This window comes from Rhipicephalus microplus, chromosome 4 (genome assembly GCF_043290135.1).
Source record: "Rhipicephalus microplus isolate Deutch F79 chromosome 4, USDA_Rmic, whole genome shotgun sequence".
NCBI classification, from domain to species: domain Eukaryota; kingdom Metazoa; phylum Arthropoda; class Arachnida; order Ixodida; family Ixodidae; genus Rhipicephalus; species Rhipicephalus microplus.
In genome coordinates this window covers 27,950,439-28,015,709 of record NC_134703.1, presented here as the reverse complement: position 1 = coordinate 28,015,709, position 65,271 = coordinate 27,950,439, and the positions used below count along the sequence as shown (strand labels likewise).

The 65,271-nt window shown below is 45.5% G+C and overlaps 1 protein-coding gene across 1 annotated transcript; it reads right to left on the bottom strand.

Annotated features, from left to right (window-relative positions):
- Nucleotides 1–25,421: 25,421 nt before the first annotated feature.
- LOC142814322 (phospholipid-transporting ATPase ABCA3-like) lies at nt 25,422–54,166 on the bottom strand. The gene is made up of 16 exons (XM_075892998.1): nt 53,927–54,166; nt 51,134–51,557; nt 50,256–50,524; nt 48,494–48,794; nt 47,472–47,772; nt 45,635–45,788; nt 43,074–43,358; nt 41,122–41,403; nt 39,416–39,562; nt 36,862–37,419; nt 35,952–36,519; nt 34,649–34,777; nt 32,061–32,400; nt 30,031–30,283; nt 26,553–26,905; nt 25,422–25,782 (listed from the first exon to the last, which is right to left on the bottom strand). Exons 1-16 carry the CDS (start codon nt 54,164–54,166, stop codon nt 25,422–25,424), a joined length of 4,965 nt encoding a protein of 1,654 aa, XP_075749113.1.
- Between the last annotated feature and the right edge of the window lie 11,105 nt (nt 54,167–65,271).

Here is a 65,271-nt window from a genome sequence, read left to right as displayed (position 1 = left end):
GTCGTTCAGGTCATAGGTCCCTGGTTGCTTCGGAAAGTCCATGCCTACGTCTGGCCTAGGTTGGCTCGTGTCATCTGGGACTTCGTCGCGTGGTATCAGCAGCGGAATCGTAACTTTCAGCACTGGAGGTGGCAGGCCGAAGGGAGCAAAAGGCCGTTTAGATTCGTTCTTGGAACGATAGTCATCAAAATTCTGTTTGGGGAAGAAATTCACGGGGTTGGCCAGCTCCCACGTGGTATCTGTTGACGTATCATTCGAGCTTGTTTCATTCGTAGCTGTGAAGAGCGAGTCGTCCCACGTGACATTACTCACTGAATACTGCGACGGTGAGGCGAACTCCGAGGGCGTCGCGGTATAGTTGTGAATAATGTCTTTCTCGCCTTGTGCTAGCAGAGGAGCTGAGTCCGTTTCGAATGCGCGGGCGAGTGTGGTTTCTACGACTATGCTCGCAGTTGCGTTGGCGCCAATCACTTCACCAGGAGACACCCACCCAATGGGATATTCCACAGATGGTGCCTTCGGGTTTATAAAAGGCACATAATCTGTTACCAAATCCCCATACGCTGTGGACGATGTAGGGTCTAGTTGCGGAGCAGGGGTCCTTGCTGACTGTAAACTCGAAGGCGCTGGAGCTTCAGGTGGAGCTGCAGAAACTACTGTGCTCCCTACTGGTATCGCAGGCAGTGCGGTTGACGATGCCTTTACCTTGTGCCAGCATCCTTTACCGGCGCTGTTGAATACATTGATTTGGACCATGAGAGATTGGTCACGCTTGAGGCGGTTTCTTAACAGCGAGTCCAAGTCCGGAAACACAGCAGCGCTCTGGCTTGCGTTCCCGAGGTCCACAACAACCTGTTGAGACTGCTGCTGTTGAGCTTGTTCGTGGGTGTCCCTTCGCTTGTGATGTCCTTTTGCGAGGTTGAGCAGCCGGAGCTTCTGCAACGCTTCGAGCAGTCCCTGTTGCTGGCCCTGGTCCATCTGGCCCGGAGGTGACGGAGCGCAGCCCGGTAGCAAGAGCGCTATCAGAAGCAGAGCTCTCAAGGCCATAATGTGGTGGAAGCGGCCCGCTTTAGCGCGGGCCCATGTCCCCACAACGGGCTCCTCGCCCCGCCATAGGTTTGCTTGCTTGCTCCTTAATACTGGCTCCTACCCACTATGGGGCATTGGCCGAGAAGCGTCGGATTAATGCAAATCTAAGCGTTGAGACGTCAAGGCAGGGAAGGAGGAAAAGTCACATTTTTGGAAATATTAGCACACCTTTTTATTCATACGGTAAAAATGAATAAAGGAAATAAATAAATAATGTTTAAATTATTATTAAATATCATTATATAGTATTGGTGGTTTGATGGTTGGTGGTTTTCTGAAGTACCGAACAACATTCACTGTAAAACTTTGGAAAGTTAACATGCGTGCCATCTACTGACCTTATGTTTTAGTGTTTCTTTGATTACCTTAACATGAAAAAAAAAATATAACGCAGCTAAAGGAAGTACGCAGCTGGTTGGTTGGTTCCCGGAAGAATGGCCCAACCCACAATCGGGGATCGGCCACGAAGCACGAGGCAGTAGGATCAGTGAAAACCAACAAACAAGAAAACAAAAGAGAGAGTGAGAGAGAAAAACAAGTTACGATACACGAGGAAAAGATATATTGTAGGGAAGCAGAAATACTTGGATAATTTGGTTTCTTTATGATATCTAAACAGGGATGAAATAAATGAAGTTATAGCGATAAATAAATGAATTTATAATATATAGGCATGTGCTCAAGATAGTAACATGACAATCTCTTTGTTCCTTTATTTAATCAAGTACGACATGATACAAACTCCAATAACGTTCTTTCATCGGTACATCTATCTGTAAGCTCGAACTGCTGCGCCCCAATGCCGATGCCCCTAGGGAGACTATAATGCCGATATTGAAAGTTGAAATCCAAGTTTTCGAAAAGGTGGTTGAGAAACCTTTCCTTTATATTTCGATATGTGTGTAGTTCTCTGACAAAATGCTCTATTGTTTATGCTCGATTGATTACAGTAGTTGCATTAAAGGCAAGAAAAGAAACCAGGCCTGCGGGCAGCCTGCTTTGTGTAGATCTCTTTGTTCCTCTCCCTCTTTCCTTTTCTCTCTATTCTCTGTTTTCGGATGTATTTTTTCTGCGTTTATTTCCATTTATTTTTTTATCTCTCGTTATCCGTTTTATTTTTTTTCTGCCTTTCTCTCATTCTTTCTATGCCATGCTTTACTCTCTACCCTCCTCACGCCCCCTCACTTCATTTTCCCTCACTCTAGGTGTGCTATACTGTACAAGGCTACGCTGTGCTCTGCTACCGCGTCTAGATAGCCGAGTGATTACGATGCTCGACGTAGGATTGTGGGAACGAGATTTCGAATTCCTCCTTACCAGGAAACATTGGTTGGTTGGTGGGTTCGTTGTTCCGTATTGTCTTGGCGCAACCCACCGTGGGGGATCGGCCATAAAACCAAGAAATGTATTTCGCAAAGCAGTTCTTTCTTTCTTTCTTTCTTTCTTTCTTTCTTTCTTTCTTTCTTTCTTTCTTTCTTTCTCTCTTTCTTTCTTTCTTTCTTTCTTTCTTTCTTTCTTTCTTTCTTTCTTTCTTTTTCTTTCTTCCTCTCTTTCTTCTATTTATTTATTTATTTATTTATTTATTTATTTATGCCTCTCTCTTTCTCTATTTCTGTACTCGTTCCTTCAGTTATCACAGTCATTGCATCCATCGCTGGAGAAATGGGCGAACATTTTCTGGGAGCGACGCAGAAGAAGATGGGGAAGATCAAGAGAAGCCACGGGGGAATGTGAACAAGGATAAGAACGACGGGAATGCATGCCATTGCATTGGAGTCAATCTCGACAATCAGAAGTTACGATCACCAGATTTTGGTGCCGTGTCCCCCATTCAACTTGTACTTACACATAGCTGGTCTGAGAATACCGCCCCTCTGCCAATTCTGCGGAAAATAAAAAAAAGTATTGTATATTAGTTTCTGTCACGTCGCAGATATTCATATTTTCGAACACGACTTCTCATCACTCCGCTTTCGAAAATAGGCTTAACCTTAACTGAAGAAATCGTTTCAAGTTTCGGTGCCTCAGGTTTGGGATACTGCCACTGGGCCATGCCTTTGATGTGGTGTGTAATTTAATTCTAACTACTAAACCAGTGACATTTTAAAGTTGTATTAAAAATATTCGTTAATAAAATGGGACAAAATCTAACTAATCTCTTCGAAATCGTTCCCACCAGGTTAATACGGTAGGCAGGAAAACGAGTTCAATAGCGTATATACTTGAAGTCTAAACATAATGTGCAACGTATTGCTGCCCTTTCTTAATTTTTAAACCTACGTATTATTGCCATTTTATTTCTTAATTTTTAAAATCACCTAACATTCTTCGAATAACCTTGTAAGTTTTCAACTACGCATTCTTGGCCAATCTCCCGGAGAGGGTACGTGCCATTAGAATGGAGGTAAAACAAACTATAGTTGATAGGCATGCACTTTCCCTAATTCATATAATCAATTTTTCAGTGTGTATGAGCCATTTAGGGCATCATCATCATCGTAATCAACAGGCGTCACGGACCAACGCCGAGGTTAAACAGCGCCGCTGCTAAAAAAAGGGGGGAGGGGGGCTGTTCTTCAACTTAACCGTATCAAGTCGTTGATCTCGCATGCCCGCTGAAGCATATCGGGGTAATGCTATATATTGGGCTTCAACATCTCGGAAACGTATTGGTGTTCCTGAAATACTTACCGGCCCTGCCGCGGTGGTCTAGTGGTCATGGCTCTCGACTGCTAACAGGAAGGTCGCGGGATCGAATCCCGGATGCGGTGGCTGCATTTTCAAGGAACCCGGAAATGTCTGAGGCCTGTTTGCTTAGATAAAGTGCACGTTAAAGAACCCTAGGTGGTCGAAATTTCTGAAGTGCTCCTCTACGGCGTTTCTCATAATCATAGCGTGGTTTTGAAACGTTAAACCCCACATATTGAAAAAAAAAAATTAAATGTTAGGTGGCATGTACAGACATTGTCCAGAAAAAGTTGATCTATCATAAACGTGACACGTCTAAAAACTTCCTTAATGAAACGCTGGAATGTCGCTGGTGAGTTGTTTGAATGGACATGCAGAAATTGTGCTAGTCGAACTTCCTTGTGACACTCTCCCTCCTCCTGCATGAACGCTGCCTTGAAGAACACTTCCGAAGCTTGTAAGCGTGAATCGGCCGCCATGGTGCACGTGTTCGTCTCTTCCGCTACGCCTACGGTGACGTTATTGGGTCAGCTGCGAGTTCATCGCACCGTAAAACCCTTAGCGCTAAGCCACGTAACACCGATACCCGCGCGCGCCGGCGACCGACCGAAGCGATCTCGGTGAAGAGAGCGGGCCGTAATGTCCGACGCTCCCGAAGAAGGAAAGCTGCAGCCGAGATACACCGTGGCCAGACACGATAAGTAAGACAGAATGCAGGAGCCACCGGTGCCGGCGGTATCGCGTCATCCACTATAGGCAGCGCGGGCCTCGAAGCGATGGAAAACATTCCTCTTGGGTGTTGCTTCAGATTATTAGGCGTCCGGGCCGAAATGGGAGCGGCCGGGATCGGCATCAATCTTCCCGCCTGCAATGTTCCCGTTCTCTAATGTTGTAAGGCGGAAACTGATTTCAACACTTAATGCGGTTACGTTGGTTTTTTTTTTTTTTTCAGTTTATCCACTGTTCTCGCGATAGAAGCCACCGAGTTTCGTGATCGATAGACGGCGAGCATCGTGGTGGAATGAAAATTCTCCTCCGAAATATCTGCAAGGGTTCCAGACATGACGTATACGTACGTGCACATCGTGATCCAAACATAACATAGGTTACGTTCGAACTGCATCACAGCGTCGAACGCCACTGCTGCCAAGACCTTTGTAACTCCGGCTTCCACCTCTGGGAAAGCGATATTTCTGTGAATTTAACCTTGCGTAGCACGGTACTCCCCGATTGAAAAGTGACATCAAAATTTTCTGTCAGTTAGCGGCGCAAGTACGTACAGCCACTCTCACGTTTAAATGCACGTATGTATACCCCATAAAGTGGGCGGGGGAGGAAGGGAAATAGGAGAAAAAGAACGGCAGGGAAGTTAACCATATATCGCAGCCGGTTTGCTACCCTGCGCATGAAAGGGGGATGGGGGAGATGAAAGATAGAGAACAGAGAGGGAAGAGAGATAAACACACCACATTCGGCAGCACACGCGCGCTCGGCTGTGGGTGAGGAGGTGACCACCGGTGTAACTCGGTGCAGCGCCGGACGCGTTATTCGAAGGCTGTGCGTTTGGTCCTTGCCAGCAGCAAGTTATCTCTTCGTCCACTTTTCTTTCTTCACCAATAAATCCCCATATACTTTGCTTGCTAAACAAAAAAAGTGAGCCCTTATTTTTTCATTTTTTGTCACACGTATGTTGCAATCGTGTTGATAATTGACCGAAGTTGTCGTAGCTTTTGTAAGTTACTAACTATATATAAGCAACCACTAATAGCAGTGGTCAACAGGCTCCAAAGCAGCGTTACGAACGTGGCTGACTTGTCGTTATAAAATAATGTGAGCTCGTCTCAGGCTGTAAGAGACCAGCCTATTTATTTCAAGAGTATCTCCAGACGAAAGAAAACTAGCACGGGGTTCATAGATGCATCCGTTTGATTTCAAAAGAAATCAAGGCTTTAAGGGACACTAAAGAGCAAAACTATTTTTCGCGTATTAGTAAAACAAAGTTTCAGAATCCCGAAAACGCCACACTTACCGCAACACGGCGCTAAGCAAGCAAAAAAACACGCGAAAAGAAAATGTGGGTGGCGCCGCCATATTGAGATCCCCGCACCAGACACCGTGACGCAGTAAATTTTGAAGGCATCTACTGAGTCCTATAACTTCCAATAGCGAAAAATGAAGTGCATTGTCATCTTTGGGTGCCATAGACGTATCATAGGAAGTTTCAGAAAATTTCATCGAGCCAATGCCACGAAAATACCGAAAATACATTTTGTATAACTTATTACGTCGCCAACTAAGATTTTGGCGAGTAATTTAAAAATGAAACTTCAGCGTTGATTTTCTCAGCTAATAATGAACCTAAAAAAGCGAAACATATGGCATTAGAGTTCTCCGATTGCAGTTTCTCTAGTTCTTCCCTGTTGTCCCTTTCAGTAAATGGTTATATACCACACAGCTGTATATACGAGAAAAAAACAACATACTGCGCAAGGCAATGAACAGGCGACATATCTGCGGGACGTGTTTTTGCACAGATACATGTATAGTTCCCAGATACGCGTAAGCCAGATGTCAAAGCCCACAGACGAATGTAACTTGTGATAAAATTCGAACAAATGCCGCATGACTGGACGGAACTACATATATTAGGCAATGTTTTTTTCCCGTCTCTTTGAGCAAGCCAGGCTTTTTGTTGCGGGTGTTTTGATCATGATTAACATAAACAACATTTCATACGGTATAATTAGGAAGAGAAGTGGCAGCGAAGAAATCTTAGGCCATTCTAGGAAGTACCGTATCCAGCATGTTTCCAGATGTTTAAGTGAACGGTAGTACACTTAAACATCACTATGTATAGTCATGAGGTGGTATTATATTAGCTGGCGCGAAGGACTCACAGGCGATCACCTTATAGCGCGAGCCTTTGTCGATCAGGAGGCCATGAAAAGCAACTTGACGTCAAATTTTGTGCTAAATGACATCACTTGTTTACGAGCTATTGCGTCACATTTGTTTTATTTTTGTTCCTCCAGAAGTGTTCCCTCCTCCCAGAGATGGCGCTAAGCCCCATGAGCAGCTGATCAACCGCCATTTTCTGAATGCTACCAGTTCTATTGGAAAACATACAAATACCGGCTGCTCGCGCGCTCTGCACAGATGTTACTGAGGCTGTACTGTGCCAATAAAACGAATGCACTCACAAACTGCCGGGGAATTCAAAGATTTTTCAGACGCAGTGGCGTCTAAACTTTCAACGTCAGCTGTGCGTATATGTAACAGTGTTATCAGGACACAATTGTCCTATTTGTTCCAAGCACCTGAGCGTGGTGGTGGAGTATATAGTGTCCTTCAACGCAAACGTGCTGGTGCCTATACGCACGACAACACTCGTCACTGTGCTATCACGTTTACTTTTTGTATTTTGTTGAAGTTCGGGAAGTTGGACACGTGTTGCTGTACTCTTCAGCGCTTATCACCGATGAAGGCTTTTCGAGAATACGTATCCAGCAATATCCTCACCGTTTGAACCAACTGACTGTCAGGGTAGTTAACTCACACAGGACAAGATGAGCGACGTCACAAAATACATGCGTAGTAACATAGCACGCAACTGCATCGAATAAATATGAATAAACATGTTACAAACGCTGGATCTTAGGTCTGAGTTTGTAAAACTGAATCCTGATGCCCTAACCACTATACGCCAAAGGTGTGTGCCTTATCAGATGGAGTATCGCGTTCGATATGCATAGGCGGCGTCAGCTTTCTTTTAACGGCGGGAGCAGCCACGATGAGTGAGTTATTTCAGGGGTGGGAGCAGACGGGCTGGCAATTTCGGCATTGTGTGATGACAATCCCCTTGGAGATGGGAGGGCAGGCGAAAAAAAAAGAAGGGGGGGAGGGGGCTTCAGCCACCTAAGGGGACCTTACAGCCACCCTGTGCGCCCCGCCGCTAGCGCGTTCAGATACTATAGGCGTGTTTTCCACAACGCTAATGGTTTCATAAAGAATTCGCGCAAGCCAGCTCGTTTTCACATCTAAAGCGGAAGCGCCATGGAGTAGTTGTCCAATCTAATGTATAGGCGCGGATGTGTACGCACCGACTGAAAACATCGACAGATATATAGTTTTTGCTGTATTTTTTTTCTTTCTTACCCAATACAAATGGGCGCATCGTGTTTCTGTACCATGAAAAAAAGTCCTACAGATTCCACGAATTGTGGGAATTCATTTCATGCGAAGCACCTAGTCAGCGAATAGCAACCGATGTCATATTTTTCTTTGAGCTAGCTTTGCTGCAAGGTATCTGGTGCCACTGTGTGCAGGTCTAGTAGTTGTGAGCATATCGCGGGACTGACATGCATGTAGAGTACAGTGGCGTGTGAAGAGTATATACTTCAGTCCTACGTAAAGTCAACGCTTACGCGAAATAGAGATGCAGGCTTTATAGCGAAGTGAACGCTACGGTCCGATGACGTGCGTATCATCGTTCGTCGGCATATTTGAGCAATGAGTGACTGTATATTGCGTAGTCAATGTTTATTACACAGTCATGAAAGCGTCTAGTTAACACTGCAACCACAAATGGCGTTGCCCCTACATGGCGCTTGTGTCAGATCTTGCCGCCTCATTACTTGTCAACGCAGCTCCATCTGTGATTTGGAGTTTTCAACACTATACAAGAGCTGTATAGTTGAGGGGCACCGTAACAGCTAAATTGAACACCTCCAGTGGACGAGGCAGGGTTGTCAACTGTACCTCTGTTGGGATACAGCATGCCAAACAACCCACAACAAAAGAATCTTGCACTTAACGATATAAATAACATTAAAGTAGAGTGCCAATTCCTCGCTAAATGCACCCCGACCGAGATAAAGACCCCAGATGAGTAAGGGTTCAAGTTCTAAAGAGAGTCCTATGCAATAACACATCTGACGCACTAGTCCTATACATTGACGGGACCCGGTATATATACTCAGAAACGATCCCCGTGTCTATAGTCGTATTGGATAATATAGACTCTGTAAGAATTTCGGTTAACATTGAATAGCAGCATGGAGTAAGAGGCTGCTATTTCCCTTGCAATCATGCACGCTTCAAGAATGCCGGCACCCGATGAACCAATCCCCGTGGTCACTGATTCACAAAGCACCTGCTTGAACATATAGCGAAACGAAGGATCACATCCTACATCGTATGCTGACATCACTACCACCATGTGGTGCGTATCGTCTGGACACCTGGGCACGCCTCTCTGCGTGGCAATGAACGTGCTAATGCGATATATTGAGCGCTCACAAACTGGACGCCATCAGAAGAGTTGTGTCCCAGATGGCACACCAATCAACCACACTGAAGTGCTACAACATTACAGACAAAGCCGTCTGTACTTCCGGTATACCACCACACAAATCGTTCAACCGATAGGAAGCTTTTACGTGGCGGCAGCTTCAGACTAATTCTTTCTTATGCCTTTTCATGCTTAATCTTTTCAACCCCGCCCAATATCCTTTTACCGCTTATGCTGTGGAGCGAAGCCTATGCAGCGTGTCTCTGCACCTGGCAATTTCCACCTTCACCTAGCTGCTCCTTTATTCCTTCCCCATATCCCATTCTTTCCTGTATGGAAACTATAACACGAGGTGTCATCTGCTGCGCGATGCTTCTGGCTAAACATACAGATTCCCATGTTCCATAACATTGCGTTTTCTGACGTTTGCAAACGTGCTTTGTTACAGCAGTAAATGCAGGCACTCTCAATGCCATGCGAAAATACGTATGCTTCTCTATAATCTAAGCGCTAAACGGAATGACTACGTTGCTTTTTTCTCTCTCGGTCGTGCTGTATCACTAGTAGCGCAGACTCAGATCCTAGAGAATACACTCAGATAACGAGCACTAATGATAACGAGAGAGCACTGGACATGCGTCCTCGCTGTTTCGAGGAACTTCTTGCAAACAATCTAGCGCTGGCTATATATGGGCAGACCTGATTGCGACGATTGTTAGCGATGACCGGCGCCAGTAATTGTACTGTACACTCCGAGTCTAGACACCGAGTCTTCTTGCGATTCCCCAAAAGCCACCGTTGTGTGTGTTTTTTGTGTATTTTCTCTAGGCAACAAGTGCCGGATTTATTGAGGAGGCGCTAATTGCGTTCCTCCGAATCAGTGGATGCTCACGAAAAGGATTACCAGGGATCCCCATTAGGAGCTATGCTAGTCGGAAATGTCTCTCTTTCTCTTTGCTATAAGTAGTTACACCTGGGTTACTGTCTTGGTCTGCAGCAGAGGGGGGTCGGTTTAGCCCTGTAGTTTCTCGAGTGCTATTTCTGCAAGCTTGGAGAAGCTTGTCAAGGCACATTCGCGCACAGATATCAGTAATTGTAGGACGAAGAAATAAAAGCTCACTAATGCTCCAGCCATACGTATAGCGTTGTAAAGCGTAGAAAAGGGACTATGCTTAGTAAACACAGTCGCTTGTGAAGACGCACATGATACAGTGTAGAGAGGTCCGGATGTCGTGATACGCTCCTTCGAGGTTTGTGTAAGCAGAGCCATGCAGCGCACGGCATGTGCCAAGCACATAATTTTCAAATTAATTAGTTTTAGTTGTAATGTAGATAATTGTGTAGGAATATAGAATCACTGGAAAAATGTAAACCATGATTCGTGAGCATAAGTTTTCAAAAGTATAATAATAAAGAAAATAAGCGCAGCATTCCTTTAGGAACAAATTATATGCACAGTGAAGCTGCAGCATGAGAAAATAAATATTTTGATATCTCATGTGTTACACTTGTAGTTGTGCAGGACACATGTAAAAGCGTGTTAAAGCCCCAATGCCTTATAGAAAGTTCATTTATTCGTAGAATGTACTCCCCAAAAGAAAAAAAAAGTGATAGGCTGTTTTTCGAGTGCATTGCAGCAATAATAAACCGTGCTAATGCACTCGTTATACGATGCCACATGATACGCCGATATTTCCTACAGTGCTTAACGCATTGTCCTAGGTAGGTTTCACTCTCTAGAAGCTCATTTACACGGTACATTAGGCCGTACATGCACAGAGCCGTTACTTTACCAGTGGGTGGGGTCATTGCCCTGCAGGCACTGTGTGTGCTACAGCCATTAGCAGTGCAAACAATTCGTGCACCGTTGAGTAGTGCTGTTCAACGAGAAATTGTGTCGACGTGCCAGTCGAAGCTAATAGCTATCATTCTGTGCTCTCAGAATTTCAGAGTGGAATTACGTACAGCGCAATCCCCGCAAACTGCCGGACTCTTTTGGTGGCTATAAGGTATTGCGCTACTAAGTTCTCGAGGAAGCGGATTTGATTTCAGGCAACACTGACCCCATTTCGATGGCGGCGAGGTGCAAAAACAAGTGCGTACCTATAACAGCTTCAATATATGGGTGGGCTAGTTGGTAATGCATTATTATTTTTTTCCAAAGCGACGTTGTATATCACTAGAGGACTCGTCCGTTTTTCCGTTCGTGTACGTGTCTAATTAATAGCGCGTACCGCATTGCTCATTATGCACTGGTCCACTAATGATAAAGAACGAAATACACTGGGACAATTCTTTTGCCCTTTTAGCTCTTTTTGCGTACGTTACGTTTCGTCCTTCTCTGATTTCTTTTATTTTTATGTGGCACAACATTTCAATTAGCTTTACAAGGCACAGTGTGACCAAGCCCCCTTGTGGGAAGAACAGGTGTCAGAACAAAACAAACCAATTAAGCTTGTACGCGAAATGCCAATCCCATCCAAAAAGCCAGACAAGACGACCATCTGTCTTACCAGTCAAAATTCTAATAAAAACGTCATTTGTAGTTATAGTGCAACCAAAAACCGGGCAAAATATCGTGCAACGAGGTTTATCGTCTTTTGTTTAATTTTTCTTCTTCCTCATGACGGCCCGTTCACACGACAGCCAGCAATCATCATCATCAGTCATCGCGCATTCTTCGCACGCGCACACATTCTGAGGGGCGCTTGGGGCGGTTGACGCATCGACGCCATCGCTCGCCTATTCGGCCTTCGAACGACGACCGTCGAAAGATCGTCGCTAAATTGCGCCCCGCACGGCATCCACGTCATTCTAAATTTTTTTTGCTTCGGCAACCTCAACGAGTACCGTCGCCATGGGTACCACAGTGAAGCCGGGCTCAGTGTACTACTTGGATCCCGCGCAAGTCAAAATGCAGGAGGCCGTCGGCGGCATCAAGTGCGTGCCTCTCGAGGCCTACTCGGGGCGCTCAAGGAAGTCGGTGTACCGGATGGCTCCTTCGTCACTGCAGCCTGGTCGCATCCTGCAACCCGTGTCCGGGATGACATTGCCTGATGGCTTACAGTGCGACAGTTGCCTGCCGCAACGCCGTCTACAGCAGCTCTCATCGGAAGACGCCAGGTACGCCACAGTCATCGGTACAAACGAGCCGCAGATCGTGCGCCTCGTGCCGCAGGGTAAGAACGTGTACCTCGAAGAAGTGAAGCCCTCGTCTCAGCTGCGACGCTCGAAGTCGGCTCGCCAGAAGCTGCCCAACGTGGTTGAAGTCGTGGAGAACCGAGACTGGTACGACAAGATTGCGGTGGCCGAAACCAGCGAGTCCGAGACGCCTTTGGAACCTGACACTTGCCCCGAGTGCTTGGATGAACTGATGCGGCGAAATCGCGTGCCGTACCGGCAGCCGGCCTACGTGAAATCGGCCTACGTACCGGAAGCCGGCCGTCGGGAGTCGCCTGTCTACGTGAAGAAGGTGCCCACCTCGAAGCGGCTGTGTTCGCGACGGTCGCCCTCACCGCAGCGGGCGTTGTCTCGCGGCCCTTCGCCGTCGTCGTCCCCCCGCTGCCCCACTTGCACGGCGTGCAAGTCGTGCGGCACGGTGCAGAACGACTCCAAACCTGTCACGAGCAAATCTCGGTCGAGAAAGTGGTACGAGTAGCATCAAACCGCAATAGACGTCTGCCAGGTGAACAAGGGATCAACGCTTTGGGACATCTAGTCATGCTAGGTCGATGCCCGTTGCCTTGCAGCTAACAAATTAAAAGGAAGTGCGCAGCAAACTACGAGCGAGAGCATCTGCTGGGAAATATAATTTTTGTCTGTGCTTGAACAATTGCTTCGTGGTCTTTTATCGAACTCGTTTTCGCTTTTCCGATATCGTGCAATACAATATCAACAGAATAAGTGGAAAGCCAGTTCTAATAATAGGATCATACATTGAAGTCTGTGGACTAGACTAATAGGCACTGCGCCGTGCTCCCGACCGGGTTGCAGAAATTAAGTGCCTTTTCTCATCTTATAACCACCACCCCACCACTAGACTAGTACTGGTATACTCATTTCTACAAACATACAATATGGTACAAAATGCTATTAGACAAAACCAATCAAACCAGTCTTTGTTTTTCTTTTGTATGGAGGCTGTCCGCACAAAATGCTCGTCTTTGGCGCACCATGACCTGCGAGAATGTGGAGGTGGCGTTTAGATCACTGTAGTAGTTGCTATACAGCTGTAGACATCTGCGAAAGCAACCGAAGGCTGCATTTCAAACGATGTAGTTGAAAAAAAAAAGTCGGATCTCACGCACCATGTGAATTGATGTCATGTGAAGCATGCGGAGAGAAGGTGACTGTGGTGTACGTTTTCTATAGAGCAAAACGTTACGAAATGACGCTAAAGATATCTGCTAATATTGTGGCACGTATACATATGTTGATCGGTCGCATATGTTTTATGCAACCGGGTGTTTACAGTTGTATAAAAACTAAAAACGGTAAGCTGAATAGACCAAACCAATACCAGAACAAAACTGTACCACGACCAGAAGCGGTCATATGTTGATCGGTCGCATATGTTTTATGCAACCGGGTGTTTACAGTTGTATAAAAACTAAAAACGGTAAGCTGAATAGACCAAACCAATACCAGAACAAAACTGTACCACGACCAGAAGCGGTAAGCTGATATTTGGCACTTGTACTTGCGAGGAGGCAGCCCTGGCTATAGTGCTGCGTAGACCAACTTTAGTGGATGTCGCTTAAGTACATCACTGTAGTTAACCCGACGTGGCACCTGTAATATAAGAGAGCGTATGCAACGTTTATAAAATAGACAGGCAGCATGGCAACCACATTTGACGTTTCACCAACATTAATGCGATTTTCCACAAAGCAGTTTGCAGAATACTTGATTGCCACGCAGGAAACAAATGACTTTGCGCGTAACATAGGCTGTTTCAAGGTGCTCTAGAATGCGTACTGCAAGTGAAACTAAGTGCCCATAACGCCATAATTATTCCTTATGGGAATCGGCGAAGGGCCCACCACTAAACGCCTCCGCATGGCACCACGCGAAGCTACGTGGCAGTTCACTTTGTTGATGGTTTTGCTAATGTTGATGAATATGTATGAGCGCTTTTTAATGGTTAGGCCTTCAAAATACGCACTCGTTGCGCGATTCGCATTGTGCACCTAGCGCGATTTTGCGTTTCTTCCACGCAGTATTACATGCGTTAGGAGACTCGTTCCGCAAATCGATGTTCATGTATTTTCTTCCGAAGCAGTTAAAGAAATAGCGCGCATCAAGAAAGGCTGAAATTCTTAATATTGAATGCGAAGCAATTTTATTGTGTACTGCAGGCACTCTAAGTGCTCCTATCTATCTATCTATCTATCTATCTATCTATCTATCTATCTATCTATCTATCTATCTATCTATCTATCTATCTATCTATCTATCTATCTATCTATCTATCTATCTATCTATCTATCTATCTATCTATCTATCTATCTATCTATCTATCTATCTATCTATCTATCTATCTATCTATCTATCTATCTATCTATCTATCTATCTATCTATCTATCTATCTATCTATCTATCTATCTATCTATCTATCTATCTATCTATCTATCTATCTATCTATCTATCTATCTATCTATCTATCTATCTATCTGTCTATCTATCTATCTATCTATCTATCTATCTATCTATCTATCTATCTATCTATCTATCTATCTATCTATCTATCTATCTATCTATCTATCTATCTATCTATCTATCTATCTATCTATCTATCTATCTATCTGTCTGTCTGTCTGTCTGTCTGTCTGTCTGTCTGTCTGTCTGTCTGTCTGTCTGTCTGTCTGTCTGATCACTACGCATATCCATTCGAAATGAGAGGGGCCTGTGCTAAATAAAAAAAAATCAGTGTATCCATGGAGTGAATGATGATGAGTGGGGCGAAGCGCCCGTCGGTTGTATGCATCTGTCCGTTCATGCGTGCGTACGTCTGCCTGTTCGTTCATGCGTCCATACATCCGTCCGTCCGATAGTGCATGCGCCCGTGCTTCAGTCCGTGTGTCCATCCATCCGTCGGGCTGTGCGTCTGTCTTTTTGTCTATCTGGCGACGAGCGCGAGCCGCCGCGGCCCCCCGCTCCGCTTCGTCCATTGCCCCACCAACGAGGCAACGAGCACGAGCCGCCGCGACGCTCAGAGCCCACCGCTCTGCTTCGTGCCGTTGTCAGATAGGAAAGAGACGCGGTGCCCAGAGGCACTTTGTCCCAGAGTCTCACGTAACTTATCAACCCATAATCATCCGCATGTCTGTCCCGCACATCTGTCCTCGCCAACGATCCGAGACGTATGTTGACGATCCAGGAGACTGAGAGAGGCACTCGTTCTCCGCGCATCCAGGCACAGCCCGCGCAGCAGCCACTAGGAGACTATTGGTACAGCGCCACCTAGAATATTTTCACACAACTGCAGTTTGTATGCACTTTTATGAGACCACGCCATCTATTATACTGTTCGGGCGATACTGCCTTACTATTTTCCTGTTTTCGTCTTCTGCTGTTTACGCCTGACGCGGGACAATGTTCGACTAAGAAGAGCTTCGCTTTTACTAAAAAAAACAAAAAACTTGCTACGCTATTAATATAACACAGGAGCAGGAGTGACCCCTTAGCAATATATATATATATATATATATATATATATATATATATATATATATATATATATATATATATATATATATATATATATATATATATAGTCCAGTAGATCCTCCGTGAGCGGTCACAACGTGGTTTATTTCGACGTTTCGGCCTAGAGTCTGGCCTTCATCAGGATATATATATATATATATATATATATATATATATATATATATATATATATATATATATATATATATATATATATATATATATATATATAGCTGTGAAGCATTATACTGTGAAACACGCCCTAACCAATCACTACAGTTAGATATAGTTCGGAGAAGGCCGTATAAAAAATCGCACACACGGGTTTAGAAAGCTAAATGTGAACACAACCGGGTTTAACGAAAACACAAAGGAACAAAAACAATAATTACGGGAACATGGCAGAAGTCGAGGCTTCTTGAGACGCTATAGTAAGCGTGCAGTTGTTCGATTAAACAAAAATATGATGACGTTTAATTTGATTTCTTGCGTTTCACGTTAACGGCAGGGTACATCTATGTAAGCAATATATACAGGGTACTCCAGTTACCTCTAGCCAGTTTTAAAATATGCCGATACACGCAATGACGACGCGTTAAAATGCATGTTGCTGACTGTTGCCTGTAGTGAGTCAGACGACAGTGCTCTGAATAATTGCGTAGTAAGGCCACTTTTATTAACTAACTTTTTAAGCAACGAATAGGGGCCAGACATTTCAATGATTAAGTGGTTCATCGGTTTGCAAAACGTCCGATTAGACAGTTCCCAGCTTTATACCTGTTAATCTTTAGTGTTTCTCTACTAACTGCAAATGGCCCCGCCGTGGTGGTCTAGTGGCTAAGGTACTCGGCTGCTGACCCGTAGGTCGCGGGTTAGATTCCTGGCTGCGGCGGCTGCATTTCCGACGGAGGCGGAAATGTTGTAGGCCCATGTACTCAGATTTGGGTGCACGTTAAAGAACCCCAGGTGGTCAAAATTTCCGGAGCCCTCCACTACGGCGTCTCTCATAATCAAATGGTGGTTTTGGGACGTTAAACCCCACAAATCATTCAATCAACCAATCAACTGCAAATGCCCGCGAAATGCAAAAAAAAATACCACATGAAAAGCACGCTAGCGCGCCAGTGCGCACGATGATTCTAGTGCTTCCTAATGTCCCGCGTACGAACGACCATAGCATTTGCCCGATTGGGCTGTCGCCACGGAGCCGCAACGATGGTGGTGGAATTGCGATGAACACGTTTCGCTATCGGCCACAAAAGCGATAACCGCTGTGACTGCTTATCACTGTCATGAACCGCCGGTGCGGAGGAAGCGTATCGCACGCGGAACGTTAGGGAGCACCGGAATCACGGCGCGCCAGTGGGTTTATCACGGGGTATTTTTTGGGGTATTTTGCGAACATGTCTAATTTGCAGAAAACCACTAATAATTAACAGACAGAAAGTTCGAAACTGTCCAATCAGGCGTTTCGCAAACAAATCTAAAAGTTTCTCATTGAAATTTTCGACCCATCTTTGTTATGTGAAACGTTATATAGTTAAAAGGGTTTAATTAAACAATTGATCAAAAAATAGTCCGATTCACTCGAGACATTGGTCAGCAACATGCATTTGGTGGTGTCGTAATTGTGCGTGTTGGTATATTTTATACTTTTAAACTCGGGCTAAATAGAACTGAAACAATATATATATATATATATATATATATATATATATATATATATATATATATATATATATATATATATATATATATATATATATATATATATATATATATATATATATATATATATATATACATACAAACCCTGACGAAGACCGGACCACCGCTCGAAACCATTGGAAGTAAAACTAGGACAACCGCTAAGTTGTGTCTTTCCTCTCCCCCCCCTCTCTCTCTATATATATATATATATATATATATATGTATATATATATATATATATAGTGGGAGTAATAATTCAATGGGCCAGTTAGTCTTCGTGAAGGTATGGGATATGGCACAACAGGAGCGTTGTCAACAAGGATAAATATATATATATATATATATATATATATATATATATATATATATATAATTTGACATCGTCGAGAGCACTGTACATAAGTATAGGTTTGATTTAGAATAGGCATGCATGGGCACTTGAAATGTCCGGTTGAGCGGTCACCTATTTCTCGAAACACACGCGCATCGAGCAGAAAGAAATTCAATTCAGTTCGAAGATTGGTTTCCTTTACAGGCAGCATTCAACGTCTCCTCGAAATCACGCCCAACAAGCGAATATTGATTCCAGAGAAGCGCGAACGTTCCGAATATATAGTAGCGGAAGGGTTAACAATACGGGCTGAACTGTTTCTTATACAGAAAACGTATGGTCGTGTTTCGGTGCTATTGAAACCAGATAATTGCTTGGCTCCAAGGCACCTTTCTTTTTTTCTTTCACGATGACAAGTAATTTTTGGTCTCATTCATAGAAGACTGTGAGAGGTATAGTAATATACCTATCACAGTCTGCCAGTGTGTACCTCGTTAGTGCATTCTTGCAAAATGAATTTTCGCAAAGTTTGGCGCATATCAATGAAAGAGTAATCGTACTGCGCTTGTGCTCTATGTAGCGGAATCTGCGGAATGACTATAACGTTATCTTATCAGCTCCTGTAATGTCCCCGACAACCCAGGTTTCATCGAAACCTATAAGACCAAGTGTCCTATTGTAAGAATGCCAGCCTAATATGTGTTATATAACCATGAAGGCAACGCGCTCTTTGATAAGAGCACTTGTATCTGTATTGTTGACGGTTTCAGTAATTGTCGTGTGGAACCCGCCTGAAGAAACCAGCTCCAGCTGTTTTGGATTTAGCTTTTGAATAATTAATGTCCAAATGAATTCATATCCTACGTTTACATACCACATAAGAAAAAAAAACACAGGTGAGAGGTGATCTTTCTGAAGGCAGGTTTCTTTCTTTTTCACAGAATTTTGACCAAGTACTGTTATAACGGGCACAGCGTCGACATAACGTTAATTACCGGCTACGATTAACACAGGTCAAGGGGAGCAATTATGACCACCACATGCTTGGAGGCTTGTTTAGATTTTGAGTGAAATAACTCTATTATGCATTCTCATGCAAAGCAGGTCCTGGTAGTTCAGGGAAAAAATTAGTTTAAAGAGCAAATATATTACAAAAATAACTTTTGTAGAAATAAACATCGAGTCACATTAACATACTTAGATGGTCATGGACAAAACAAAATAATCATCTTTGTAACAGCAAATTTTTATTTATATGGCATGCTAAACTGCGTCTAAAAATAATGCCCGGAAATAATGTAGCGCCATTTTGTTTCAAGCTGTAATATGTCAAGATATGTTATGGGCCCCAGCGACCTGTGATACTCTCAAAATAATGTTAGTTTGTGAGGATGATAACGTACGTCACATTTACTTTAGTGGTTGAAGGAGGAGGCCTGGGAGGGGAAAACGTGTTATTTCTGTTATGACTCAAATTTATTCACCACGCGTGCACCACGTGGTGTACATAATGTGCACGAAGTGGTAGCTTAAAGGTCGCATTGCGAAAGCTCGAGCGGCTTATCTTCTCCATGAAATCCGAGAGCAGAAAAAGGAAAACAGTGAACATAACATACACATTACAAGAAACCACGTACAACAAAGGGGGAACAAGTGTCCTATAAGGGACGATGACGAAATCATGAGGAAAACAAAGTTCTTGTAAAAACTCAATAATAAAGGCATTTAGCAACGCTTTTCCGGATATCTTGCGCAGGGTATCACAGGTTAAGTTGTATTTATGGTGACTGAAACGTAGTAACACAATGTTTGAAAGTCATAGTTTGCTCACCGGTGCTTCAAAAAGCCCAGCGTTCAACCCTGGGCTTTTTGAAAGAGACATGGACAATCCCCTAAAGACAGAGACAACCCCCCAACGTAAGAAGCAAGCTACTAAAAGGGGGGACCACTACTAACACTGGATCGCTGTCTAAAAAAGGTCGGTGGGGAACCCTCGGGATATCGCAGCTTCCACTGCGCGACAGATGAGCTGGCATTGGTCTTCTGGCTCGGAGGCACGCAGGAGAGACTCCCACGACTCTGGGGTGTTTGTGTTGTCCGTGTTGTGGTGCGTGCAAGTCAACACCATCTGTACGAGTGTGGCTGGAGATTAGCAATGTTAACACTATCTGTTCCGTAAAAAATTGCTGTATAAAAGAGGGTGTGGGAAGCGGCCCCTCTGTTGTTTATGCCATTGGATGGCCTTGCGCTTTATCAAATAAGCATCTTCCGAGTCGGTAGTGCTGGATGATGTCGGTATAAGTAGCGAGTGGAGAGCTTTGCGGCATACTGTCAGGGGAAGCGGTGCGCTAAAAAAACTACACTCGGCTCAGCTAAGAGTTTGGGCGAGTGTGTGCGCCTGGGCGTTTCCGTGGAGCGACTCGTGGGGTGGAGCCCATAGGCCAGAGTACATTATGCCGTCCCTAGGATGACGTGCACCAAAGCTACTTCCAGAGATAAACCTCCAGGTGCAAGGCAACCCCACCCCTCGAACAGATCACGTCAAGATCACGTCTCGTACACGGACTCCTCGAAGCCAGCGATAGTGGTGGTAGAACTCATCCCACACTGTAGCTGGTACACCACATGCAGCATTACAAACAGAAGCAGTCACCATAGCAAAAGAAATTGCCATCATGCTTGCGCTAGCTGATCCGTTTACCAAAGACGTCATCAGTGACTCTCAGCAGGTGATCCGGAACTACGTCATCGGCCGTGTCCCTCACCAGGCATTTCACACCAAAATTTCTGCTTCTCACTCTTCTTCTACATTAGTAGAGAGATAAACTTGCTCATAAAGCGGCACCATCAGCCGGACAGGCATGCACTTTATTGCTGTTTCTCACGCGACGGCGACGGCCACCGGTTTGACGTCCTCGTACTTGGCCATCTTGAGAAGCACGTGCTCCATAGAGACGTCACTCAAGATAACGTCGATCGCGCTGTCGCTTAGTTGCTGCTTCAGGTTGTGGGCGGTCACCACGGCGGTGCTCCACGGCATCTTCAACTCGGTGGAGTACTCCAGTGCCATTGACAGACGGCCCATATACACCGAACCAGGAAATGCTGCCTGCACCTGCGCGTGGTAGTACTACTTGACATTTGGTGACAATAATATACATAGCAAGCTGTTCTTGTTTCTGTTGTAGCAACGAAAGAAAAAAAAAGACATGGGGGGGTGGGGGTGGACTAATTCGGGCACCAATGACCGAGGTGGAAGAGCTTTCTAAGCCACACCTATTTCAAGGACTACAGAGTGGTCTCTCTCACACCTTCATTATCCTTTCTACAAGCATTATCCTTTCTACAAGCGGTGCCTTGACGTTTCTGGGGAAACATCAAGGCACCGACATAACATGTATACATGTTATGCCGGTGCCTTGATTGATGTATACATCCCCCCTCCCAGATCACACAACGATTGTTTTAAGTTCAGTTTCTTTCCGCGGGCGATCAGTGAGTGAAACAGGCTGCCGAATTCCACTGTCTTATCGGAATGTGTACCTTCTTTCTTGAAGGGCCTAAAGGATGTCGTGTATAAAGATGTATAGTTTATATTTTGCTTATTCTATGTCCTCAAGAGCAGAGTGCTTTGGCTATTTCTTGTCATTCATTGTTATTTATAATAGAAGTTGTATAGGGAGTACCTATTTTTTGTATGTATATTGGTTTTTCCACCCCTGTTATAGCCCAAATGGGGCTGACAGTATAATAAAATGAAAATGAATGAAGCGCTATCAGGTCCTCGCCAATTATTTGCTAACAAAACACGTGGACTAAGAGCTGATGCTATCAGGATTTCGAGCTTTTTCACTACACTCTTATCTCAGCATTCGCAGCCGAAAACAGCCAAATAATAGCGATATCAGTTGACCGCGCTCGAGAGTCCTGCTCGAGCCAAGGCAGAGCGGGCATGCGACTGCATAGAAAATCACTGTAGAAGAAAGTTTGCAGCCGATGTAACATGGTGCGATCGAGAGCTCATTTCCTCGTGCTGTCACGTTAAGGGACTGCTGGCGTCACAAATTGTGTCGGCTAAAAAGACTGAAAACGCTAGGAAAAATTACGCGCTCATTACCATATTTCACAGATTCTTTAGGGGCCAATTAAGTTTATCCAGCAAGGTTTATCTGATTAAAGCCCTCGAACTGGTCCAAAATAACTCTGCCCGGTTTATCCTACACGATTACGATCGAACAGCAAACGTTACAGCTATGAAAAACTCGTTGCAGCTGACTTCCCTTTCTTCTCGTCGTAAGTTTTTTCGACTGTGCCTTTTTCATAAAATCTTCCATAACAGCCCCCACCTTCGTGCTAATCTTTTTCTTTCACCGTCCTACGTGTCCTCTCGCTTCGATCATGCGCACGAAGTTGGTATACCAATATGCCAAACAAGAACGTGTTCAGAATCTTTTGTCCCACGCACCAGAATAGACTGGAACCAGCTTCCTGGAGCGACTGCTGCGATTACTGATTATCAGCTGTTTCGCGCTGCACTAACAAACATTGTAAACTGAGGTTACCGTAAAAACCGGACTATAGGTCGGACCGCAATATAGGACGACCCCCCAAAACTTCGAATCGTAAAAAAAGAAATTTAAAAAAATCGCAAAGTATCGCGGCACACCCTTACCTTGATAAAAACGCAACGCAACTAGCTGCACTGTGGTAACATTCATTTTTATTTAGACACTGTTCAATGCTAGGAGGTCACGAAGTTACTCGGACTCATCCGAACTCGAGTCGGATGATGTTTGTTTTTCACTAGCGATGTCCCAGAGTGCATCGTCCTCTGTGCCGTCTAACGCGTTGCTGATGCAGCATTTGCGGAAGGATTTGCGAACCATCTCTTCCGGGAGGGATTTCCAGGCTGACGACACCCAGCCACAAACGGTTGCGAGCGGTGGACGCCGTAGGCGGCCAGCGGGGGTCTTGGGATTGTCTCCCAGCATCCACTCACTGTAGAGCTCGCGCACGCGACCTTTAAACGGCTTGTTCAGCACAACGTCCAGTGGCTGGAGTATAGATGTCAGTCCCCCGGGGATGACAACAAGATCCGTCTTGCCATCGGACAGCGATCGCTTCACATCGGCCGTGAGGTGACCGCGAAAAGAGTCGAGCACCAGCATGCTCGGTCGTTGAAAAAGGGCACCGGGTCGCCGGTTCCACACGAGCCGGATCCATTCAAGCATGAGGGATTCGTTCATGAACCCCTTCTCGCTTGCCCTCACGATCACATCCCGAGGGAAGTCCTCCTTCGGTAGCGTTTTCCTTTTAAAAATAATATAAGGAGGCAGCTTCTTTCCGTCTGCTGTACACGCGAGCATCACGGTAAACCGCGAATGCTCGTTGCCCGTTGTCAATAGCTTCACTTGCTTCGCTGCTTTCTCGGTCACAGTCGTGTTCGATGGCATATCGAACCAGACCGGAGTTTCGTCAGCGTTGCCCATGTGGCCCATCATGTAGCAACGCTGTCGACGAAGCTCGATGACGAAGCGCTGATACTCCACAAGCTTGTGCTCGAACTCTGCGGGTAGTTTTTGGCACACTGAAGTACGCCGCCGCAGAACAAGGCCCTTCCGCTTCATGAATCGGCGCACCCACGATGGCGAGCCCTTGAATTGCGCCCTCGTGAGCCCCGAGTCGCGCGCAATCTCGAGCGCTTTCACGCGGATGCACTCCGTTGTCACGGGTAGCGACCTTGCGCGCAGCTCCCGTACGAACTCGACGAGTGCCGTTTCCAGTTCGGGGTGAACTGCAGTCCGTCCACGAAACGACGTTTTCTTCTGGTTGCTGCAACTTATGATGCGCTGTTTCTGGCTCCTCCAGTATCGGATGCTCTTCTCCGTCGGGCCGAATTCTCGTTGTGCCGCCAGGTTGCCGTGGGCTTCCGCATATTCGATGACTTTTTTCTTGAAGCACATCGTGAACTGACGTCGGCTGCCACTCATATTGAAGGAGATAGCCTCAGATGGGGATAATGAAACAGCGCAAAACCACCGCAGCCACCCTTGCTTCGCAATCGGGACAAACAAAACGCAAAATGGGCGTCGCCCAACGATGCTGTTGCTGATGCTCACGATGGCAATGGAGCCTACCGACTTTTGTCAACCCATTGTTGCAAGACTTCCATAAGTTTTCTGCCAATGACCGGTATATAAGACGGGGGTCGACTTTTCATCGCGTCTCTTTGAAAAAAAATTCGACCTATATTCCGGTTTTTACGGTACTTATGACATGTGCCTTTTTCGTTTTTTTATGTTCTTGCGTGCTCTGATGTGTTTTGTAGCTAGAATTGTATACTAAGACTATTTAAAATATGTACACTAGATCTCTTTTGTTCTGCTTTTGTGCCCTAACTTTGTTATCAGCTAAAATTGATTATTCAGTAAACGTTGAATCCTGTACTCCCATTTACTCACCTTCTGAATCCATTTTTTGTAAACCCACTCCCCTCTTCAATGCCTCTGGCCCTGAGGGTACAATAAATAAATAAATAAAAGTGTGTCATATCTTGTCGCATAAGTTATATATTCGTGGCTTTTCACAATGCACACTCGTGTCGCTAAAGAAAAAGAATATAGTAGAAGGTTCATTCTAACCGATGTAGCTACGTTATCAGACTGTACTGACTCAAAGGACTCCTTAACAGGCCTCATTGCGAATTTTGATTGCTCGCTTAGAGGAGGCGGGTCTACGGGGACTACGCGTCAGGCTTGCACTTCAGCCCGCAGTGACTGCCCTCTGGCCACAGAACCGCAGAGCGTATGGAACCGCATGCCTTTTTGGGACACTTCTAATATGCTGTCGGGCACGTAGCACACTCGCTATGTCGTGCGTGAGCCTACAGTATAGCACGCCTTCGCCACTTAAGAGCGAACATTCTCCGTCATGGTCGCTTTTCGGACAAACAAGCATAGATAAGAGGGCCATTCCAGCGATCCTTCTTAGATTTTATGCCCGAATTGAACTCGTCCACGAATTCACGAGCCGTGACCTGTTGTCGAATGAGCGCTTGTGACGTAGGAACGTGCGCTTGCCACTTTTAATCACTCAATCAAAGATAGCACGCGGCTTCGTTTTACATTTACTCCAAAGGGCGGATGCGAGAGAAAATTGCGCAATGAACGCCCCAATGACGATGAAGCGAGAACGCGCTGCTCACAAGGCCCCGATTTTCGTCCCAGGCTTTCAGGGGTCAAGAGTTGGCAGTATATACAATTCTTCGAATGCGATATCAGGCTGTGGTCCGGTGCTTGACCACAATTATTGTCGAAAAACCCGCGTAGCCGTAACACATGAAGGCGGAAATGTTGTAGGCCCGTGTACTCAGATTTGGGTGCACGTTAAAGAACCCCAGGTGGTCAAAATCACCGGAGCCCTCCACTACGGCGTCTCTCATAATCATATGGTGGTTTTGGGACGTTAAACCCCACAAATCAATCAATGCGTAGCCGTAACATTGGATTTTAAACAACGATGGTACACGTCCAAGCGAGCAAAGGTATGAGGCAGACTTCCTCCCTCACCTCGGCGCCGACCCCCCTCTAAGCGCAAGTCTTTGTATTAACTAACCTGTGTGTGTATGGTGCTAATGATAGTGGTATTCTGGAACACCAATGGCTTCAGCTTGACGAGGATCATAGAGCCTTTGCAGTACCGCTTGCGGAGATCACTGATGCTGCCTAAACACTGGAACTGGCCATTCAGCATGATGGCCATGCGGTCCGAGATGACCACGCAGTCCGACACACTTTGCGTCACGATCAAGATCGCCGACTTGACCAGCTGCTTCAAGATCTGTATGGAACGGTAGATCTTTCGCTTGGATATCGTGTCAAGTCCCGTGGCAGGGTCATTCATGAGCACGACTGGAGGAAGGCCGACGATGGCTATGGCCACAGCAAGTTTGCGGCGAGTCACTGCGCTGTAGTTGAAAAGCAAGGAGGGACAAAATATACGTCATTTTTATGAGTACTTACATGACTTAACCATGAGTGGATTCACCCTGAGGACGGGCAGATATATATGTTATCTTAAAGTAAATGCATTACCCAACACGGTGGTCTAGCGGTTTTATATGGTGCTCGACAGCTCACAAAGATCACGAGATCTAAACTCGGCCGTGGTGACCGCATTTTCGATTAAGGCGAAAATGTCCGAGGCCCGTGTGCCTAGATTTGGGCGCACGTAAAACAACACAAGGGTGCTGATATTTCAGGGGCCCCCACCACGGTGTCTTTCACTTGTTATTTAGATAAATGAACGTGTTCTCGCCAAACTATATTTGCTGTCATGCTGGTCTGACCATGCGCTGAAAGCGACAAAAGAAATCGTTTGTTTTTATCCCACCTTTCGTACATACTATTGACTTCGGACACATTTACAAGTGGTAGAATATGCTAGAATATGCCGGTAATCTCAGTTTGTTTCCGAAATATATACGAATATTTTTTTTATGTTTCGCGTATACCATTCTTCATTCACCTCCCTCGTTGTGCAGTACACATGCCTCTTTTTTTAGCATTCTTTTCCAAACTCCAGGTTTCTGCCCCACCTGTTAGAGCAGATGAAATGATCACGCGTTTTCCCTTCTTTTCATGGACAGCGAGAATTAACTTCTCGTTCATGGCTTGGTAGTACAAATGCCGTTTCGAAAGTGTACGCGCTTGTTAAATGGAGGAAAGTGCACACTACCTTGTCGAGTCTACGGTATTGTCGACAACGGCGCCAAGGTTGAGCAGCGAGATCATGTGCTCGAGCATCTTGTTGATGGTGTCGCCCGTCATGCCACGCACGCGGGCGTACAGCGTCAGCGTCTGACGCACCGTCAGCCGACCGAGCACTCCGTCGTAGTGAGGACAGACGCCGATGCGCTGCTGCCAGGCGGACGTGTTGCTGAGCAGCGTGTGGCCAATCAGCGCGGTGCCCGATGTGGGCGGCAGCACGCCGGACAGGATGTCCAGGAGCGTCGTCTTGCCGCAGCCTCGCAGACCGAGCACGACGAACGTCTCGCCAGGATCAACGTGGAACGTCAACCCTCGAAGTACCTGTCACGGTAATCGATCCGTGTACCAGCCGCAATTTACTAGTGGTTATGATGCGATGTGAACGTCAATCCTCGAAGTACCTGTCACGGTAATCGATCCTGTACCAGCCGCAATTTACTAGTGGTTATGATGCGATGTGAACGTCAATCCTCGAAGTACCTGTCACGGTAATCGATCCGTGTACCAGCCGTAGTTTACTAGTGGTTATGATGCGATGTGAACGTCAATCCTCGAAGTACCTGTCACGGTAATCGATCCGTGTACCAGCCGTAGTTTACTAGTGGTTATGATGCGATGTGAACGTCAATCCTCGAAGTACCTGTCACGGTAATCGATCCGTATACCAGCCGCAGTTTGCTAGTGGTTATGATGCGATGTGAACGTCAATCCTCGAAGTACCTGTCACGGTAATCGATCCGTGTACCAGCCGCAATTTACTAGTGGTTATGATGCGATGTGAACGTCAATCCTCGAAGTACCTGTCACGGTAATCGATCCGTGTACCAGCCGCAATTTACTAGTGGTTATGATGCGATGTGAACGTCAATCCTCGAAGTACCTGTCACGGTAATCGATCCGTGTACCAGCCGCAGTTTACTAGTGGTTATGATGCGATGTGAACGTCAATCCTCGGAGTACCTGTCACGGTAATCGATCCGTGTACCAGCCGCAATTTACTAGTGGTTATGATGCGATGTGAACGTCAATCCTCGAAGTACCTGTCACGGTAATCGATCCGTGTACCAGCCGCAGTTTACTAGTGGTTATGATGCGATGTGAACGTCAATCTTCGAAGTACCTGTCACGGTAATCGATCCGTGCACCAGCCGCAATTTACTAGTGGTTATGATGCGATGTGAACGTCAATCCTCGAAGTACCTGTCACGGTAATCGATCCGTGTACCAGCCGCAATTTACTAGTGGTTATGATGCGATGTGAACGTCAATCCTCGAAGTACCTGTCACGGTAATCGATCCGTGTACCAGCCGCAATTTACTAGTGGTTATGATGCGATGTGAACGTCAATCCTCGAAGTATCTGTCACGGTAATCGATCCGTGTACCAGCCGCAGTTTACTAGTGGTTATGATGCAATGTGAACGTCAATCCTCGAAGTACCTGTCACGGTAATCGATCCGTGTACCAGCCGCAATTTACTAGTGGTTATGATGCGATGTGAACGTCAATCCTTGAAGTACCTGTCACGGTAATCGATCCGTGTACCTGCCGCAATTTACTAGTGGTTATGATGCGATGTGAACGTCAATCCTCGAAGTACCTGTCACGGTAATCGATCCGTGTACCAGCCGCAGTTTACTAGTGGTTATGATGCGATGTGAACGTCAATCCTCGAAGTACCTGTCACGGTAATCGATCTGTGTACCAGCCGCAATTTACTAGTGGTTATGATGCGATGTGAACGTCAATCCTCGAAGTACCTGTCACGGTAATCGATCCGTGTACCAGCCGCAGTTTACTAGTGGTTATGATGCGATGTGAACGTCAATCCTCGAAGTACCTGTCACGGTAATCGATCCGTGTACCAGCCGCAATTTACTAGTGGTTATGATGCGATGTGAACGTCAATCCTCGAAGTACCTGTCACGGTAATCGATCCGTGTACCAGCCGTAGTTTACTAGTGGTTATGATGCGATGTGAACGTCAATCCTCGAAGTACCTGTCATGGTAATCAATCCGTGTACCAGCCGCAGTTTACTAGTGGTTATGATGCGATGTGAACGTCAATCCTCAAAGTACCTGTCACGGTAATCGATCCGTGTACCAGCCGTAGTTTACTAGTGGTTATGATGCGATGTGAACGTCAATCCTCGAAGTACCTGTCACGGTAATCGATCCGTGTACCAGCCGCAGTTTACTAGTGGTTATGATGCGATGTGAACGTCAATCCTCAAAGTACCTGTCACGGTAATCGATCCGTGTACCAGCCGCAGTTTACTAGTGGTTATGATGCGATGTGAACGTCAATCCTCGAAGTACCTGTCACGTTAATTGATCCGTGTGCCAGCCGCAGTTTGCTATAGTGGTTATGATGATCGACTGCTGATACAAAGGTCGCGGGATCGAATACCTGCCGCTGCAGCTACATATTGATGGAGACAAAATTCTAAAGGTCCATGTGCTTAGATTTAGGGGCATGTTGAAGAAGCAGTGGTGGTTGAAATTTTCGAAGCGCTCTACTACGGCTTCCTTCATAATCATTTCGAGGTTAATTAGCCTACTAACAGATCTGTATGCGCTTAGCCGACGTGTAATTTTTTTAGTTTCGTGCTACTAGTGTCTCGTCATAGTTTATTAGCAATGTAGAACTGCTCGAACAGAACTCCAATAAATAGAATGTCGCTTGAGCCTACGTTTCGACGATACGACTAGTTTTCGGTGAAGTGTGTGCAAGTTTCTTTGTTCAAATGGCTGAGCGGCATTCTTTAATCAACTTTAAATTATTTAGAGCCTTGATCATCTTCCCTACTTCTGCATTGTTTAGTCTAATACTGTTTGAACAGTGAGCCCAGATACTGCTGCATATAAGAACCTGTTAATGTTAAATGCATACTCGCCGTTACTTTCACAGCTACTGATGTCGTGGTGTCTACTGTTTGCACTGCAATGGTGATGAAAAAGATAGTGTTTGCCAGAATATTTGTTAGTATAGTTGAAAGATGGAGAGTTGGTACGCATGCGTTGATGCAACTAGCTTGGACGGAGTAAGAAGGTAAAAGCTCTATGGAGGAGAAGCGTTTTTGTGACATGTTTATTTATATTTCTTGGTTTGCAGTAGTTAGGTTGATTCGACTCGAAGGTACTAAGCGAATGAGTTAAGGAATGTCCCTGATCACATTTATGCAAGTGAAAACACGTAAACACCAGTGGCTGTAGTGGTGTGATGAGTCTAAGAGCGAATTTGGGGCATCTTAAAAAAATGTAGTTATACGATTACGAAAGGACGTTCGTAAAAGGTTTACATTTCATGTCCTCACAGAACTTAACTCGCGAGTGAAGCACGTGTTGGAATGTCCACGCCCATGACGTGTGCTACATGTGCTGCTTGTGGCATCCATGGATGTGAAAACTGAAAGACGAATGTCATTGCGGAACGCTTACGTACCTGCCGGTTGTTGGTGTTCTGACGAATGTCGAGTATAACGAGCCTCGGTTTCGTGAAGTCATTGCCGGCGACTATCTTCTCCACGACCTTCCTCTCCTCGGCCACTCCCTCGCGCAAACCCTGAGCCGGTGCTGCCGGCGTTTGGGAACCCGATCGGAACCACCGCAGCATGCCGTGCTCCAACAAGCCAAGCAACACCAGCAGCAGAAAGCCTTCCACGAGCATGACGAGAAGCTCGACGAGGACGGCATCCCTGCATTTTCCGCACAGACTTTTCGGACTCGTACAATGACATCACGACCGAGTAAGACTCCCAGTTAATCCGCATTTCGGTCCCTAAATCCCACTCTTCCGGAAATGCCGGAAGCTCGGGGAACGCAATCGAATATAATTATCCTGGATGACGGAATCGAGAAATTGAGGATTCGTGAGCTTAGCTTGTTTTCAAACGGTCGAAAGTAGGCCTGGACGGTACACTTTAGTTTTTTTTTGAAGCTTCGACTGGATAACGACCACTAGACAAAACCACATCGACGACTCGCTACAAGTCAACTCTATTCCACACAAACCAACCCCTTCCCCGCATTCCTCCCTGAAACAAAAACAAAAACAAAAACACTCATTTACATAAAATTTTACGAAGAAAGCACCCTATAGGCCGTTCTGTTCCTACAAAGCATGAAGTGCTGCGTTCTCTCTCGCCGTTAATGCCCCGCAAATGTATAGTTTCACACTTAACCTTAAGCAACTTGTCGTTATTTAGAACACTAGGGGTCACCTACAGGACAACAGAGAGGCAATGAAAACAACAACGCTCTTGTCTGTGGATCTCTCATGTCTCCATGTGCCAGGGATACGATCGGCTCTCCGCTGTCGCGGACAGCCACTGTTGCACTGAATACTACTTAACACTCTCATTCATCCTGCCGCCGTACTGGTAGGTATATTTTAAATAGCGCGTAAAGGTTTGCCGTGCTGGATTGCCACCATCACCAAGTTAACACACTTTTGAAAGACCACAGGTGCCCCACCGCGGTGGTCTAGTGGCTAAGGTACTCGGCTGCTGACCCGCAGGTCACGGGATCGAATCCCGGCTGCGGCGGCTGCATCTCCGATGGAGGCGGAAATGTTGTAGGCCCGTGTGCTCAGATTTGGGTGCACGTTAAAGATCCCCAGGTGGTCGAAATTTCCGGAGCCCTCCACTACGGCGTCTCTCATAATAATATGGTGGATTTGGGGCGTTAAACCCATATATCGATCATCAATCAAAGACCACAGGTAAACACCATGTCTGTTTGTACAGATTTTCTTCCTCTTCCAGCCTAGTAAAAAAAAAGAGCCTCCACCTCCCTGAAAGTAATCGCGAGGAAATGCGAATGCACTTCTTGCGCCGAGAGTACACGGCGTAGTAATTTTATAGGCGTAAATTAATGACGAGATAATGATTTGTAACGTTTAACCATTTATTTACAAATTCACCAGCCAGTGAACGGCCGAGAGGGAGGCGAGCGCTTCACTCCGTTTATATATACGTACGAGCGAGCGGACGGAATAGTGGGGTGCAGAGAGGAGAGAGAGCAAACTGCGAGAGGAGCGGCGAAGCACTGCACCTGTCATTGCCCCTGACGGCCATAATGTCAGCGCCTTATCAACACACACGCTACACAAACGCTGGCAGCACAAACGCTACAAACGCGTTTCAAACGCGCTGCATTGAGGCGGTGGCAAGTCACGTTCAAGCCAAGAAGGGGGGGGGGGGGCTCCGGTTGCTAGGGGTGAGGATAAACGCGCGCGTCCGCAGCTGCTGCTATGGGAGAGGGGGTTGGACGGATCCTGACGGACGCCTGACATAGCCCGACTAAGAAATGGATTCGCATTTAAAAAGGGTGTTAACTTAGCAATAAAGATGGGGAAATCGGAACAAAAACACCTACAGGCTGGTACAGGCTTTCGCGTGACCGTCTATTAAGTTTTGCCTGTCGCTGTAGCAGATGTCTGCGTAAACTAAAACATCGACGGGTATACCATACCTGTGAAATGCAAATGGGCTGAGGTGGCTGACTGTCTTTCCGTTGCTGGCGTAGAAGGTAGCGCAGCAGTATCGCAGATTCGTCAGAAGCACGGCGCCTTCGTCGGGGCTGTTGTGCAGGTAGGCGCACACGTCGTGCACCATCTGCGTCGTGCCCTGGCAGTAGCGATCTTCGCTCACCTTTTGTGCAACCTTGGTGATGGCCCAGGTGTAGGAGAATGGAGGCAGTAGGTACAGGGCCATCAACAGTGGGTCCCATGGCTGGGTGAGCGAGATCAAGTGCTTGGAACCCTGTTCTTGCGCGATCATCACCAACTGGTAGCCCATGGTGCTCACTGTTCCTGTACCAGTCACGAAGTGATACATTTTGTACCAAGTGGTTAATAGCGTGTGGACTGTTTGTAGAAAGTTTAAAGCGCATTCGGCGTCTGCTAAAACGCGGGCTGTAAATCGTTGAGTGGACTTCAACATAAATTTCCGCAATTTGTGGATGGTAATTTTAACAGCTCTCTTGATTTTCTCCGGGGCAAAATGTATATGGCCACTTCATGAAATCTATGTATTATGGGCACTACCTGTAATATTTTTAGGCTGCCAAGAACTGTTATGTTCTTGTAGCTGGAGTCTATAGCACATTAAAGAGTTCACTAACCATAAATTTTGTGTAGAAGACTCCACAGGATCTACACATGCTCTAGCAATACTGTTATGAGGTAAGGTCTTCTACGGGATGCTTTGATTGAAAATATTCATGTGAGAATACCATTATGTGACTGTGACACACGCCGTAGTTGGGAATGAGATCAACCATCCCTTCGAAATGTGGTCATTGTGGACGGGATTCAAACCTACGCCCTTATGACTGTCAGCGTAGCGGGCTCCTCAAGCGCCCTCTTCGGCACAACGCACCGCATCCACGAAGTTCTACTGTAGTCTGTTGCAACCTCAAAAGAAATAAGAAACGGCAGGTCATAGTGATTCTATGGTATTCCCTTCTTGATGCTTCGAGTCTCATTTTCCTTATGCCACACTTATAAGTGCCACCAGCATTTATAACCAAATACTCGAATACGCTACCAAAAATAAATAATATCCTTCGTAAGTATTATACAACATTGGCAAGCAACGAGTGCTTTAGAGAAGCATTTCCCGAAATACCAGAGTTCGTGTATCGCCGCAACAGAAATATAAAGGACATGTTTGTGCATGCAAAAGTAAACTCTCATTCCACTGTCCAAGGAACACCTTGCTCTCGTTCAAGATACAAGACTTACAAACACCTTCAAGATCACATGATACTTAAACGCAGTGGTAGTGATTATGTTCATCTTATAAAATCTAGTTTTGCCTGCTCTAGGGAAAACCTTACATACAGATCCAATGTTCATGTTGTCATAAACAGTACATTGACGAAACAGGACGACCTGTTAATGTTAGATTAAATGGTCATGGCAAGGACACAGCAAAGAAATTACCCAAAGTAGTGGCACATCATTTTATTGTAACAGGACACAACTCTCAAATTATACATTTCAAGCTCCGTACATTCTTCTTTCAAACTTCGGGTTCGCAAAAAGACAGCAAACGTACAGAGTCATACCTTATTCACAAGTTTAGTACACTCCAGCCAGTCAGTATAAACGTTTGTATAGGGACTCTTGAATGCATTCGTACATATGGCACATACAAAAAAAAACACAGTGAGTTAAGCCCTCTGTACAGGAATTCAAACCTGCCATTGTTAACTTCTGACAACCAGTTCGACAACCGGGACACGTGTACATCCTCACCTCCCTACCACTTCCTTATTTCCTTTTTATTCGGGCAATGCCTGTTCCTTATTCGCTCATAAAATTCGTCACGAAACCCCTCCCTCCTTCGTTAGGATGAAGGAGAGGGCACGAAGGGTAGACAAGCTAGAGCTAAAGAAATCAGTTCTGTTCTAGCGTTGAGGTAGACAAGTCCGCTTGTCGCTACGGTGGCTCGACACAACCCTGCAGCTTACAGATTTTTCATCTCAAGCTTCTTTTTTCCCCTCGCTATCATTGGTTATAATAAGAACAAGTGTTTAATGTTTTTGTTCAAGAGTGACTATACACCGGAGTGGCATAATGCTCTTTATTGCTTGTGACGTCTAAAGTCTACTGTAGTGTCTGCGAGAATTCCGATGTGATTTTGGGCATGGTATACGCAAATATCGCTTTCTACGAACCTCTTAACTAATTCAGCTTATATTGGTTAGCAATGCTCGCTCAACAATTAGTAATACTCTGCTAGTAATTGTAAAGTAACATTTAAAGGGAGTCGATAGACGCATTTTCAACCCGTAGCACACACACACACTGGAACGTTATTTGACCATTAATACTCTTACGTGCATTTGTATTCTGTAACTTCAGAAGATGGCTACAAAACAGGGGAAAAGGTAAGTAAGCAATAAAGAGGATCAATAAGCAACGAGTGAGTGCACGTATACACGTGTGTGCAAAATTTCTCCGCAATAACTTTACGGATAAGGAGTTTTCCCCTTTAACCGGACGTCTAACGTGTCTCGCGATTTCCGCTTGCTTAGCGGCGCGCTTTGTTTACCTGAGAGGGCATTGATTGCATTCACAATCAGAAAGCCGCTGATCACGGAGTCAGTGACGAAGGAGAACCAGTAGGTGAGCGCCAGTATGCTGTGGACGTAGCTGAGGAAGACCATTACCATGGTTATCGCTGAAAAAATAAAAAGAAGTACAGCGTCTGATTAGAAAAAAAGCGCGAGTTTGCTTTCATGTTCTCATATAGGAAGGACTTGGCCGAGGGCAAAGGAGGGATGCAGTATTCAGGTAAAGTGTGGGAACCGAATAAATATCAACATGAAAGCATGCGTGGGAGAGATAGAATCGTCACTCATATAACTCTGCTTCACCTCACTGCGATGAAAGTGGTTGTTCGGGTGCGCTGATCTTCAGGAACATAAGGAGTCCTTTTTCTACATCCCACACCTATTTACAGGTATTGAACAGAAAGTAAGGGCCAGTTAAACGGGGGTATCGAAATTTCTCGAGGAAAAAAAAAGAACATGTCAAGTTTGAATTATACTAGCTTGTTTATCTGTGGCTGCTATTTGGACTCCTTGGTTTGTTCTTAATACCTGCAACGTAGATACGCTGTGTATGCATATTTATTCGTTACTTCATTCCGTGTATAATTACGCGTAGCGTTAGACATACTATAGCTTGTCTTGGTGCGCAGCATTTACAGCACAAAAAAATCCTAAGGGCTGTGGTGTGTGAAGTGTTTACTGAAATAACTGACACAAGTCGACTTTAGTTAACAGATATTACCTTTAGCCTACATTAGCCAAAAGTTAGCCAGTGCTACCCTAGAGATGGTGCTGATATTAGGCGAGTAAATACGATATGCTTCGTCCGGATGATTTATTCGTCAGTAGCGTTTTTTATGTTCAGTTGACAATGTTATTTTAAAGCTGGCTCGAAAGCTGTTTATTGATTTTTATTTTATTTCACATGGAATTCTTAGAACTAAAGACAAGTACACAATGCTTGTGGCGGAATAATTATGTTATTGTTTGGATGCCATTGATGACTCCTGATGACAACCAGACTGCATGAAAGGCATGGAGAGCTATTACATCCACTTTCCTTAAGTCCACTCGGGTGTCTGCTTATGGCCTGATGAACAGCTAACTATCTCGAGCATAAATGATCGCATTTCGTCTTGCATTCCACTTTAGCTACAATTAATTCTCACTCTAGTGAATCGCCAGCCCCCATGGTTTGAGCAGAGCGGTAAAGTGCTCGTATCATTACCTCTGATTGGAAGTTAATTCAGGGTTAATCTTTCCAATGACCAAGATAACAACCGAGTGAAATGGAGCGCTCACCGATGCTCATGAATTCCGAGTGGCAGACGAACATGGGAATGAAAAGCACGAGGAGTGCCCCTAGGGAGAGCACCATGTCCCAGACGTAGTTGCCCAGCCAGTAGATGAACGGGTGCACGCCGGAGATTAGTTGCATTGTCTTGGAATTGGTGACGCGGTCTTCGATCGGGAAGAGGACGAAGCTGGCCGCCACCACCGAAGTTGTGGCCGGCAGCAGGACCATGCGAAGCACACGCGAGGACAGCAGGGCTGACAGCTCGTCGGCGTAGCGAAGGTTTTGCGCGCTGTGTGAAGCGACCGTGTCGTTGTCCGTCCTGAGAGGCCGCAGAACAGTCACCATCATGGCGTCGTCGTCACCCGAGATTTTCCTGAGAAGCGCAGTGCCGACGGCCGCCAGGGACGCCGACTGTGTGTGGTAGGAGTCGCCGTTGTACCACGCGACAGCCTTGCCCGCCGTGTTGTTGTCAGGGCCCGCCTGGAACTCGGCGCCGGCCATGTACTCGCGGAAGGCGGTGCGCGACTTCTTGAACTCCATCATGAGACCTTGCACGTTGGGGGCGTCCTTGACCTTTCGAAAGAAAGGGGCATTCGTTTGGGGAAGGCAGGCGTCAGAGAGAACTCAAAGATTGCGAGTACGTCCTCTTATAGTTAACTGAATACCGTTTCCAGTCGGGTAAATTTTATATATGTGCTAAAATATAATTATGATGAAGCGCGACTGGTTAGGTGCTCTGAACGAATGAATTTTATCATAGAAATTTTTTTCTTCGAGTCATAGTCTACTCTATTTCTGGAGCACGTTCATGACACTAGCTTCTGACAACAAGATGTGAAGCTCGTTCGATCGAAATATTCGTCTACGCGTCAATGTCGACGGCAAAAGGGGAGAGACGCAATGCTTGTCACGTACCTCTGTGTCCTGCCTGTCCAGGTATCGCCGATATTCTTGCTTGAAAGGCTCAGACGATTTGTCGGCCGAGACGAACACAGTGGATCCCGGGTGCAGCGAGGGCAGGTCGTACGTCATCCGGTCGCCTGCGAAGCTGACCGCCAGCTGGTTGCCGAGGCGTTTCTCAGACTGACACTCCACGAACATGAGGGCGGCCGGCAGCAGCCAGCAAAGGACGGGCAACGCGAACGTCTGCCACGTGTAGTTGCGACGCTTCTCGATCATGGCGACCAGCGTCTGCACGAACGTCGGCGTGCCGGCCTTCAGGTCGAAGATGCTTTTCAAGTGCTGCTCGATCTGCACCGACGACTCGTACTCCTCGACTTCGGACACGCCGCCCAGGTTTTCGGTGGGGATGATGTCTCGTTGCGAGTACTCGAACTCGGTGGCTGCGCCCGTGTGCGACTTCAGAGAGCTGCGCCGCGCCAAGGACGCCGCGCGGCGCCGCGACTCGACGTTCGCCGCGTCCAGCTCCAGAATCAAGCGAGTGAAAAGGTCCTGCATGGTGACCACGTTCACCTGCGAAAGGGTACCAGGCACGCAGTACAAGTAAGTAGCTCTCTTGTCTATAGGGATAGCTACAAAGCCTACAATGTATACGGACCCCCAACTGCTCTTGAACAAAGGTAAAAGAAGCGGTGCGTTTAGGCGCAAGCAGAACGCAACGAATTATTTCAGTGCAGTAAGAGCGTCTGCTTTATTTTCTTTTATTTTATTTGACCACGTTCTCCTGCGAAAGGGTACCGAGCGCGCAGTACAAGTAAGTAGCTCTCTTTTCTAAGGATAGCTACAAGTCTACTATGTATACCGGCCCCCAAACTGCTCTTGAACAAAGGTAAAAGAAGCGGTGCGTTTAGGTGGAAGCAGAACGCAACGAATTAGTCCAGTGCAGTAACATCGTCTGCTTCATTTTCTTTTATTTTATTGAACTTGTAATTGTCAGTACAGATTTAGCAATCATCCAAGACGTAGTGACCTCTGTAGCGTGGTGAATATTAGGGCGCTTTTTTTTCCTTGCACTTTAAACTGAAGCAACGCAAACAAAAGAAGACGAAGTTAAAGGGACACAACCACAGATTAAAAGAACACTAAAGAAAAACGATAAAAGAGTTTAAATTTATAAATGGTGTTCTGAGCACTCCACTTTCAAAATTTCGCTAACACGTTTATTAATATAAAAAAATCGAGGACAATTTAGCACCGTAATTAAGACGCAGGATGCCACTAATATCAAATAGTTTGCTTTCATATTTTGGTGACATTGACGCAGCGAAATTTCCTGAAACTTTACATTGTGTGTGCCTATTCAGATGACAACTTACTTCATTTTTGCTGATTAGGATCTGTATACGTAGAACCTATGTAAATACCCGTTTTTCTCGCTTACCAAGCGTCTTCTCACGGTAAGAGCAATTATTTTGCAATTGTGAAAGTAATTAGCTAATATGAGCAAAATCATTGTTCTTTAGTGTCCCCTTAAGAATACATGATTGTAGATATTTTTATGAAGCATATGTAAGGTGCAGAAGAGCTTTCATTAGTTCTATAAGCATGTCCCACATGAGAAAGAATGTGCATTCTGCCCTCTGCAAGATCAAGAAGAATGAGCGCAATGTTTAGAGATCTACGATTGTGCACCAACACATATCTTGGTTTTGTTGATTGCACCTTTTAGATCACCTCAACCAGCTAAACGTTCACATAATCTTTCCTTTTGAAAAAAATAATTGCTTACCAGGGTGCTGAAGAAAATTTTGTATACAAAGCAAGTTTTACATTTATGATTGTCGTGTAACATGTAAGTATTGTCCATATCAGATGCGCCATTCGGTGCGCGTTGTATATTCTTGTAGCATTGTGATATACCGGCTTAATTAGATTATTTCCGGATAGTAAACGTTATTTCGGTGCATTTCTGATATTAGGGACTGATAGAGAGAATTGGTTACCTGAATAACCCTCCTGAAGCCAACGTTATTTAACCGTTTGCCTTTAAATGCAACAAATCTAGTCGGAATTAGAGTGGTGATAACCATAACATCAGTTTATTGTCATCCCTCCTCCTGCGGTAAGCACCGAGGAGTGATCAGCAAGTTTTATTATAACTATCATGCACTCTATTATGTGTGCCTGTTCTCTGTGATCATCAGTAAATATTTTACGTTTATCTAAGCATGTGAAGAGTCCTGTCGATCTTCTTATTTTTTTCCCAGATACTTAAATGCATCTCGTTTATTTTTCAAGCACACACGTGTTAACACTTCTATCCACATTGAATAATTCATTTCATAGCGCATATCTTTACACAGGGAGTGGGATACATAAAATAAACTAAAAATAAGAGCAAACAGAAGAAGACAGAAAACTTGCCACAGGTCTAAAAAAAAGCAGGTCACAAAGGAAATTCTTCTGTCATGAATATATCGGAAAAGACGCCACCATCTAAGATAAGAATATAAACGCGTTCAAATTCATCTAGAAAATTAAAGCGAAATATCTGGTTTGCTGAACCGACCGTCATAGACTCGATGTTCATTCCTCGCATGTCGTTTTCAAGGTATTGGAGCGCTGCTGACACAGGCGTGCATCCATTGCGCATGCCCAGAAAGTAGACGACCGAGTCTCGGTGTTCTTGAAGCACTCGGCTCTCCGGCACTCTGGCCTGTGGTCGATGTTGAATGCACATGCGTGAAATGCGAGAATCGGTTAAGATGAATACTGAAATGGACTCATAATAGAGTGGGAATGGGTTTAAGTGAGACTATAGTTGAAGGAAGAACTTAAGGTTGTGTGAATTGGTGACGCATGCGAGAGACAAGCTCACATGCCATTAGGTTAAGCAGGTCTCACGCAATAATAGTTCTCATTATTATTCTCGAGGAATGTTGCTGATAAGGAACAAGTAAATCACACAGAAAATAAACACGTTTTCACGGGGCATAGTAAAATTATGGTGGCGCTCGCAGTACTCAGTAGTTGTGCATACTTCAGTGCCTATTACTTTTCGGTCATATAGCTTGATACGCATTCCTTTAACTGCTCCTCGAGTTTCTTTTTATCCTGTGAGTTTGTCTCGTGAGCTCCCAGACCAGGTGAATTCCCACTACGTTTCATACACAAGGTGCAACACTGTGGATATTATGCAAGAAGTTCGGTCACTAAAGTGCTTAAGTCAGCACGCTTCGCGCTTCTGTTTTGTCGTTGTAATTAATCATGGCCTCCGAGATGGGTGCCGGCTGCACACTAACGTGACTGATCGCAGAGGCCGTGATACAAAAACAAAGAAATGCTAAGCCATCCAGAACAACCTACTAGCAAGCATACAAATTATTAGGTTTGTTTCATTACAAAGCAACATGCATCTGTATTTACTACTCAGTCTAAAATTATTGAAAAAATCACACGGTAGTAAAATTAATAAACTTTTTCTCGGTGTGAACGCCTCTACTGAAACACATTGCATTGACTTCCATAGCATTTTGTTTTGATGGTGTCTTTTCAACGCTTTCTCATCAACACCGCTTCCATTTCATCGTTGTAGCAAAGGATCAAACGCTCTCGCACCTGAAGGGCCTGTAAGGTACGTTTTGTTTCGAACTTGGGGCCCTTTTGGATGGTGACGTTGTATCCGGTGCCATAGCGCCGTTGCAGGTGTGAATGCCTCTACTGAAACACATTGCATTAGCTTCCATCGCATTTTGTTTTGATGGTGTCTTTTCAACGCTTTCTCATCAACACCGCTTCCATTTCATCGCTGTAGCAAAGGATCAAACGCTCTCGCACCTGAAGGGCCTGTAAGGTACGTTTCGTTTCGAACTTGGGGCCCTTTTGGATGGTGACGTTGTATCCGGTGCCATAGCGCCGTTGCAGGTGTGAATGCCTCTACTGAAACACATTGCATTAGCTTCCATCGCATTTTGTTTTGATGGTGTCTTTTCAACGCTTTCTCATCAACACCGCTTCCATTTCATCGCTGTAGCAAAGGATCAAACGCTCTCGCACCTGAAGGGCCTGTAAGGTACGTTTTGTTTCGAACTTGGGGCCCTTTTGGATGGTGACGTTGTATCCGGTGCCATAGCGCCGTTGCAGGTGTGAATGCCTCTACTGAAACACATTGCATTAGCTTCCATCGCATTTTGTTTTGATGGTGTCTTTTCAACGCTTTCTCATCAACACCGCTTCCATTTCATCGCTGTAGCAAAGGATCAAACGCTCTCGCACCTGAAGGGCCTGTAAGGTACGTTTCGTTTCGAACTTGGGGCCCTTTTGGATGGTGACGTTGTATCCGGTGCCATAGCGCCGTTGCAGGAACCCAGTTCGGCCGCAGCACTTGAGAGCCCCGTAGCCCAGGACGGCGATGCGGTCGGCGATCACTTCGACAGCCTCGACCTCGGGCGTTGTGATGATGATGCACGTTGTAGGCCTCAGCTTGTCCAGCACCTGCCAAACGTTCATGCGCGAGGCCGCGTCCATGCCACGCACAGGCTCGTCCAGAATCAGAACCTGTATGTTGGCAAGATGGTTGATCGGGCGAGTTGGTCAGTCATGATGATACGTAGGCAGGAACAGAAATAAAATGTACTCACTAGGCGCGAAAAAAGAAAAAAAAAACATTCACTCGCATGTTTTCTCCTCAGTCTCACTTCTATTTTCTACCTCCTAGCTATACTGTACTCAACCAGGGCTATTCTATGCTTTACACTTCCCTTCCTCTTCACCCTCACATTCATTTTCCGCCCCCTTGCTTTACTATGCTATACATGACCATGCTTAACATTGCTGTTTCATATACGATTTTGCTTGGGTGACGCCATGCATGCTATGCTGTGCTTTACGCGCTTTACGCTGTCCCTCCGTTCCCTTCTTATCCGTCATTTACGTTACCTCTCCCTTGTTATGCGATATTTTACCTGGATATGCTGTACACGACTATGCTATACGTGGTGCTGTCTGCATGGCACCAAGCGACGACATGAGATGGCAGCATACGACGTCCCAGGCCACTAAAGTGCGTCGCACTTGAATATCTAAGTGCGCCGCATGTAAGCGTCCTTGAACACGGGGTGTCGCTGGAGCCAATGTTTCGACAAATGGTGTTGTCTTCAAATGTTTCCCTGAACCGCTCGTCGAAACGTTGGCTCCAGCGACATCCCATGTTCAAGCATACTTCGTATCTTGATTATGGTTCACTGACACTGAACAAAGCCTTTTACGAATGTATGTTCCCAAGTTGTCGGCGCTACTTCTATATCAGAATAATCAATGCATCATATATTCTGGGGCACGTAAAACGCACGCAGAGAACTTGCTGATAGGATCGAATGCACTCACTAGGTGCAAAAACATTCCTGGGCGGGGTGATCAATACAGTTGGCTGAGAATAAAAAGACCGTTTTCGCCTTTGAGGGATCTTAGGCGAATGCTTAAAAGCCAACTCCGGCGATTTTTTGACCATGTCAAGGTTATGTTGTTTCTATGTTCCTGAGACACTCTTGTCACGAGCCCAATTGCTGAAATGCTCAGGAAGTTTGAAAATAAATTTTAATAGGCAAAAATGTGCAATACCGAAACTGAAACCCAACCAAGCGCCCTGTCTGCGTATGACGTACTATTTGGTAGAGCCGGAGGCCGTAAACTGGTTCCGCCGGCGTGGAGTATGAAAACTGTGAAAGTCAGTCCAGCGAAGCACTGGCCAAACACCACAGAGGAAGAAAGAAAGCATTCCCGTGCTATACCCGTGCTAAACACCGCGGCTGTCGCCTTGTGGAAAGCACAATAAATGCTGTAGCGGCCGAAGTAGCGATGCGTCACTTCCGTTAACATGCCGAACATGACGTCACACAGACAGTGTTGCCAATAGTTCTGACAAGTGAGGTGAGCTTTTCGGAGCAATTTTTAAAATTCATTTGCAAACGATCAGTGCATCACTCAAACCTGTGATTTGGCATAAAGGACTAAAATGTGCAAATGAACATACCCAGCGAATTTAATTGAGATTATTTGACCTCGAAAAATCGCCGGAGTTGATCTTTAAGGGACCTCGCGAGTTTTTATGGATGCACTATCTCCACTGTTTTCAACACTTGGAATTGTGTCGATCACCCGGTGTCTTCTCCATCTGCACGTTGACCACACTGAAATTTAAGCCCAAATGTAGGTCATATCAGTAATACCTTGCGTGGGACCACTATGGCTATGGCGATGGCCAAGCGTCGTTTCTGGGCCTCCGCAAGTAGGTTGGTTCGCACTTCGGCGATGTCGACCAGCGAGAACATGTCTTGAAGCTCGACGCAGCGGCGTAACAGGGCCTCGCCGGAGAGTCCCGCCAGTGCACCGAAGAAAACCAAGTGCTCGGCCACGGTCAGGTCGTAGAAGAGCACGTCACGCTGCTGCACTACGCCCATCGTCTGGCGGGCGCGCGCAGTCTGCACGGCCACGTCGTAGCCGTTCACGATAACCTGCGTGCCCATCAGAAATAGAGCTAACGTCGTTCGTTCGCTTATGAAGGCGGAAATGCTGTAGGCCCGTGTGCTCAGATTTGAGTGCACGTTAAAGAGCCCCAGCTGGTTGAAATTTCCGGATCCCTTCACTATGGCGTCTCTCCATAATCCTATGGTGGTTTTGGGAAGTCAAACTCAACATATCAATCAATCAATCAATCAATCAATCAATCAATCAATCAATCAATCAATCAATCAATCAATCAATCAATCAATCAATCAATCAATCAATCAATCAATCAATCAATCAATCAATAATTCAATCAATCAATCGCTTATGACGAATGTCAGTCACCGCGGTTGCTTAGCAGCTAAGCTCGAGCACGTGAGTTTGATCGCAGGCCACGGTGGCCGCATTTTGCAATGGTGAAATGCAAGATCACGCGGGCACACGCATTAAGGTGTTCATTAAAAAAAGTCCAGATGGCCAATACCAATATAGAGTCCCCACCACGGCGTGTCTCAGAATTTTAAAGTTCTGACATGTCATACTCTGAACGTTAAATTAAACTAAGAAAAATTCGTGTGTCATTCGACTCTGTGATGATGTATGGTGAAAAAAAAATCTGGGTAGCACATGACACAGAGGGACTCTGAATTTTCGCGGACGGTACTGAAAGACGCAGAGTATAAACGCGTTAGTGTGGAAGAGCTCGTTTCGCGGACATGCTGGGGCCGGCACTGGTGTCATTGGTCGCAAGCGAAAAATCAGCGTTGTCTGCCGGTGGGCCAGAATTTGAGAAAGATGCAATAAATAAACACTTTAGTTTGAGTGGGAATTCAACCCACGACTTCAGCGTGGCGAGCAGATGTTATACCACAGACACACGACGATGCTTGGAACTGTGTCGAAAAAGATATACATATATAGGTATATCATGCAAAGGAGTCTTCTTGGCGCATGTGGTATCGCGTAGCAGATCTGTAGTATCGCACCAGGAGTCAAAACAGCTGGCCCCGCCGTGGTGGTCTAGTGGCTAAGGCACTCGGGTGCTAACCCGAAGGTCACGGGATAGAATCCCGGCTGCGGCGGCTGCATTTCCGATGGAGGCGGAGATGTTGTATACACGTGTGCTCAGATTAAAGTGCATGTTAAAGAGCCCCAGGTGGTCGAAATCTCCGGAGTCTTCCACTACGGCGTCTCTCATAATCACATTGTGTTTTGGGACGTTAAACCCCACATATTATCAGTCAAAGCAGCTGAATCTCGCAATGAGTGGTCGGTTTAAAGCCCCCCCCGCCCCCCTTAGAAGGCATAACCAATCGTAATTACCAGCAACTGAATAAAAAAGAGTGCGTAGCTGCGCACACGTGTTGCCTTACGGACGCGTAGCGAATACTTCGCCTAATCACACAAGGAATAATTATGACTTAGTGGTGACCTCAACAGTGTACTAGGTGTAGACACCCTTTGATAGGATAGCGAAGCGAGACTGGCGATTGATAAGGTGATGCACATTAAGCCTGATTACAGTATCGCTGAAGAAGAAGCGTCCTCAAACAGTCCCCAAGTTTTTTTTCTAACTTGGCGCATGCTCAAAGCACTTCCACCTGGATTAGCGCGAGCCACAAGTTCAGTGCGCACATTATTTATTTACTTTTTTCAGCTATTTCTAGTGTACAAGTGGTGTTTAGTGTGGTTCACCTAACTTCTTAGGCACATACCTGAGGGGTTTTCAATTGAGTAGGTAATTGTTGAGAAGGAAACTGTTCGTGGAGGGACGGATCGTTTAGTTACATGAAGTTTTACTGTGAAATACTCACAATAATAATAATATGTGGGGTTGAACGTCCCAAAACCACCATATGATTATAAGAGACGCCGCAGTGGAGGGTTTTGGAAATTTTGACCACCTGGGGTTCATTAACGTGCACCCAAGTATGAGCACACGGGCCTACAACATTTGTGCTCAGATTTGGGTGCACGTTAAAGAACCCCAGGTGGTTTAAATTTCCGGAGCCCTCCACTACGGCGTCTCTCATAACCATATAGTGGTTTTGGGACGTTAAACCCCACATATCAATCAATCAATGGGCCTACAACATTGTTGCCTCCACCGAAAATGCAGCCGCCACAGCCAGGCTTCGATCCTGCGGCCTGCGTGTCAGCAGGCGAGTGCCTTAGCCACCAGAGCACCACAGCGGGGCTTTAAAATACTCATTCCTCCTGTGTAAGGTCCCCTTTAGAACTTTAAAATGTAAAAACCAAAAACCCAATGGGATTCACCACCCACCTGACCCTGGGTAGCCACCGCACTCCCGCTGATTATGTTCACCAGCGCTGTCTTTCCGGCACCGCTGGGGCCCAAAATGACCATGATTTCCCCCTGGTACGCCTTGAAGCTCGTGTCTCGCAGAACGTGCTTTTGCTTGTTCTCGTATTCCAGCCTGCTCAGGTTCACGCGGTGGAACAAGCACGAAAAATTACGACAATAACAAATATTCGCTTATTTTCATTGCACGTTATAGAAGTTTCCCCAAGTTTCCAGGATAGCTGTCGTAGATTATTATGCATGGAATGTTGTTAGATACCATTGTCGACGGCCCTATAGTGACCGTGAGCCAAATGCCAGCCTCGTAATCGGGTCACTTAAGACCAGACATCCGTGGAGCTCGACGAGAACATATGGGTACACTTCGGCACATAAAACACGCTTTGGTCGAAACACTAATGACGACGACGAGCGCGATGAACTTTTAACCATATTTACTGAAAAATTGCGCGTATAATATTGCGATAGCAATTATATGGACACTCTCAGCTGGGTTGTGCCACCGGCGTCGCTCACCGTATATGTATACAATCATATATATATATATATATATATATATATATATATGTAAACGCAAGAAAAAAAGAATAATTTAGAAAGAGACTCTTGTGCGCGGAATCGAACGTGGAACCTTTGAGTCGTGAGTGCGACGCGTTAGCCACTGAACCATGGAGGAGCATCCCCTTCAACGTTCAAACGGCAAGTTATTTATATCTACCACTTACCGTTGGTGACGGGTATCTCGGGGAGAACTACTATCATGTTTCAGCCTTACCAGCGAGATGGCGCCATGAGCGCGCGTTGCCAGACTGTCACGGCATTGCAGCGCGCTCTCATTTTCCACGAGTACTTTGCCCGCGAAGAGGAGAAGCTCTCGCTTATCTCGCGGTGGGCACAATCGTACGCTTAGGGCTTTCACCGGAACGATTCTGTTTTAGTTACCGGGCGCACAATGGTCCCTGCACTCGCAGCACAGTCTCTGTTTGCGAAAAGGGCGCGCTTTTCAGACACGGCGAAGTAACAACCAGAGACACTTATATTCGTGTTCATCTGTACCTGTGAGTACGTTTCGTGCGTCATTTATGCGTGAGAAACGCGGGGCAAGTTTCAATCTACTTGCCATTCCGCGGGTGGCCTTCCGATTGGTTGCTATCGTGTTCATTGCTTCGCCTTTGTGGCAAAGCTGTGACTTTTTTTTTTAAATACTGACCAACACAGATGTAATCCACTAAACATGCGTAAATACTTCATGTCTTTATCAATACGTTGTTCGGAGAGCACGCTTGAACAACTCCCCATATATAGCAAATGCCTTCTGCTTTTATGAAAGTGTTGTTAGCGCTGTGCAAATATGTCGATTTAAAATCACAAAATAACCTAAGGTACTGTTCTGTCGAGACATCAATGAGCCATCCGGGCAAGCACACAAACGTTAAAAAATAAGCGCCGTCTTTGACAATCGACCTTCAATCCTTATAGGTTTGAATTGCATACCCCAGCTGCAGTTGAAACATTTTTTTTCAAGTATCAGCAATATAGGGGCATGCAATTTCGTGCGCCCTGACTGCCAATTCACCAACACTGGTTCTTAAGTGGGCTAGTTGGTTCATGAATACTCTTGCAAAACAACAACACAAAACGAAAATCGGAACAGCTGATGCACAGAACACAGCGCTGTCTCCTTTGTGTTCACTGCTGTTTTTTCGTTTTGTGCTGTTTTGCCTCACTGTTCGCTAACTAGTACGAAGTTTTGACGTATCGGTTTCATTGGTTTGGCAACGGCAAAAGAGAGACACACCTGTTAACAAAGACGGCCTCTTCCTTGTCCACTGGATACGTCTCGAAGTGAACTCCATCGGGAATGGATGGCTGGATCTGCTGGAACATGCCCTTCGGTGTGGCGAACCAGTATTGATACGTAAAAGGGAACCAGGGCACGTACGGCACTCCAATGTACCAGGTGAGAACGTGGCTGAGGTACCAGCCCAGGATGATGTTGACGATGCTGTCGATCAGCATAACACTCCAGATCTCGACCATCGTGACGTTGTCCAGTTCCAGTACATAAGATGCAGTAGAGGTGAATGTATACTGCTCCCCTGCATGTGCGCGTGACCTCGTGGGCTGTCGTCTCAGAAATTAAATGTGATAGGCCCTAAATAGTGTCTAAGCGTAAACCGAGGGCTAAAAACGGCACTACGGCCTCTACCTAACAATCGCAATGCGTGGGTCTGACTCGTGGCCTAGTGCATTCATGTTGTTGACTGCACGTAACTATTGCTAGTTAAATCTGTGAATATTGAACAAGTAATTTCAGATAGCATCATGAAACAACAAACCAATACATAAACAACAGGTCGCAGGATAGCCAGAAGCATTCTTTACTTCCTGTAAAGTTTACTTGAAGGTGAAAGCCTTCATTTTTTTCATCTCAGCCAATGTGTCAATCATTTATTCGCTCCCCCGCTCCCTTCCTAGGCTTTCTGACCATAACGTGGTGTTACACTGCCTCCGTGAACGGCCTACCTTCAACCATTTGACAATGTAATGTACTGAAGTCATGCTACGTCACAGTGACGCCATGGTGACGTAAATTCTGTCCCTTGGGACATCAACACGTGATGTTTCTCGCATCATTTGTGTTGACCATGACGACAAGTATCGTTTTATGAAGCATCTGAGACGTTCTCTGCCTTCACAACTCGAGAGGATTGTTATGGTATGCCACTTGGATAGGTGCCTTCTTGTGTCTACTGATGCAATGTAATGCGTGCAAAAGAGATGTCATTAAAAAATAAAGCTAATAAAAGGTCTTCTTACCGACAACGTTAGCACAGCCTATGATGCGGAAGCACCAGTGCATGCCAACGCATGGCAGCGTTGAGGTGAGGAGCTTTGTCCAGCGGTCCAAGAGAATGTAGTGGGCCGCGCGACCTTGCATATCTTCTAGAAGTATGCATGGCATGACGTAGCTGATGTGCCAGTACACCACGGCAAACACCACGCCCAGTACTGTGTCTCTAAAGAAGAGAGCGATAAGCATCGCTTTCGAAATGTATTGAGCCGTGAAGAGGGCGAAGCAGATGAGAACCACCGGCTTGCTCGTGTCGTCCAGGAAAGCCTTAAAGTAAGAGAGTGTGCAAGTTCACGTGTGTAATGTACTGGTACTGCAGAGCAATCGGTCACAGTCAAGCGGTAATCATATTAACTTCAAAAGGCAATTAAAGCTATAGTTATTCTGCAATATTAAAAAAAACATTATTACAAACTTGCGGCTGGTGACTCGGTGTTCTTAAAGAATGTATGAATGCTGACCGGAAAATTCTCGTCATATATGAATATTTCATTGTGACCCAGCCCAACTAAACACGCTCGAAGTTTAAGCGAGCAATAATAATGATTAATAGCCACAGCCAACCCTTACGTATCAAATAGTTGTAGCACCGAAGGAGTTTCGATCCAGGATTCTTGTTCCAAAACAAACAGGAAATTGAATGCATGACGCAGGCATAAGGGACATTCGAAACCGTGGCTGAACCTCATTCGTGTTACTTGAGCTAACTCTAAATAAAAAAAAAAGCACTTGCGATCTGTATGGCCGTTTTTAGGCACGCTTTTGTAGTTTTACTTTTTCAAGGTCACAGGAATGTGAAGATGTGGGCTTCTGTAAATATGACGGACGTCTGATTCTACAACAGAAGGGGTCTTATTCGAAGGATTGTTTTTTTTTTGTTAGACGTATCCCAATGAAGCGGACAAACAATAAGCTCAGAGGCTACATTCATTTTCTGCCTGTTCCATTATGTTAAATATTCATATTGGTGGAAGACTGAGTGGATTTCGCTTGTATTAAATCTTAATAATATTACCTTACAGCAACGCTATTGATAATAGCTTTGTGCGTGCTGGGGTAAACCGTGCTTGGTTTCTCGACCACTTTCAGCTAGATGAATTCGCTCCTTTCGATCAGCATTGTGTTCACGCAGTTCTTCTGGTGTCTGATTTCGATGGTATACCCAGGGCTGTCTCAAGATGAACTGAAAAAGTTTATAGACGAGTTTTTAGTTTACATATGAAAGGGGGAAACGCACGCGAAGAGAAGGAAGGGCCGTCTGACGTCATTCGAAGCCGTCGTTTGAAGTGCAAAACAGCTGCAAACTAATCCTTACCGGGAACGCATGGGAGAGCGTTTCCATTGATCACGGGTGCCTCATCATCCATCATTTGTTTCTGATGCTCGTTTGTTGGTTTTATTTACTGAAATGAATTCTGAGCCTTGTGCTGTATGCCTGATTACCAAGGAAGATACCCCGTGTGCCTGCAATCGTTAAAGGGCCCCAAGCCACTTAGAGGGCGAAATTTTATAGTGCCATTGCACTTGTGCACGTATTTACGGCAAATGCATTCATCGGCTCATCTATTCACCTCTACGAATGCTATTTCTCATCATACGAGGTGAAAACGCAAGAGACGAACTCGCCTCCTCTGCCCCTCCTCCCCTTCTACCTGGTGCGCATGCCCACAGACTCAAGCCAGCACGTCTACATCGTAGAAGTCTGGCTTGACAGAGCAATGCACTCACCTGCGAGCCGTTATCACTGGTGTTCTCTACGGCAGTCATGTACGCCATGACCATGACGACGCTCACGAGGCCAGAGAAGAAGCCGGCCATCCAGTGACCCAGGCGATACACGGGGGCCCGGAGGCCGACCAAGCGCAGCTTCTCGCGCATTCCCTGCTGCGTCTCCTCCACCACGCGCGACAGAATCAAGCAGAAAGGCACCAAGTAGCCGACGCCAAGCCGGATCAGCATCAGCCACCGGTGCGAAGGCATGTCGAGCGGGTAAGGACCTGACGTGTAAAAAAAAAAAAACGAGTATTTCACAGTGTCTTGCGTCAAAAGGCACTGCAGCTTCCAGAAACTGCAAGAGATAATGTACGATAAGTGCAGCATGACACTCGTCAGGGAAGAGACAATTCATCTTCGTGTACAAATAGGAAAACAAAGTGAGCAACAGCTTCCTATGCAATTTAATCATTTAGTTGGAATTAAAGCTTTAAAATGCCTTCTAAAACATATAATAGCCATCATTGATTCAGATGGAACGGCAATAGAAAGCGCAGCATCTCCTTGCCGTAGTTCGTGTGTGGAAGAAACCACGTGTGAACATGACGAGTGTTATAAAAAAGGGTCCGCCTGTTTATACGAGCAAGTGTGCCCAAAAAGTTATCTCCTTTCAGTCCGGCGTAATAGCGTTTCATAAGACTTGTTTGATAGTAATCTGGTAGGGTTAATAAGTTCATTTCTTCGAAAAGCGGTGACGTGTGACTTAGTACGAGTTCGTACGAGGCAGTGGCTATACGCCACTGCCTCGTACTACTCGTGTTTGTTAAACCTTGATGTTTTATGTGGTTGTTATTAGCACAGGATTCGTGCCAAGCACGAGATCAAGTACGTACCCTCGGTGGTTCGGTGCGTCAGTATGTTGTACGGCTTCTCGGCGTACGTCGTTTCGGCGGCCACAGATGCGAGGTGCGCCTGGCCCAGAGCGAGCTGTAGGCAAGCGACACTCTCGCGCTGCGTCACCGGGTTGGGCAGCGGCTCGAAGAGCGCGTACCCGTTGAGCCGCTTCGACATGAACTCGAACTCGTCGTAGAAGCTGACGCTGAACGCGAGCCCGAGCTTGGAGCCAGCCTCGCCACTCTGATCCAGCGTGACGGCCACGACTCGCTGCTCGGGTCCTCGGTTGGGCATCGGCGACACCTTGTGGAAGGCGCTCAGCATGTGGCCCGCCGTTTCGAAGCCCGCCACGCGCACCTTTTTATTGTCCTTGAAGGCCGCGCGGAACAGCTTGTCGCCGATCTTGCGTGGCGCGTACAGTACCTGCAGTAGCGCGTCTCATATACACGACATGTCTTAACGGCCGTGGTCGAAGAAAATGTGGTGCATAGGTGGGCTGTTTAGCGTTGAATTTTGAACGAGTTAGTTTCAAACAGTTGCGGCACGTTTCTCCTGGGTTCCGGTCACGCTCGCCCTCTCCTGGTCATTTTCCCCAATCTAATGTTGAATTCCAATGGCCGAGTCGGAGCAAGTTTTTCTGCTCCTTTCAGAGCAAGTGTGTTCCAATGACAGAGTGAGAGCGAGAGTCAAAAGTTCTAATGAGAGAGCTGGAGGAGATTCAGAGCGGGAGTCCCTCCGTGGAGCAGGAAAAACTGCTCCGCCGAAATCAGTGGAGTGGACCGGAACTCAGCGTGACGTATTTCCTTTAACACGTTTGCCTGCTTGGGGGCGCGGCGCGAGTTGTGTTGATAATGGCGGACGGCATGGACGGCTCGGCTACCTCGGCAAAGCGTGCGGCAATGCTTCTGCTACTCGATAGCGACAGCAGACATCGTGGACAATAGCTGTTGCACGCTTGGCGTGATATCCATTCCACACAGGTGAATAGCGCTGAACAAGCAAACGAACGATGCGGCGATGCTGGTAAACCACGTGGGAAACAGACAGCGGAAAAGACCACGCGCAAGGTATCCTGGGTAACGCGGCAGCTTCCGCCTTGCTCCAGCAGGGCGGGTTGTGTTCCGATGGTGGATTTGGAGGATATGCGCTACGCCAGAGTCGAGTGCTCGCTCGCGAAGTCGGTCGGCTGCACCGACTCCGCCATTGGAATTCAACATAATAGAGGTAGCTCCCGGGACATGGCAAAAGGAAGATCACCCAGTCCACACCGGGGAAATTAAAAGCAGCGACCTTAGAGGGGGAGGGGGAGGTTGCGAATTGCCGAACAGTTGAAAATCCCCTCTTACAGCCGCACGAAGCACCGCACATTTCGAATGAATCGACGAAAGATGGCATTGTCGCTATCGACTATCTTACTCGCTGCGCATAAACAAAGACATTATCGAGCGGAACCGCAGTAGAAGTGGCACGATTTTTCATTGAAAATATCGTTCTGAGGCATGGTGCTCCTAGCATTATAATAACGGACAGAGGTACCGCTTTCACGGCCATGCTCCTTAAGTCAGTGCTTGAGCTCAGTGGAACAGCGCATCGAAAAACTACCTCCCACTACCCACAAACCAACGGATTAACGGAACGCCTCGACAAGACAATTGCCGATATGCTATGTACATCGACGGGGATCATAAAAATTGGGACGACGTTCCACCATACGTGACGTTTGCCTATAATACGGCGCAGCAGGAAACTACCCGAAGCACGCCATTTAGTCTTCTTTATGGCCACGAAGTGACGACAATACTTGATGCCATGTTGCTCCACAACTGCGACGATACAGACACCGATGCTCAAGCCTTTACCCAACGAGCTGAAGAGGCGCGGCAGCTTGCACGCGTGCGAATCACCCGGCAACAGAGTTACGACGCACAATGTTATAACCTGCGACACCAATACGTCACTTATCAACCAGACGAGAAAGTGTGGATCTGGAGCCCTATCCGCCAACGCGGTCTTTCTGAAAAGTTACTCAAGAAGTACTTTGGTCCCTACAATGTTGTACGGTGCCTAAGTGACGTGAATTATGAAATCATCCCCGACAGTTCCTCGCGAACTCACCAGCAAAAATCTGAAATCGTACACGTTGTGCAGATGAAGCCATATTGCAGTGAGCCAGTTGCATAATACGTCAACTACATACACCGCGTATTTTGTAGCAGAGCATCGGGGCGATGCTTTTCCTGGAGGGAGGCGAATGCTGCATTCGACCCGCAGAGAAGAGCTCGCGCAGCAAGAAAGGAAGACGAAGTTCTTGCCCGGTCTTCTTTACGAGCGCCTTGCGTGTAATTAAATTGAGCGCTCCTATATCCTACTTCTGCTGTGTCCGCGTCATGATACGTCATTTCCGGAGTAACGGAGTTATGTTGAGTTACTGACGGCACTACCTTTTCCTACCTACGGTAAACGAAGTCTAGCGAAAGTTGGACACCATTTCAACGCACTGGAAAGAGCAAGCAAAGTTGAAAGGACGTATTGATTTGAGCCTGACGTAGGCCGCAGTGTCGAAAAATGATTTGTACAGTTGGCGTTTTGTTTTAAACACTGTAAATGACCCCAAAGTTTACTTCAAGGAAACAGCGCAGGATGAAGAAACACGAGGACCCAGCAGGTCTTCTGTCATCCCACGCCATTTGTTAGTTGTAAACCTTAGAATATAAACTACCAGCATTTACTGTAAGGTTAATTAATAATAATCTTATTAACACCTTAAAATCACCCTAAAACTGCCTTATTACCAATTGCGGGCAGCTGAAGTTTACAAGGTCTCGCTCGTGGTACTCGCGTGGCTCGGAGTAGTGCAGGCACGGAGGCTTGTCGCAGTGTTTGGTCGGCAGTATGGGCCGGTCGTGCTCGACGGCGAAGAACGAGAGGATGATGAGGACCACCTCGAGGGCGGTCACGTAGTAGTGGCGCTTGATCGCCTGCACGTACACGTCCTTCCACACGATCGTGTACAGCTGGTTCACCACGCCCATGCTGATCCCCTGCGTCCACAAGATGCATCATCGCGAGGTACTGAATAGGCCTTCATATAGCGAGACTGCAGGCACTCTACTTTGAGCATTGTACATGTTGTCTTCTTCAAAGCAACGCCAACCTCTGGACATGCCACGGAAGAATACACAAAGATGAAACTTTATTTTTATCCTTTCTGGGGCCAAGAGAGGCGGGGGCCGGAAGACTATCCATGCTGTAGCCCCCCCCCCCCCCCTCCTCATGTGGAAGCCCGACCTTAAGTCCCAGTGGTGCCTTCGGCCAGTCGCACCTCTCATTGTGATGATCTGGGGGGCACGGTGCTGAGCTATAGCGCGACAGTCATATCAGAAAGTCATTCGAATATCATGGTCTGAAACCTCGCTTTCCTTAGACTACTTCCTATCTTATGTTGATAGCATTTCATGCTACGAAGTATACACGGAGAAAACCAGCGTATTCTAGAAGCTCGCTTCCCTCATGATCTCGAATAATATCTGGGATCTTACGTTCCAAAACCACGACACTTTAACGAGGCATGCCGGTGTAGAGGGCTCCGGCAATTTCGACCATCTGGTGTTCTTTAACGGGCCCTGACATCGCAGGGCACACGGGCCTCTAGCATTTTTGGCAGCGGTGACAGCGGCGGAGCAGCAGGCGTAATTCTTGAATGTTGCACATTACAGGTTAGCAAAATTTTCAAATATTTCTAAATGTCTAGTAGGACATTATCGCTGTCACCGCTGCCACAAAGAGTGACACTTTCTGTTCGTTGTTGTGACCATTAGAAATGACAAAGGATGTTTCAAAACAGGTTGAACAGTTCAAAGATGAACTACGGAATGAATTTAAGAACTTGAAAGAATCTCTCGAAAGAAGCATGCGTGCAGAAGAGAGAAAGCTCCAGACTGAGATCGACGACATGAAGCGCAGCATGGATTTCATTAGTAAAAATCTTGATGCTAACTTGCGGCTTGATGCTACTTTGACGGAGAACAGCTCTCATAAAAAAGAAAATAAAGCGCTCCAGCATAAAGTTCGCTCATTAGAGAGGGAAGTGATGGAATGTCAAACCAGTCTTATCAAAACTGAGCAGTACTCACGCAACAAAAACCTTGAGATCAAAGGTGTTACGGAAACACCGAATGAGTGTTTGGGAGATGTTCTTGCTCAAATTGGAACGGCCATCAATGAACCTGTCTGCGCGAACGATATAGACGTAATTCACAGAGTGGCAACGAAAGACAAGACAAAGAAGAACATTATTGTTCAGTTCGTGAAGCGCGAAAAAAGAGACAAGGTTCTAGAGAAGGCTAAAAAAACCAAACTTACGAGCGGAAGCCTGGGTCTATCACTGGAAGCTTTTAGAAGTGAGGCAAATCATCCTATCTTTGTAAATGAACACCTTTGTCAGTATCTAAAGAGACTTCTTGGTATGGCAATAGCGCGCAAGCGCGAACATGGCTGGAAGTTTGTCTGGATAAAAAACGGTCCCATTTTTGCCCGTCGCGATGAGACTTCATCCATCGTGGCAATAAAACGCGAGAGCGATTTGGACAAGATTATTGCCAGAGGATAAGGATGCGCGCCCCCTGCGCGAACACTTCGATTGTCCAGATTGTGGAAACATGGATGCTAACTTCGTGCTACCTCAGGACATGCGTGGTATCATATCTGACAACACAGAGAAGCTTTTTAAGGTTTTCCATCTAAATGTTAGATCCATGCAATGTAAATCTGATGAAATCTACGCATCTTTAGAATCGGTTGATTGATATGTGGGGTTTAACGTCCCAAACCACTATATGATTATGAGACGCCGTAGTGGAGGGCTCCGGAAATTTAGACCACCTGGGGTTCTTTAACGTGCACCCAAATCTGAGCACATGGGCCTACAACATTTCCGCCTCCATCGGAAATGCAGCCGCCGCAGCCGGGATTCGAACCCGCGCCCTGCGGGTCAGCAGCCGAGTACCTTAGCCACTAGACCACCGCGGCGGGGCCCCTTTTAGAATCCTGCAATATTAGTTTCGATGCACTTATGTTCACTGAGACTTGGTACAATGAAAATTCGGATCACTTTGTTTTACCGTCTTACGATCATTTCTTTCTAAACAGAAAAAATTGTTGGGGTGGTGGAGTTTCTATTCAGGTTGCTATACCAGGTTTTGAATTTCTACCAGAGTTTAGCACTGTTACTTGTGATATCGAACCCATATGTATTAAGAAAAATAGCAATGTGTTCGCTGTTCTGTACAGACCACCAAGTGGCAACATCTCGGCGTTCTTGAAGTTTCTCGATTCTTTGCTTTCATGTGCCAGTGAAAACAGATGGTTACTAACAATAGGCGGTGATATGAACATTGACATTGCAAAAGGCTTGAGTGCGGCGAATGATTTTTTGCTTGTATTACAAAGCAACGGTTTTCAAAATCTTATATCGACACCTACACGCGTTACTCTTTCATCAGCATCTGTGCTAGATTTGTTCATTACTAACCGAAACACTGATGGCATTCTCTCTGGAGTTATCAAAAGTGACGTCAGTGATCACCTACCTACATTTTGCATGCTTAACCGTAACAGTTCATTGCAACAAAGGGATTGGCCTCAGCTCGTGTACAGGGATATATCGTCTCAAGGGCTATAGGTGTTCCGGGATAAGATTTCTAAAACAGATTGGAGGGAAGTATTTCTTCTTGAAGACAGCAATAAGCGTTATAACGTATTTATAAAAAATTTCAAAAAACATTATTTAGAGTCGTTCCCATCATGGACATACCGTAAACAAAGAAGGGTGCGCAAACCGTGGATCACACATGAATACATCAAGCTTATTAAACATAAGAATAAGCTTTTTGCCAACTTTCTTAAGTCTCGTAACACGGAAGAATTAAAAGAGTTTAGGAAATTTCGAAATAAGTTGGATAAAAACATTAAAAAATAAAAAAAACGAATATTATAAGCGTGTATTTGACAACTACTGCTTGCGTAGTGGTAACAAAGTGTGGAAAAAAATAAACGAGTTACTAAACCAGAATACCAAGGATTATACGATCGACAACCTCGTCATAAATGACAAAACGATTGGCGGGACCGAACTCGCCAACCTTTTCAACAATTTCTTTGTTGAAATTGGAAGTAGCACCTACTGTCACGAAGCTGCTAATCGTATCCCGAGACTATCCCACAGAATGTACTTGCAGCCAACATCTGTCCCTGAAGTGACAATGCTGTACAGAAGCTTAGGAACAGTCGTAGCCGCGATGTGGATGATTTAGAAATAAAACCAATCAAATACGTTATAGACTTGATTGCACCAGTGCTTACACACATATATAACGTCGCTATCTCTACTGGGCTTTTTCCAGACAGCATGCAGGTGGCTAGAGTTTCAGTGATTTACAAGAATGGAGACAAAAATAGCTTAAGCAACTATCGTCCTGTATCAATATTGCCTATCTTTTCAAAGTGACTCGACAAAGTAATAAATTGTCGTATTGAGAAATTTATTACAAAATACAACTTAATAATAGATCACCAATTTGGCTTCAGAAAGGGACGTTGCACTGAGACAGCACTTCTTGTTCAAAAAGACGAAATATTGCACAACTTTGAAAATAAGGTCATGACACTGGATATATTTCTAGATTTTAGTAAAGCTTTCGATCGGGTAAACCACTCAATCTTATTTGAAAAGTTAGAACATTATGGGTTACGTGGGACAGTGTTACAACTTATTAAATCTTATTTGAAAACGCGCTACCAATACGTTGAACTAAATAAATGTAAATTACACCTTAGGCCTATTGAATATGGGGTTCCTCAGGGTAGCATACTAGGACCGATTCTCTTCCTTTTCTATATAAATGGTATTGCAAGAATCTATGAGGATTGTAAATATATTATATATGTCAACGATTGCTCGGTACTTCTTGAGGGAAGAGACTTGGAGACCATAACACGAAAGGGTGATACATTCTGTAATAACTTACAGATCTGGTGCAAGATCAATAGGCTTACTTTAAACGAATCGAAAACTAAATATGTGTTGTTCCGTGCGCCGGGCATTTTAAGAAGCATCGACGATTATATAACTCTTGGGCCATTTCAAATCAATATCGAGAAACATATTAAGACTCTTGGTGTAATTTTTTCAGAAAATATGTCCTGGAATGAACATGTGAGAACCTTATTGCCAAAATTAAGCAAAGCAGCCGGTGTATTAAGCCAAAATCATCACACTTTTCTTGTTAGCATTAAAAGAATGTTATATTTCGCGCTCTTCAACTCTCACTTATATTATTGCACGCTAATATGGGGAAACACAACATTATCAAACTTACAGCAAATATTCTTGGTCCAGAAAAAAAGCACTTCGTTCAATAGAAAACGTCTCGTTTCTAGAACACACAGAACCTTTATTCCACAAACATAAAATTATGAAGATTCACAACATATACAAGCATAAACTACTGAGAACATACAAAAATGCCACGTTAGGAAGAACACAGCTATTTAAAGAAATTGCAAATCTTCGAGCAAATACAATATCCTATCCTTTCAGGTATCACCCACCATACCACGTTCCTTTCTCGCGTACCCATTATGGGAAAGAAAAACTTGATTATGTACTCGCAACCACACTAAATGAACTAGAACAAAAAATGTTGACGTTCTTAACTTTACTAACAAAACCTTACTGGTTCTGTTTATGTAAATGTATTGGAACTACTAATGTTTGTATATTTACAGTAGCTGGTTTTGATAAAGTGATTGTAGCTTAAAACATACATTGATGGTTTTTTTTTTCATTAGAACATAGTAGTCTACATAACTACTTTTGGTAATCGCATTGTATATACTGTGGCTATATAGACTTGTTAGATGTTTTGCCCTGTCACTACTGCTGTACGGGTGACCAGAGCTTAGTCAAGCTGCGCAAGCGCAGCTTTTTTCTCTGGTCCCCTATTTTCGCAGTGACAATGCGCTGTATTGTCCGAAGCGAAAATAAAATTTGATTTGATGATGATGATGATGATATCCCTTCGTCTGAAGGTTATGCTCATTGCAGGGATTGAATCCGCCAGCTTCGGGCCAGCAGCCGATCCCAGCAGTACCACCAAGGGGCACTGTCCTCGCGAAACGAATTCATTTTTTTTTTCGTAAGGAATAACACCCCCCAAGGTAGTGTTCTACGAACTTGTTTAAAGCTTACGTAAAGGTCTCTATTAAAAAAAATCACATTTGCCCACCGCACGTTTATTTTGCGTTAAATAGTGCACATGAAAATACACAAGATTTTATCTGAAATTCACCGTGAACGCTGATGTACATGAGGCCAGTTCGCAAATAAAGACTTGGCGACATAGATCGAACGGGCTACCCTTCATTTTCGAAAAAAAAAGACATGTTGTTTGGAATTGTATGGACCTTTCAGTTTAAAATTACAGCTGCATTCGCCTACACTTGATTCAAGATGCCCTCGCGGCATGTGCGTGATGTTTCATTGCTGTTCCCCAAGCAGGTTTGGAACAGAACAGAACAGGAGGGAAAGGAAATGCAGAGATGTTAACCATGCAGTCTACAGAGCGGGTGGTATGCTACCCTGCTCTGAACACAGGGGTAAAGGGAGCTTGAAAGATGGAGAGATGGAGAGAGAGGAGAGCACGTGCACTCAAAGTCGCACGTCACAGTAATTCTAAGGCTAGTTGAGCCTGGCCTCAAGGCTCGATCGCCAGGGTGGGCAAGCAAAGTGCGCTGCACTATAGTGAAGGTCAAATATGAAGGATCGATTGTACTTAGAAGTTCGTACTGAGCGCTGTACCATGTGCTGAAATATTACCCAACTCGCATACCTCGACCTATTCTCAGCTTTGAGCAAGCTCGCTTGAAATAACTGAGCTTGCGTAGACAAGTACGTTATAAGGTAGGCAAGCACTGCTGGGAAACCTAATGTAAGTGAAAGGAGCAAAAAAAAATTCCATTAACTCGAAGCTTTCGTTTAATGGACAAAAAACTTGGGTAAGTTTGGAAGCACAAAATTAGCTTATGTAGAGCCTTACTCCAAGGGGGTGCGGACGAAGCTACCGCTATGCGGTCGCCTCAGTACGAATGCTTTCGTAATAGACGTAACACTACCTACCCATAATGCAAAGTTCCGTATTAAGTCATAGAATATTTCGGAAATCGGGCCGCAAGCTTCGTTACCTGCAGTTAAATGTGAAAAACTGTGAGCAGAAATAACTATTGAGTCAAAGAGACGTTGAAGTGAAAAGGTTATATGGCCTCAGTTATATTACACGGCTTCAGTTATACGGCTTCAGGTATTATAACCAATTCAGTTTTCGAAACTCGCCTCTCCTTGGGAAGGACAATGAAAGCGACTAAAGTTTATTTTCTGTTGAATCAATCATACGAAAACCAGAAAGACGCCGAAAAGGAATGTAAGTGTTTTCAGTGATTTCTGAAATAACTATGTCAGTGGTTACGTTTTTATCCGCATATTTTTTTTCACCAGTGAAATAAGTGAAGATACAGTCCATAGGTGCAGTAAGGCTTTCCTTTGCCGTAGCCAAGATACAGAGCCGTTCACCCTTCACCCGACATCTTTCCAGTGAAGCTCTTACGGCTAGAGCGCAGCGAAAAGAGTAAAGGGGCAGAGCAGGCTCCCCCTGCCCCATTTTTTTGTATTCTATAATACCGGGACAATTCGTTATGGTTTCGTTTTCGGGTTGCCACCCTTTAATTTTTTTGTAAATTTGTAGTTTAGATTTTTTTCTTGGTGAAGGGGCCAGTGAAGCTGTGAAATGCAGCTTTTTTCCCTTCACACCAAACCACGTATACATTGTATTTTCGTGTACTTTTCACGTGGTTGAATAAACTCAAACTCAAACTCAAATGTAAGGGCCAAAGAACCGGTTTCAAAACCGAAGCCCCAGGGTCACATGTTCGCTTATGACCACACGTATATTTCTGCAAACAGCAAATTGGAGAAAAGTGCAGGCAGCGTAGATTCGGTGTGACTGAGGTGTCATACTAATCGTAGACGTTGATGGTCACGAAAAAAAATCCTTGCGATATGACGCGTCTCAAATAAAAATAAAAATACGCTAGAAAAAGGTGCACCGTTGATCTGAAGTGACTCGGTACCACATCTTAAGTGGGAACACTCCATGAAAATTAAGGCATGGGCCAGTGAAAGAAAAAAGAAACATCACAGCCATTGTCTCTACGTAACTCCAGTAAATCAGCAGTTAAATGCGAATGCTCAGTGCGGGACATTTGAGAAAAAAGAACAACTCGCCTCGGATTGTCGTTCGATGGCGACCGGACGGCTTTGCTGGCTTCTTCTTTTAAAGACGCGCGCGCCGCGCACCCGTCTCGTGCATTCCGTAGCTTCACGTGGGGGAACTGGTAAACGTGAACGTAATGAAAAGTATTTAAAAAAATGGGCATTATTTTACATCCCCCGTAGAAAACACTTTAATTGGCTTACTTTGGTACAGCAGTATGAACAACAACAACAACAACAACAACAACAACAACAACAACAACAACAACAACAACAACAACAACAACAACAACAACAACAACAACAACAACAACAACTCCCCCTGTGAGAAATCGGCCATGAATCAGGTGATCAAGATAACAAGGGACAGGAAAATATGCCTTTCTCTTTAATAATAATAATAATTAATAATAATAATAATAATAATAATAATAATAATAATAATAATATTATTATTATTATTATTAATACACAAAGCAACGGGTGCCAGTTTACGCGCACACCACACGTGGAGCGCTTCGAGCGGTCAGGACATCAGCGCCACCACTCGTCTAATCCGCCCAAGCGACAACGCTTAGAAGCAGTGCCTCTAAATTGCATTTCGATCGACGATGCTAACTGCCTAAATTTCCTTTGGCACGGTGAGCTGTACAGGACGACGCCTCTTCAAGTATAGGCTGACGAGCACCATGGGTAGCAAAGCAAGGCGATGTTCTAAAGACGTCTACTATTTGGATTCAATGAAAGTTGACGACGGCGGCATAGTATGCGTGCCTATCAGGGGTAGTGCATCTGGGAACACCGCGTACCACATCGCACCTTCAAAATTTCAAGGTGGCCACTGTGGTGTTGTGGCGTCATCCTTGAGAAGAATGCGCACTGTGTGTCGTGTGGTTGTGGGCTTTATATATAGATGTCGCTGCTGACTGGCATACGTGATTGTCAGTAGCCAATTACGTGTGTACGCATTGTTCCGTGGTGTGGTTTTAATAAACGGCTGCAAGTCAGTCTAGTCGTTGTTGGGATTCCGTGGAGTCCGTTTGACTCGTTCGTGTCGGTGGGCCGATTGCCGGCACGCGCCAAGTTCCGCGTCCAGTCGTCGGGACCCTTGTCGCCGTTCGGACGCCGCCCGCCGACACAACACTCACCTGCTGCAACCTGCGTCTGGAACAACCATCGCCGGTGACGTGTGGTGCGACAGTATCTTGCCTGCAGCAGGTGTCTCTGGAAGATGCTAGGTAAGGCGGCGCGGCAGCTAAGAAGAAGCTTCAAATGCTGCGCATCGTGCTTACAGGCAAGAACGTAGTTTTAGAGGAAGCGAGACCCTAATCGCAACGGAAGTCTTCAACATCGGCCCGCCAGAAGGCGAAGGTCGCAAAGCGCCGCAGTTGGTACGACCCGGTGGTGGAGGTGGACACTACCCAGAAGGACGTATTCGGACCCGAGGCGTGCCCCAACTGTATCGAGGAGATGGTGCAGTGCAGGCGTTTGCCCGACCCTGAATCGGCCATGGCCAAAGTGGCCAAGTCGAAGAATGGTATAACTATAAGTTAAAGCACACGAAAAACGGACAGGAAGAGAGGACAAAGCGCTTGTCCTCTCTTCCTGTCTGTTTTTCGTGCGCTTTAACTGATAGTTATACCATGCATATCCAACTAGCCCAACTTTCGATTCTGTTGCAAGTCGAAGAAGTCACGCTCACGGCGCTTGACGCCGTCACTTCAGCGCACACTGTGCCGTGGTCCATCACCGTCCTCATCTCCCCGCTGCCCCACTTGCACGGCGTCGTGCGGTATGATGCGAACCATATCAAAGTCAAGGACAAGCAAATCTCGCTAAAAGAAGTGGTGCGAGTAGCAGCCACTCTTCCCGGGTCTAGAGAACAGACCAACACTTTGCCGAAATGTGTTAGGTCGAGATCCGTTGTATCACAACTGATAAACCATCAATTATAGCCATCTGTACCAGACATTTTGTGGAAGCATACGCCTGCTGTAAAGAGAAATTTCTGGCTGCGCATGTGTATCCAGAGCCCATTGTGCAATAGTGTCAAAAAATATGTGCTATATCAGTGTCACATGGTCCCGTTTTATCCTGACCATGCCTTATCAGAAAAGAATTTGTTTATTGTGATCGGCCACTAGACACAAGCTACAGAAGGGAACCAGATACGGTCAACAGAGAAATGCTTTAATGAAATGCTGGAGAATTGTGGCGAAGAAACTCGACCCCGATTGGCCCAATTTTTACCAGGAATACACCTTGTGACACCGGCAATAAATTTAATATAGTTCCTTAAAGTTTGCCTGATGGGATAGTTGGTTGAGTTCAGCGGTTGTGTGTTTCTTTCGTGTTCCGCGTCGACCTTTCATCTCGCGTGTGCTGCCATATGCGGTAATTTTATCGCCAAAGCGCTAAAGAGCTCGTTTGGCAGAAATTCTGGTGTCAGGCTTGGAGTCGGCGAGTGCGTCGTTGCGTTGGTTGTGAGCGGAAAATCTTGTCCATGACCGAAAAAGTGGGGTAGATGCAAATAAAAAATAAAAAAAATTACTAGGTCTGAATGGGGGCCAAACACAGGCTTTTTGCGTAGCAAGCAGGTGTTGTACCACACAGTCCTTTTTTTTGCTTCATCGCCCGTTTTTTACAAGTAAACGATACAAGCATATGGTAGTAAGAATAACAAGCTATGTCAGTCCTACTTGACAAACAATAGTTTAAAATTCTCGGAGTGCTGTCAAGGGTGTGCCCCCGACAACCACTCGGGTGCAGCCTCTCGTGCTTTATGACGTTCAAAAAACTTGGCCGTATTATCTCTAAAATACATTCGTGCGTCTGGATTGCAATAAAATCCCTCCATTCGAGCCCGCCATTTATCATGATCAAGCCGAAAGGCAATCATTCTTCATCATAAAGTGGCAGGAATCTTATACCTTAGGGGTTCACAGATAAATAGTGCTTGGAAATACAGTTAAGTAACTTCCTCTGATTGAAAATGCACTAAAAATAGCCTTCATGCTTTACAAACACGTGCGTCCTGTGTACAGGCTTCACAATACAACATGCAATGTTGCAGTAATATTGCGTGGTACAAGCACATATTGCGATAAGGCGTCAGAAGACATGGTTATCATTACTTCTTTAATGACCGGCCATTCATTGCAAAAGGCACTCACGTTACAGAGCGTATTCCCTTAAGACAATGTAGTGGGTGCATAGAAAGTTCGAAAATACTTCACACGCATAATTACTCGTGGTTTGAATGATGACCATTACACAGGATGCTGCCATACGGGAAATAGGACGTTGCTATCACGTTTAACTCTTAAAGGTGAAGCTTAAGGGTCCCCCAACTTTGTACCCACTTAATCAAAGGAACGTATTTGACTTGACCGGCTTCTGTCAAAATTTAGATGCGGGATACTCGGTACGCATATAAGCCTGTAACACGGTAAATTCGTTTGTCTGTAGTTATTTCATTACACAAAGTTTCATAGATTATTTATTAAGTTTATTCATATATTTAATGTTGAATTGTCCGAGTTAAAGGAGAATTTTATTGCTGCTATATATAGGCTGGTTGGTTGGTTGTTACTTAGTAATAAGGCACAACCCATTGCGGGGTATCGACCGTAAAATTAATAGGACCATATTTTAGCGACAAAATTGTTCTGTAACCTAAATATATTTAGTAGATCGTGCGTATTTGCCACGTGCTACAATAAGAGTAAAGAAGAAGAGGTGCGGAAGAGGACAAGCCACCATTTTAAGAGGCAAGAACGGCGACCATTTTCGCACGGATTACTTTCCCAGACT

What these genes read in the sequence shown, in the direction of transcription:
- LOC142814322 (XM_075892998.1), bottom strand. Translation starts at nt 54,166, where the DNA reads ATGGGCGTGGTGAACCAGCTGTACACGATCGTGTGGAAGGACGTGTAC. An exon ending in TGGACAGGCAGGACACAGAG is followed by an intron (nt 36,520 to 36,861) that starts GTACGTGACAAG and finishes TTCTTTCGAAAG; the next exon opens with GTCAAGGACGCCCCCAACGT. An exon ending in CTCGGAATTCATGAGCATCG is followed by an intron (nt 34,778 to 35,951) that starts GTGAGCGCTCCA and finishes TTATTTTTTCAG; the next exon opens with CGATAACCATGGTAATGGTC.